Genomic DNA, 72,089 nt, shown 5'->3' on the forward strand with positions numbered 1-72,089 from the left:
AGGCTCAACATTTTGTTACAGAGTCTTTTTAAGTAAATTTGGTCTACTGTGAGAGGGGTAAAAGACTGTGCGAACAGCACCCTAACTGTTTATACTTACTATAAGTCCAAAATCAGAGTTATCTGAAAGGAAATAATTTATTATTGTTTCATTATGCATAATGCCTGGTACACACCATGCAATTTCCCATCAGACAGATGTGTTAAATAGATAATTTCCTTCATGTCTGATAGGATCGGCAATCATTTTTCTGATCGATTTTGTATAGAAGTGATCTGAAAATTGATCAGAAAAACGATAAGAAATCAGAATGGATCTGTCGTAAATTATCTATCTGATGGGAAATTGCATGGTGTGTACCAGGCATAACATGACTCAACACATTCATCCTACAAACTACTTCCTGGAACAGAACCTGTCTTGTGTTTTAGTTGTTTGTTGTGTACTTTGTTTTCATTTCTCGGTGCTCTGACCAATTCCACTACACTGCAAGTTCTCTATAAAGGGCTTGTAGATGCCAATCTGATCTCAATTTAAATCACTTTAAGTAAACTAAGGTATATAGGGTTTCTATGGAACGCTGGATAAACAGCTCTGTTGGTATACATAAAAATTTATAAATTACTAAAACAATTGGTTGTAAAATATATTATACACAAATGTTCGATTTATGTGTTACGTGACATTATAGTAGTTTATATTCGGCAACCTAATGGAAAAAAAAAAGTGTTCATCATACATAAGAGTGCTTTGTTTCCTGAATGGTAGATAGCATTCTCATTTCTACCTGCCTCTTGTGTGTTATTTATTGCACAATAATCTTCCCTCCTACCCTTTCTTCTCCTTTCTCAAAGTGGTTTGCTGAGCCAGGAGCAGTGGAGCATCAATCAACGGAAGGCTGAGAATTACAGGTTAAGAACTGTTAAAAGGGCATCTCAAAGTCAATTGGGCCAGCTGCCACTTCAAGCAGGGACATATTGAACTTTGTCTCTACGATCCATAGGCTGTGTTTTTAATTTTTGTGGTTTAACAAAGGGCAGGTAACTTGGAATCAAAATGAGCTAAAGACCTTGCCGTGACATTCCTGTCTAATCATATTGAATATAGTAAAACTCTGAAGATAAACCTATTAGGTAGACCTTAGTGTGCTTGTCAGTCGGATTATTTTGTGATCAAAGTGAGTTTCAATATAGCAACAAATATATGTTGCTTGTTATCTGAATTTGTGACGACCCCCCAAGGTGTTCCCTGCAGGAGGAAGTTGTAAAGGAGCCAGTCAGAACTGATTTTCTGTTACCATCATTTTTGACATTCTGGGCTGCAGAGTCAACCATGAAGCCTTCTAAGTTACAAATATGCTAGCAGCAGAAACGGCAGTAACAGCTCTGTGAATTGATAGCAATTTGTTTTGATAAAGTTTTGAATATGTTATTTAAGGATTATTATGTATGGTACTCTGTATCTTACACTTTACATCCACAAATGACAGGTGAATAGAATATCTTTCCTCCCAGACTTATCTGGGGTATTGTGGCTACATATAATATAATAATTGCTATCAGGTGATCATATGTTTATCATGCAGTGTTTTGGCCGCAATTAATAATAAAGAGGCAAGGGCAATAATCACACAGTGATGCAGTCAAAATAAACCATTTTTGCATCCATCAAGCCTCATATGAAAGTATACTTTTTATAAAGAAGTAATAACTGATACAGTTACATCCATAAAGTAAAGGAAATAATTAAAAGAAAGGCAGATCCACTATGTGGAAAGGAAAACATGGTCATGGTACTAGAAGGCTAAGGATTCTCTTTGCGACATAAATGCACCAGTGGTTGGTTGCACTATGAGAGCAGTGGCAGCCGTACACTGGGCCAGGGCAAAGGCCCCCCTGCTGATCACTGTGCCTCCCTCATAAGTCCCCCCCCCCCCCCCCCGCTGAGTAACATACATTTAACTGTGTCTCGGCTCCAGCAGTGTACACTGAACATGAAAACCAGCTACAGAGTTAACCTCCCTGGCGGTGCACTTCTGTCTGGAATTATGAGTCAAAAGTGGTACATTTATTTCAAGAATTTTAGGCCTTCCATTTTTTAGTCATAACTCACCAAAATATGTCTGAATAAAAGCCTGGTAGACATTCTGCATATAAATAAAAGAATGGAAAACACATTTGTTGCTTTAATTAAATTTATGAATAAACTTAAAAAAATTGTGAAACTGTACAAATAGTCTGGAACGCACAGCGCGATGACATCATGGGGCATGGCCACGCCCACTAGGAAGTAGACACGGCGGATACATCGCTATTGTGCGCTGTATAGGAATATATAAGTGGGCTCCCGTGCCCTGATAGTTTATCTCCAAGGAAGCAGAGGGGTCTGCGATACGTGTGAGATCAGTGGGGGTGCTGGCCAGGCTGTCATACTGCGGGGATCTTGGTGGTAAGCGTCTAACTTTCTTTTTCTCCTACTTGTCTCGTCTTACTTAATGGGCATTTATCCCAGCTGCTAAGTGGTGAGCTATACATAGTCTGTGTTGGGACAGTGTTAGGGGATGTGCTTTTCTATTATGGTGATCCTTGTATAAGATAGGTTACCACCTTATCCCCATGTATTATGATGTTTGTACAATATTTTTGACTCTAATATGACCATTATCATATGTGTCAATTTCTGACGCCAGACCTACGCTCATTGTTGGTATTTTGTTAAACTGTACAAATAAGTCACGCAGAGAGTAGTCAAAATCCAGGCAAAAATCGGTAACTATAACTGGATATACTGTCATCCTGTGCTTTCAAATGAGCTTATCTGCCATATTTGCCTTGGCAGTCAGGTGACACGGGAGATCAAATTTTGTGATTAGAGAGAAATGAGGAGGAATTAGACACGGTAATATATCTATACACACGTGTGTATGTATATATGTGTATGTATATATACTGTGTGTGTGTGTGTGTATATATATACAGGATCTTCTCAAAAAATTAGCATATTGTGATAAAGTTCATTATTTTCTGTAATGTACTGATAAACATTAGACTTTCATATATTTTAGATTCAAATACACACAACTGAAGTAGTTCAAGCCTTTTATTGTTTAATATTGATGATTTTGGAATACAGCTCATGAAAACCCAAAATTCCTATCTTAAAAAATTAGCATATTTCATCGGACCAATAAAAGAAAAGTGTTTTTAAAACAAAAAAAGTCAACCTTCAAATAATTATGTTCAGTTATGCACTCAATACTTGGTCGGGAATCCTTTTGCAGAAATGACTGCTTCAATGCGGCGTGGCATGGAGGCAATCAGCCTGTGGCCCTGCTCAGGTGTTATGGAGGCCCAGGATGCTTCGATAGCGGCCTTAAGCTCATCCAGAGTGTTGGGTCTTGCATCTCTCAACTTTCTCTTCAAAATATCCCACAGATTATCTATGGGGTTCAGGTCAGGAGAGTTGGCTGGCCAATTGAGCACAGTAATACCATGGTCAGTAAACCATTTACCAGTGGTTTTGGCACTGTGAGCAGGTGCCAGGTCGTGCTGAAAAATGAAATCTTCATCTCCATAAAGCTTTTCAGCAGATGGAAGCATGAACCCACTTTTGAACCAGAAACAGCGGCAGAAGCGCCTGACCTGGGCTACAGAGAAGCAGCACTGCACTGTTGATCAGTGGTCCAAAGTACTTTTTTCGGATGAAAGCAACTTTTACATGTCACTCGGAAATCAAGGTGCCAGAGTCTGGAGGAAGACTGGGGAGAGGGAAATGCCAAAATGCCTGAGGTTCAGTGTCAAGTACCCACAGTCAGTGATGGTCTGGGGTGCCATGTCAGCTGCTGGTGTTGGTCCACTGTGTTTTATCAAGGGCAGGGTCAATGCAGCTAGCTATCAGGAGATTTTGGAGCACTTCATGCTTCCATCTGCTGAAAAGCTTTATGGAAATGAAGATTTCATTGTTCAGCACAACCTGGCACCTGCTCACAGTGCCAAAACCACTGGTAAATGGTTTACTGACCATGGTTTGCTGTGCTCAATTGGCCTGCCAACTCTCCTGACCTGAACCCCATAGAGAATCTGTGCGATATTGTGAAGAGAAAGTTGAGAGACGCAAGACCCAACACTCTGGATGAGCTTAAAGAAAACCTGAACTGAAAATTAAAAGTCAAAATAAACATACACAAGTCATACTTACCTCCTGTGTAGTCTACTCCTCAATCTATTTTTCCTCTCCTGCGTCCTGTTTGTCCACTGTGATCAATGAAATTCTCCGTCCTCCATTTTGAAAATGGTTATTACCCCATAACAGCTTCCTGGTCAGCACACTGTTAAACTGTAACATCGCCCACTTGAGCCATAGGGAAACATGGACACATCAGTTCTCCTCTCAGCTGTAACTGACAGCAACTGATATATAACTGTCAGCAACTGATATATTTCAGTTCTGACAAAATGTTGTCAGAACTGGAAGGGATCACTGTAAGAAGAAAATGGCGAGCTTCTGAGAGGAACTGATGGCAAGGTAACTATGTAATGTTCATTTGAAGTTACCTCGTGTGTTTATTTTAAATAATTTTACTCAGTACAGGTTCTGTTTAAGGCCGCTATCGAAGCATCCTGGGCCTTCATAACACCTGAGCAGTGCCACAGGCTGATTGCCTTCATGTCACGCCGCATTGAAGCAGTCATTTCTGCAAAAGGATTCCCGACCAAGTATTGAGTGCATAACTGAACATAATTATTTGAAGGTTGACTTTTTTTGTTTTAAAAACACTTTTCTTTTATTGGTCGGATGAAATATGCTAATTTTTTGAGATAGGAAATTTGGGTTTTCATGAGCTGTATGCCAAAATCATCAATATTAAAACAATAAAAGGCTTGAACTACTTTAGTTGTGGGTATTTCAATCTAAAATATATACAAGTCTAATGTTCATCAGTACATTACAGAAAGTAATGAACTTTATCACAATATGCTATTTTTTTTAGAAGATCCTGTATATATATATATATATATATATATATATATATATATATATATATATATATATATATATATATACTGTATATGTACAGTACAGACCACAAGTTTGGACACATCTTCTCATTCAAAGAGTTTTCTTTATTTTCATGACTATGAGGATTGTAGATTCACACTGAAGGCATCCAAACTAGGAATTAACACATGTGGAAGTATAGTACTTAACCAAAAATTGTGAAACAACTGAAAATATGTCATATTCTGGGTTCTTCAAAGTAGCCACTTTTTGCTTTGTTTACTGCTTTGCACACTCTTGGCATTCTCTTGATGAGCTTCAAGAGGTAGTCACCTGAAATGGTCTTCCAACAGTCTTGAAGGAGTTCCCAGAGATGCTTAGCACTTGTTGGCCCTTTTGCCTTTACTCTGCGGTCCAGCTCACCCCAAACCATCTCGATTGGGTTCAGGTCTGGTGACTGGGGAGGCCAGGTTATCTGGCGCAGCACTCCATCACTTTCCTTCCTGGTCAAATAGCCCTTACACAGCCTGGAGGTGTGTTTGGGGTCATTGTCCTGTTGAAAAATAAATGATGGTCCAACTAAACGCAAACCGGATGGAATAGCATGCCGGTGCAAGATGCTGTGGTAGCCATGCTGGTTCAGTATGCCTTCAATTTTGAATAAATCCTCAACAGTGTCACCAGCAAAGCAGCCCCACACCATCACATCTCCTCTTCCATGCTTCACGGTGGGAACCAGGCATGTAAAGACCATCTGTTCCCCTTTTCTGCGTCACACAAAGACACGGTGGTTGGAACCAAAAATCTCAAATTTGGACTCATCAGACCAAAGCACAGATTTCCACTGGTCTAATGTCCATTCCTTGTGTTCTTTAGCCCAAACAAGTCTCTTCTGCTTGTTGCCTGTCCTTAGCAGTGGTTTCCTAGCAGATATTTTACCATGAAGGTCTGATTCACACAGTCTCCTCTTAACAGTTGTTCTAGAGATGTGTCTGCTGCCAGAACTCTGTGTGGCATTAACCTGGTCTCTAATCTGAGCTGCTGTTAACCTGCGATTTCTGAGGCTGGTGACTCGGATTAACTTATCCGCCGCAGCAGAGGTGACTCTTGGTCTTTCTTTCCTGGGGGGGTCCGCATGTGAGCCAGTTTCTTTGTAGCTTTTGATGGTTTTTGAGACTGCACTTGGGGACACTTTCAAAGTTTTCTCAATTTTTCGGACTGATTGACCTTCATTTCTTAAAGTAATGATGGCCACTCTTTTTTCTTTACTTAGCTGCTTTTTTCTTGCCATAATACAAATTCTAACAGTCTATTCAGTAGGACTAACAATGGTTCTCGTTATCAAATTCCGTTAATACCTGGCTCCAAATCCGTTAATAAGCCGGGCCCTTTTTTCACGGCGCCCTTTTTTCATGCACGCGTTTGAACAATACCAAACAACTTTTTTGGTTTGTTTCAACAACAAAAGTTGTTTGATAATTGTGCATTTAAAAGAATTTTGTTGAGCGTGTGTGTATGAGGCTTCAGACTTTACTCTGCTAGTTGGTCTGCAATTTAAGGTGAATGAGTCCTGCTCAGGGCTGAAAGCTTCACTAGCAACAGTCTAAATTTGACAGGAAATATTAGCAACACTTTTACTTTTCTCCTGTGCTCACTTGTCAATATGGTTAATTGCTGGGGGGCTATTTAGCTCATTCAAGGACCACTATCGCGAAAATCGTAAAATTTCAAGTACATGTAAACAAATACAAGTATAAAGTACATTTTTTCCAGAGTAAAATGAGATATAAATTACTTTTCTCCTAAGTCGCTGTCACTTACAGTAGGTAACAGAAATTTCACATACCCGACAGGTTTTAGACTAGCTCATCTACTTATCGGGGATTCTCAGTGTTTTTTCTTTATTTTCAAAAGCACTTAGTAAATGGCAGTTTCTCCATCCAACTGCCACAAAACTGTGCAGCAAGCAGGCTAGCATATTTGTATACATTATTTTCAGGGAGTGTCTTTCTAAAGAATAAACCCCATGCTGAGAATCCCCCATTAGGAAACGAGCTGGCCCAAACCTGCCAGTTCTGTCAGATCTCTACTACTTACTGTAAGTGACAGCAACATAGGAAAATGGTAATTTATGGTTCATTTTACTCTGCAAGAAATTTACTTTTTATTTGTATGTGTTTACATTTATTTTAAATGTTACACTTTTTTGCGACAGTGGTCCTTTAAGGGTTTTTGCCTTAATACTGAGATTTAAGTCGTCCAACTGGCTACTTGGCACCCAGTCAGCTCTTTACTTCTGGGAGGCTGTAATAGTTGAAAGCAATTAACTACTTCCACATCAGGCACCACTCTGCTATTTAGACTACACATTAAGGGGACCGTCACCTCATACAGCCAAATCCTTATCAGAGGTGGCTGTCAAATTTGAAAGCAAAAAAACGAAATGTGCATTAACCGTTTCCACTCCTGTGTCAGACATAGAAAAACTGTCTGCCACTAGGTGGTAAAGATGATAAAATCCGGCACAGCATCATCCTCTTCAGATCAAAGAGTCTGACTAAAGCTGGCCACTAACGGTTCAATTTCTAGGGAAAAATCGTTTGAGCGATCAGAAATTCTGACACCAGGGAACTGTTTAGAGGTGGGAGGAGGACCACTAGACACCAGGGAACTGTATATGGGAGGGGACTACTAGTGACCAGGGAACTGTATAAGAGAGGGAGGAGGGACCCAGACACCAGGAAACTGCATGGGGGGCTACTAGACCTGAGGGAAATACATAATGGAGAAGAAAGTACCACTAAACACCAGGAAACTGTATAGGGGAGGTGAGGAGGCATTAGACATCATGGAACTGCATAGGGGAGGGGGTCCACTAGACACCAGGGAATTGAATATGCGAGGCAGGGGACGACTAGGGACCAGGGAACTGTGTAAGGGAGGGAGGAGGGCCACAGACACCTGGAAACTGCATGGGGGGCCACTAGACAAGAGGAAACTGCACAAAGGAGGGGGAAGTACCACTAAACACCAGGGAACTGTATAGGGGAGGGAGGAGGCATTAAACACCAGGGAACTGTATAGGGGAGGGAGGAGGCATTAAACACCAGGGAACTGTATAGGGGAGGGAGGAGGCATTAAACACCAGGGAACTGTATAGGAGAGGAAGGGAGGATCACTAGACACCAGGAAACTGTATAAGTGATAGAGGAGGCATTAAACACCAGTCATCTGCTTAGGGGAGGGAGGGGGGCATCTAGACTCCAGGGGACTGTATGGGGGCATTAGATACCAGGGAACTTTATAATGGAGGGAGGGGGCATTAGACATTGAGGTTTGCCTGAGACATGGTTCCAGTATTACATTTTGGCCCACTTTGTCTTTGAGTTTGACACGCCCAGCTTGAAAGCGAGGAAGTGCACATACTCTAGATCACAACTGCAGCTATATTTTCCTGATCACCTACATCCACCCAGCACACCAACAAAAAAAAAAGAAGTGCTGTAGGGATATGGGAGATTGTGAAAATGGATTGGAAAGGGTAATGCATTGCTCTGCTGCTTAGCCTGTAAAGTAAGTGGATTGAGTCCTGGTCAGGGCTGGGAGATTCACTTACAGAAGTCACTTTGGAAGGACATATAAGCAGGGCTATCATTCCTTATGCTCAATCATGCTCATGTGGCCAGAAGTGTTCTGCACATGGGCAGCTACAATTATTTACCTATGCAGGGACAGCACATGTGCCGTAGCATGCAACCCAGCCAGGTTGTGGAATATAGCTGACAGCAGGACAATGGAGGGGACCTGGAGGTCACTGAGGGACCTCAAAGACTGCGGGGCTAGGAGAAGCCCCAGGAAAGTAAAAATTAAATGTATTTTTTAATGAAATCTTTGTGACCAGCACTGGAGCTATAGTTTACCCTGCATTAAGAAACCATTCCTCAATGTTCTTTTACTTGGCACACTCTCTGCAGTGTTTACAGACACTGCAGAGAGTATAAAGGCTTAAATACTTTTTATGCGCAATAGCCCTCATTAATAAAATCAATTATTCAATTCAATAATGCAGCCAAGGTTCTCATTCCTTTTAAGTGGAAAAGCCATTCACGCAGGTCGTAAAAGTGAACCTGAGCCAAAGCTTGGATTCAAAATCAGATACTTACCCTGAAGAGATGGAAGCAACAGGGTACTATTGAGGCTTCCCTCAGTGTTTGGAAGCCTCCCAATTGCTGAGCACAGTCCCCCTCCACATCAGGGCCACGCAGCTCCTCTTCCTCAATCATGGCTGCGCAGTGTGGGCGGGCTCAGTCGTCTATTGCGCAGCCACGCTGGAGGAAGAGGAGCTGCGTGGCCCTGATGTGGTTAGCGACAATGACTTGTCGGGGGGGCCGCACTCAGCAACGTGTGACAATGGAGTAGCGAGGGGAGCCTCAATAGGATCTTGAGGCTTTCCTCTGTTAAGATAAGTATCTGATTTTGTACCCAAGCTTCAATTTAAAGATCCATCTGTTTACCATTGGTTACCCACCACCTACGTAGCTCCATTCCCCTGCCTTGGACTTACACCCCACCCCCTTCTTATGTGTCCCTACCTCCCACCTGTCAGATTGTAAGCCTATTTGTTAGGTCTCTCCTCCCCGTGTGCTTTTATCTACCACCACATGGATTCAGTGACTTGTCTGCTATATTTATGCCTACATTGTTGCATCCAGTAATGTATTAGACTGAACCAGACTCAGCGGCTCAGATCACTGAAGTTAAAGGTACATTTTAAAGACAATCCTGAAATGATAAGCACTAGTCTTCACAAAAAAAGTGACTGGTCTCCTGACATTGACAACACCTCAATTAATTTGTTTGAGAAACTGGTATTGGTGAAAATCAATAAAAGTCACAAAAAACATAATTTTGTCAAGGATAATTTAACATATGATGAGAGGAAAGCACTAAAATCCTTGAGTGACAGAAATGAGATCATAATTTTGAGAGCCGACAAAGGAGGAGCCATTGTGGTAATGAACCGCAGTGATTACATAGCTGAAGCAAAACGACAATTAGAATGTCCAGGTCACTACGAGAACTGTGCATATGATCCTACTTGGGACATTAAGAGAGGGATTGACAACCTTGTACATGATGCTTTGCTTGAAGGTCTCATTGATAAATCTATGGCTAACTTTCTGACTGTTGATCATCCGCAAGTGCCTTTATTATATCTACTACCCAAAGTACATACAAATTTAACAAAACCCCCTGGCAGACCCATTGTTGCTAGTAGAGGCTCCATACTATATCCTTTAGCACAATATGTGGATGCAACATTGCAGAAACTGGTAACTAACATTCCAACTTGTTTGAAAGATACGAATGATTTATTGCAAAGGTTGCAGGAATTGCAAGGTATATCTGAAAGTGCACTGTTGTGCACTTTAGACATTCAAAGTCTATTTACATCTATCCCTCACCAAGAAGGTATGAATGCAGTGGAAAATCTGCTACTTGAGACTTCCATGCCTAACAGAGAAATATATTTTTTGTTAGATTGTCTGGAAATCATATTACGTAAAAATTACTTTAAATTTGAAGACTCCTTTTACATTCAGAAACAGGGGACGAGCATGGGAAGTCCGGTAGCCCCGTCTTTCGCCAATATTTTTGTCAATAACCTGGAAAAAGACTTGTTCTTGAATAACAAAAAATACAGCAAGTATATCACTGCATACTACAGGTTTGTGGATGACGTTTTCCTAATTTGGGAAGGTTCAAAAGAACTTTTGTCAGAATTCATGACTGATGTTAACTCCTCCCATAGTACCATCAAGTTTACTGCTGAGACATCAGAGGTATCCATCAGTTATTTAGATGTAGTGATTAGCAAAAAAGAAGGCAGATTAGTCACTAGCCTATACAGTAAGGCCACAGATAGGAATAGCCTACTACGAACAGACAGTTACCATGAGCCTAACTGTAAGAAAGCTATACCACGAAGTCAATTTCTCAGAGCAAGATGTATTTCCTCATTTGAGGAAGACTATATGAAAGCAGCAGATCAGTTAATTGAGAAATTTATGGCGAAGGGATACAAGAAAGAGACCTTAAAAAGCCTCAAGGAACAGATAGGGACCATGGACAGAAACCAGTTGATGTTTCAGAGTAGACCAGCAAGGAAGAGACAGCAGAGAATCCCTTATGTGCTACAATACAATAATTTATCAGGTACTGTCCGTAAAGCCGTGAGGAAATACTGGTCCATACTGCAGAACGACAGAGATTGTGGTCATCTGTTCAAGGAGTACCCTGTATTCGCTTACAAAAGAGGGAAAACTATTGGTGAGGTAGTGAGTAATAAAGATCTGGCTAGAAAAAAGAAACCGAGATTCCTGGGAGCAAAGAGGACAGGAACTTTTCCTTGCCTTTCATGCAACTGCTGTGGAGCTGTAATTAAAAGTGATTGGTTCCCACATCCCCGCACAGGCGAAAAGGTCAAATGCACAGGGTACTACACTTGTGAAAGCGAATATGTTATTTATGCTCTCAAATGCCCTTGTGGACTGTTTTATGTGGGTAAAACCACTAGGGGGGTAAAATCCCGTATACAGGAACATAAAAACAACATAAAAGGATATGCCAAAGGAGAAAAGCGGCATGAGACCACTGTATCCAGGCATTTTGTTGAACATGGCCACAATGTGATCCAATTGAAATGGCTAGTATTAGATCAAGTAGAACCTTTGCCTAGAGGGGGAGATAGGGAACGACTGCTGCTCCAAAAGGAAATGAGATGGATCAAATTATTAGACTCTGTGGCCCATATGCAATTCATTTTTTCACCTGAGTAATTTCTTAGGAGATAATTTTCATTTTCTCAATAAACTAACTTTTCAGCATTTTGAAATTGAAAAAGTGCCCAAAAGTTAGTGAAAAAGTACTATCAAATTTATTTTGAGTATTATCTTGATTGTTGATGGCTTAAAATGCAATTTATGACAAGTTGTGAACACATCACCTAGGAGAAAACTCAGGAGAAAAAGTGAATTGCATATGGGCCAGTGTCTCCGAGAGACCTGAATGAACAGGTGAACTTAAAATGTTTTTTATGATTTTTTCTTGCAGGAAATGAACTGTGCTGTCGTACTTCATGAAATTGACGAGCAACTGTATGTGAAATATATTAATTCATGGAAATAATTGAACTGACATGCTATGAGCGTAGCCTCTCATCAGATTATCCAGGGTAGACCCCAAGGGGTAGTGCCCTGTGCAAGTGACTTTTTTATTGTTTTTTTTTATTGTTTTTTACTGTTGTTTATTTTCTTTTTTTTTCATTTTTTCATACAGTAATTTTTTCCATATAGTATAGACCATATATGTATGGAGTATCTATAGAACCTGTGAATTAACAGGGGATTATTTTATGTGAATAGTGTATGTTTGTGATGGGCATTTCTCACGTGGTGAGTCTGACCCACCCTTGAAGGGCGGGGTTAGCAGCATAAATTGAAGGTGGAAGTAGTAGGTGGTTACACCTGATGAAGGGCGGAGCCCGAAACATGTAGTGTATCGACATGCAATAAACTGAACGCAAGTTCAAGCCTGTGTAGTGCCTCCTTCTATTTAAATTCAACTACATTGTTGCATCACTATTTTGTATACCATTCTTTAATGCTGTAATAGCCATGTGTAACATTGTTTAATACTGTAGTGTCTCCCCTATCTATTGTACAGTGTTGTCTAATATGTTGGATTTGTATAAATAAAGTTTAATAATCCTCACTGTACAAGAATGGATCCACGAAATACCATTGAAGAAACTGTCATGAGAAATAGAGGTAGTTATGATAAATATTATGCTTTATGGGCAGTGTGGATTGACTTTAAATCTTCTCCAGAATATAATAGCCTCATCAGCTGAGTGTATGCATTATTGAATGAGAACATTTCTATTACCTGTCTGGGAATTGTTGTTAATAACATAAGATTTATCCATTGACGATAATTTGTTAGTTTTATCTATATAAATCTAGTTGAAACTTACACAGTATTAATCGGTGCTCACTCTTTGATACAAATAAACTACATGTTACTTAATAATAGATTTCGTGATTGCACAACAATCAAACGGGTAGTAACATCTCTTAGGTGGAGCGCTCTCTGTGCTGCGATATTGACAGCATGAAAACACAGGATCATTAGAGCCATGTTCAGTGCAGTATATGGAATAGCCATGTGTTGTAGACAGTAACCATGTCCAGCTGCTCTCACAAATCAAGGCTTCTCCTACTAGCTCAGCCTAACTGGTTTTGTTGGGTTACCAACTCATCAGGGGCTCAGCCCAACAAAACTAGCCTTGGTGTGTAAGAGAAGCCTCAAGTGGCTGCTATCTACAGCACACAGGTTTTAAGCCCTCTTACAAGTGGACCTCTAGATGCATGTGTGTACATGACTCCTATTTAATCTCCACTGAACCCCAAGTGCATTGACAATGTTTGTATTTCCCTAAGTGGAATTTTTTTATTTGGAAATAAAGTGTATTTCTATGCTATAGGAGGCTTCCGTTTATCTTTTGGAGGTGGGTCGGCAAGTGATCAGGAGACATGGAAGAGACTGAGGCTGCGGCATCCGGTGAGTTGTTAACTGATGGAGGGGTGTTGCTGTGTGGTGTATCCACCAATTAGCTGATGGTGGATTATAATTGTAGCCCTATATTCTGAACACGGTTACCTGCTATCACATTGTCTGAACTGTCTTGGCTCTAATTGATTCTCTGTATCTGCAAAACTAGAGTTTATGGCTGTGATTTACTAGCCCATGATAAGGTTGCAGTGTGCAGGCAGCACACCGAATGTTATTGTTCCTACCGCACACAGCAAAGTGCGCATTGCATTATCATTGCAAACCCTGTTAACTAAGTAATGCGAGCGTTGCTATGGTAATGTGCATAATGTTAGCATTACTTAGATAACACAGGTCACACTGACTAGGCAATGCATGCTACACAAAGTAAAATTGCCGTGCACGGTCTGCCCATGGCAGTCTTACCATAGTTTAGTGAATTAGGGCCCATTTTCAATAAATTATGTTTTAATTTAATGGCACAGTGAGAAGGGGAGGGGAGATAACCCTGCTTATTTGTGGTGCTGTCTTTCTATTCACAAAGAATTAAACTCTCAGAAGAGAGAGGAGATCGGTGGAGTCAGCTCTGTGCTCACAGGGAGAGACTAGGGCCCTTATACAATTCACTTTTTCTCATGAGTTTTCTCCTAAGTTATATTTTAAATCTTTTCAATAAAATGCCCTTTAAACTACCAGAAAGCAAGAAAATACTTAAAATAGTTTTGATAGTACCTTTCCTCCTTTTTTTTGGTACCTTTTCAAGTGCAAAGTTATTCTAAATATAATATGAAAAATTATCTCTTAGGATAAAACTCATCTTCTGTTTAAAATAACTTTTCAGCACTCTACAAATGAAAAAGTACCAAAAAATTAAGTGAAAAAGGTACTGTTAAAAATTACTGTATATACTCAAGTATAAGCCTAATTTTTTGGCCAAAAAAAGTGTCCCAAAAGTGGGGGTCTCCGCTTATACTCGAGTCACTACTCTTTAAATAACCTCCACAGTGCCCTCACTATATGCACAGTGGTGCATCATCTGAGGGAGACCTCACCCTTGACATTGGGAGGTCTCAACTAACCTCATCTCGAGTCGTAGACTTGGAAGGCATACAAGGACAGTGTCTACTGAGTGGTGAGAATCCTTGCATTCCTATATCAAGTTTTAGATACATGACTATGTGGCTCTGCATTCCGTGCTTTAGCTCTATGCCAGCTTAAAGAGAATCTGTACTCTAAAATTCTTACAATAAAAAGCATACCATTCTATTCATTATGTTCTCCTGTGCCCCTCTGTGTTATTTCTGCCACTTCCTGCTGCAATCCTGGCTTATAATTGCCAGTTTTAGACAGTGTTTACAAAGAAAAGACATGGCTGCTAACCAGAGTGTGATAGGCTGAGAGGAGCTCAGTCTGTGACTCATACAGAGCCTGCAGGGGGCTTGGAGAGGGTGTGTATTACTTCTATCCTATCACAGCAGAGCAGCACATTCCAGCCTCAGCCGACAAAGCTGACAAAGGAAAGAAGATTAGATTATATAACAGAGATAATACAGCCACTGTGCAACTAGGAAAGGCTGCAGTAAGACAGACCACATTAGAACAGGTATAGGAACTTAAAGGATAGAAGAAATAAGGCTGAAATTGTGTTACAGAGTCTCTTTAAGCTTTGCAATAGGAGTTCTTTGCATGTCCATCTCTATTGTAGGCCTATGCTGTGGCTTATTATTGCAATCTGCTGAATTTATGCTGCTTTTTTTAATATATGGTTGTGGCTGGCCATGGCTGTGAGTGGTGTTGTGGTTGTGGCTTTTGTCATCCCTGGCTTATATTCGGGTCAAACATTTTTCCCAGGTTTTTTTCAAGGTAAATAAAGGTAGAGAAGCCACAGGTACTTTATTTGAAGTTATGGAGTGTAGACTTCTGGTCTTTGTATGAAAGGTTTTTGATTTTATATCACTTGGAAAAATACATCTTTTTTAAGTAAACCTAATCGACAATCTTGGGCACAGCAGTGAGTAACTTCAGCGCCGTCCAAAGACGGAGCTGTAGTTACTTATAAAACACTATAATTCGGCCTCCAGCAATTGCTGGAAGCCAAATTATTTCATTTTCCACCATCCATGGCGGCCTGGAGGGGAATAGTATTTAACGTGGATGGGAATTTGTGCAGGAGCAGGATCAGCCATACCAGCTGTATCCTGCGCCCAAGTCTCCTGCGCCGATTCCTCTCGTACGCTTTCTCTCCCCATGCCCCCATGCTCTATATTCGTACACAGACACAAAAGAGAGGTGACATGGCATGCTCAATCAGCCTGATTGGCTGAAGCCTCTGTCACTCACCTCTCTGCTCTCTGATTGGCTGCCTGGTCTCACCTTCACTGTGGTGGTCGCAGCCACTGTTAGGGTGCAGGGAGGGGGGCCAGAGGCTATCTCCTGTCACTGTCCTCAGCCCCTCTCCTCCAGTGGCATGTCCGCCCCCTTTCCGCATGCCTGCCCCATCTGCCGCCCCTCTCATTCCCCCTCTTCCCCGCATTGAACATTGGGGAAGGATAAAGGCGGTGCACACAGACTCACCTAATAATGGTTCCAGGCGCTGCAGTTCCCTTCTATACTCTCTGCACTACCGCCGGCGGTAGATGGGAATAGATGGGAACCGCAGCGCTTGGATCTATTAGTAGGTGAGTCTGTGCCTGCTGCATTTATCCTCAGTGCTCAGAATCAGTGCGGGGAGGGGATTCTTTGATTCTGGAAAATCAATGGCATCCAAAACGTGGACAATGCAATACATCTGCTATGTAGTATTTATCTACTTACATATGTTGTTGTTGTTTTTTTTGGGGTGGGGCATATTATGTTGCTCTTTAATAAAACCAAAATATATTTATATCCGTTTCACCAAGATTTTCATTTTTTTTTTTTGCATCAAATAGCAGCTTTTGATCCTTGTAATAGTTCAGTGGTCCTCAAACTAAGGCCCGCGGGCCGGATGTGGCCCCCTGAGGCTTTTTTACCGTCCCCCCCACACACAAAGTGTATTACTTATAGATGCAGTCAGCTACATCTTTAAATATAGAATAGAATAGCAGTGCTGGCAACACCCATCCACATGGAAGCCAGAAAGCAGTAATTTGCTGGTTTCCAATCAAATTCCACATCAGGTGACACTGCTGTTGTCACCTGGGTATGCTATACTGTCTGGCCTGCAAAGACCTCAACATTATTTTATGTATACTCCGGCCCCCCCAGCAGTCTGAAGTATGTTGACCCGGCTCTCGACCCAAAATGTTTGGGGACCCCTGTAATAGTTACTATAGTCTGTTTTTTTTTTTTTACAGAATAGTGTGTTACCCACAACAATTATGCTCGGTATGTCCGCTGATTGTGTAAACAACAATGCTTGTATCAATTTCTGACCTATGTAGACAAAGATCTTTGGGTGGTTATTAAATGTGTATAATATATGAGTAGGGAAATGTATCCCTTCGATAATATAGCTTTATATTAGTTATAATCAGTTTATAAATAGTTTAGCATAACAAATTCTAAACAAAACACCATCACTATATATGGTGATAAACAAAAAGAAAACAAAACCTTTATTGACGTTAAGCTTTTCATTTGTTTTAGGTTAAAATATGCATCTCCATGAAAAAAATGGTTACTGCTGAATTCTGCGGATGGATTGGATCTGGAAGGTCTGTGCATGGGATCCCCACTCCCTCCAGTGCTTGTACTCTCCTGAATGACGGTCACACTCCAAGATGTACTGGAAGCCACGGTAACCAGGATACTGATAGCACACCCAGCTGTCGGGGACGGGAAAAAGCATATGTAAATAAAAGCCCTAGAACAAGCTACTGATTAAAGTCTATGGGCCATATGCAATTCTCTTTTTCACCTGAGTTTTCACCTAGGAGATAATTTTTAATTTTCGATTTTAAATAACTTTCCAGCACTTTTCAACTATAAAAGTACCAAAAAGTAGGTGAAAAAGTACTAACAAAATTATTTTGAGTATTTTCTTGGTTTCTGGTGGCTTAAAATGCATTTTATTGACAAGTTTAAAAATATCACCAAGGAGAAAACTCAGGTGAAAAAGTGAATTGCATATGGCCCTATGTGTGTAATATAACAAATCAGTGCTTAAAATAGTTTTGATGTAAACTTGAGCAATTATAAAGTAAATAATGGTAAAGTACATAAGCACAGGTTGCCTTCAATTAAAGGTGCATGCCAAAACAGTTTGTTTATGTTTCTCTAAACCTCAGAACTGTAGTCTTCTAGAAATATCTCAATGTCTCTAAAGGAGAACCCTGTATAGAGTCTCCGACCAAACCATGGTTCTCTAGGGGATTCTCTACTTCTAGAATCCGATCCATAAGATCACTCCTTAAAAATATAATATGCAAAGTAGAACTCTTGTTATGCCTGTCAAGCCTCCATATCAGTCCCTTTAATGACTTCTAAAGCATCCTCATCAGTGCCTTTGATGTGATGGATGGCTTTTCCAACAGGGAAGATTGGAAGTTCAGATCATCTTAAATTGACCGTAGATTAGTCGACTTGGTGGCTGATCAATCATTCGATAATTATCAAATGTAAGCCCCAGGACTTTACGCCATTCGGCGTTAGGCAAGTGGTTAAAACCTGTTTATAAAATGATGGAAAATGCTGTTTTTTTTATGGTATTCAAGCAGTCCTTCATCACCTATTGTGATTGCCCTAAAGTGAGAATCCAAAGCTTCCTTCACTTGCCTCACATTTGAAGTGGTGAATGGCCATTTACATGAACAAATATGAGGCTCGATCTAACTTCAGTCGCAGCTGCAGATAGACAACATCCTATTCTCCACTCTACTCTACTTAAAGGAATACTATCGATACCCAAGTGTTCTAAAATGACAGTGTGCAAATAATGTCTAAGTAGCTGTGTAAACATTTTCCTACTTTTCATGTTAAATATCAGAGGCAAAAACTGTAATTTATTGAGGGTAGGATTTAGCTATATTGGGACAAATCAGTTGCAGAAGGGGTGTCCGCTTCAATGCACAGCCAGAGTTGCATATCAGACTACAGAAAGCAAATATCAAACATATCAAACTCTGAAAGCAAAAACAGTATGAACAGTTGTGACAATTAGTTACATGTCCTCTGCTCTCTTCAGACACTTCAGTCAGAAACACAGGACACAGAAGCTGCAGAGCTTTCTCTCTGTCACACACAGAGTTACACATAGAGTTAACTGATCAAGTGTGAGGGGAAATTCCCCTCTCCTCATGGCTCAGTCAGCGGTCAGTTTTGGCGTCAGTAAAGTTTGAAAGTATTTTGCTAACAGTAAACAAAGAAGTTGCTACTAAAATGTATACACCAGTACTTAGCAGAACTTCCCAAACAATTCCTGTGTCAATTGAAAAAAATATGTGAATCGATAGTATTCCTTTAAGCCAATAATGTTCTTAAACATGGCAAACTCTATTTGGCGATCTACAGAATGGTGATTATGCTTACTGGGCCACTTCAAAAATATGGGGATTGTCACTTATTGCCATAAGGCCTCATTTTCCACTAAGATGCATCTTTTACATCATTATGCAAGTAAAACACATGAGATCTGTCAATCCGTGTTAATAAATGAGCTGGTTCAAACCAAATGCGTATTATCATGTGCTGAAAAAAAAACAGTCTGCTGCTATTTTCTGGACACCATGTGCATTTTTATTATTAATGTTGATGCTAAAAACATGCATGTTTTTATGATACGATGGCACATGATCGCATGGAAAATAGAATACCTGTTAATACCCTGTAAGTGTAAACAAGACATTAATTATTGGCAATAGCGTTGATCACCAAAAACAGGCTAGCACTTATACAACTGATGAACATTTCCGTTGAGCATCACTTCTATAAGCACTGGTTTAATTGGCTGATCTCCAGACAAGTCCCATTATTTTTCATTAAAAAAAAATGTCACTATTTTGGTGATCAGCTGATCGCTGCTATTATTTTGTAATAAGCCTCATACTGTTTACTGTATCCACTGATATGCCGTTTTTTTTGCCAAATACTTTGTTTAAAATATATGAGTTTGCTTCAGGTTTGCTTTGAAGGTGAAAGTTAGAAGGTTCCAATAGATTAAGTTGAAGCAAACACAATGTAATAATTACCCTCATCCTATGCGTCAATTCTTTACAAATCTGTAGCTGTAGAAGACCTTCAGACTGCTGCAATCTGTTCTGCAACCTCCCTGGATGTAATAGATATTCCAATAGACTGATGCTGAGCATTATGGAGGTCATTGACACTGCTGGTCTGCAGGCTGGGTGCACACAGTATAAACCTTGACCCAGTCCTCTGACTAGGTTGTTCCGATGTTTCTTTGTTTGAAGCAAACAAGGTTTTCTGTTGTTTCAACTGTTTTTGACAGAACTCCTCTGTCATTTGTCACCCACAGTCTTGGCTGTGTTTCAGCCGATACAGCCAAGCGGAAGAGAAAGAAGCAAAGAACTTTTTCAGTGGCACCTTTAAAACACATTTTGAAGGGGAAGTAAAGTGTTTTCTTAGCATATTCATGAAGTGCTTCAGTTTGAACTAAACCAGCAAAAATAGTTGTAATGATACATTTTGTAACAGACTAGGGGATGTACACACTAAACTGTTGTATAAGCAGAATTATGTGCGCAAGTCTAACTCATGAATGATGAGTAATGCATATGTAATGTATTGCATTCTGCTCATTCATCGTGCAGTAAGACGATATGAATGCTATTCTGCTTACCACAGTTTTGTGGATGCACCCCCAGAACTGTTAGGGAATGGACTTGACTAGGATATAATATTATTTTATAATACATCTAGATCAGAGGGAATAGCACTCAATTGTTTAACGTGAACCCGAGGTGAAAAAAACTGATGAGATAAACAATTGGATCTGTGTTCCTGCTACTAAAATGATTTTTTTTTTATATCTCATGGTTTTATTTTATATTTAAACATTTATAAAGTAGATTTAAATTTGTATTGTCTCTGCTCAATTGCAGTCTATTAAAGGAAACCTGAAGTGGGAGGTATATCAAGGCTGTCATATTCATTTATTTTTAGTCAATATCCATTGCCTAGCAGCCCTGCTGGTCTATTTGGCTGCAGTGGTGTCTGAATCACATTTGAAACAAGCATGCAGCTAATCTTGTCAGATCTGACAATATTGTCAGAAACGCCTGATATGCTGCATGCTTGTTCAGGGTCTATGGCTAAAAGTATTAGAGGCAGAGGAGCAGCAGGAGTGCCTGGCAAATAATATTGTTTAAAAGGAAATAAATATAGCAGCCTCCATATCCCTCTCGCTTCAGTTGTCCTTTAAGTGTCCCAGAGTCAAAAACCATGAACTATTCTGCCAGAAAAACTAATTCTTATCAGAGATATTTTACTATATTTCCATCAAGGTACCAACAAGACAAAAGCTTTCTCTTCCATGCCTAAAAATTAACTCTTTCAGGTATCAAAATAAAAAAAAGATAAACGGACAGGTTATTAATATGTTCTGCACTGTACATACACATGTTTATCTCATCATGTCAAATGTTGCTGCACATAACTCCTTGTCACTGGGAGAGGATGTTTCTGGCCAGAACGGCAACTGCTCCAGTCCTCCCCCAAATGGTGAGGAAGCTGTTCTGGCCTCTGTCAGTAAGTTATGCACTCGTGTATCTTCAGCTGCAGCAATATGTACTGTGAATCACTCCTTTAAGTTTCACCAGCCACTTTTGTTTCTTTATTACTTGGACCTCTTGTGCACATTATATATGTAATTAACTAAAATCTGCTTAGTTCATCATAATGCCCTTTTAAAACACACTCAGGAAGATGTGTAGAGAGTAAATGTTTTAGTGCACATAGAGGAGAAGGGAGGAACTAGAGAGAAACTGTTGATGAGAGTTTGCAACTTTCTAGCTGTAGTGCTGGCCACAAAGAGTTGTTTATCATTACGTAGCCACAGAGGAGGTGGGCAGGATCAGCTCTGTGTTCACAGTGAAAGCTTTTCCCTCCCAGCTCCTGACTCCCTTATGTGGATGTTTATGGAATAGGGCGAGAGGTTTAGCAAGCAACAGACTGCTGCTGCGTTTAACCAAGCAGCATATAACATTCACACAGAAATGGCCATATAATCAAAAAGTATACTGCGAAAATGACCTTAAAGTTTTGGAAACACACAGCTTACAAAATGAATTCCTAATAACACCATATAGTGTGTAATTTAACTGTACAAGTTTAACTTTAAGTTGGATGTGCTCACAGGCTTTGAAAAAAAAATCTTATAAGATATCAGAACTGTTATAACAATGGTGCATTCTTTGCAGCTAGTTCTTTCGTTCCAGGAAAGTGTGATACATTGTGGTATCTTCAAGCATGGTAGTACAATACCCTACTGCTACGTATTTGCATAAGAAGGAATGTTTGTGTCCGGTTATAGTCTTTTGAATTGAGGTAATTAAAGCGGTATCGTCACCATAAAAATCAAATTTCAACAGCAACTGGTCTGAGTGTATTAAGTGATAAAGATGCTAATCCTGCATTCAAAACTTTCAGAACTTTTTCTGCTGTTATGATTTGGAGTTATCACATACTTAAGGAACACTGGACCTTTAGTAGTCGTGTCAAAGAATTGCATGCTGGGGGTTCTTTTTATCTATAATCTATTCATCCTCTTCCCTTTATTTCCCTGCCAGCTTCTTATCTGAAACCTAATCCCCTACTCACTTGTGTTTACAAGCAAGGCTGAGGCGACTCAGCGATTGGAGGAGACAAGAAAAAAAGTAAAGGGCAGAAATGACATCACGAGTTAGCCTTAACTGTGGGCAAAAGACATGGTACCCACCAGGAACAGAATTCTCGTAATTTACTATATAACATTCACTGAAATCAAAACGTGGACAGTATAATACATGTGTTATGTAAGTAGATCAAGTATTTATCTACTTATATATGTGTTTTTTCCCCCTGCATAGTATGGCTGATCCTACTGCTTTAAACAACTACAGGCCAAAACTGTGCATAGGTGAGCAGAGTTATGGATGCTGTTGCTACGGTGCTTTCAGATACACATTTGGTTTGTAAGATTAAAATTCTGGTCGTGTAATACGTAAGAGATCTAGAATTCTCACTGGTAACATTGGTACACCAAGCAGTTCCTTAAAGTGCCTTATCATATAGGAATAATACATTTTCTAAAAATATAGATATTTAAAGCCACAGCTCAGGGACCTTTTTCTTTTTTTGTTAGCCATAAGTTTTACAGGTATATTACATTTTAAAGACAATATATATATATTTAAAATCCCAGCCCAGGGACCTTTTTCTGAAGGCATTTATTAACTATAAGTTTTACAGCAATAATTTAAGAATTTAAGAATTATATAAATGTTATGTTCCAGATCAGGGACCTTTCTCTGAACGCTTTTATTCCCCATAAGTTTTATATTTATAATGCATAATACATTTTATTAAAAATATTTTAGCTTTAAAATACCTGATGTAGCAGTTCATTACTGCTTATCTCCTCACTACGGATTTCCAGGTTTCCCCCTCCCCCTGCCCCTCATGTCATTGTAATGGTGCCCATACACGGTACAATTTCTTCATTTTTTTTATTAGATAATTTTGTTTGATTATGTCGTTAGATCGAATATTATAACAATTTTTCCAACATGTGCAATCTGATTTGCATCTTAAAAAAATATACATTTTTGACTTTCATTCGATTCGATCATTTTGGTCGAATTAAGGGGAAAATCTTACTTGATATTTTTACTTGTCAAAATGCCATTTAAACTACCAACCAGTGAGAAAATGCTTAAAATAATTTTGATAGTACATTTTCACCTAATTATGGGTACTTTATAGATTGTGAAATGCTGAAAAGTTATTTTAAAGAGAAGTGGAAAATTGTCTTCCAGAAGATAACTGAGGAGAAAAAGTTAATTGCATATAGGTCCTTATTTATTAACTCACAATTTAGCTCTATGTATTTTATTTAACTCATGATTTATCTCTCCTTTTCTATATAATAGTCATGATTTCTCTCTCCTTTTCTGTTTATCTCATGAACTAGCTCCTCTTATAGTTCAGGTAAAAAGTAAAAAGGTGAGATAATTCAGGAGAAAATATTACATAACACCATTCTGTCTTAAAGCGGTATAAAACCCTGACATAATATTCAATAAAAAACTGTTTTCCTACTTTTTATATGCCATACCATATCATATCATATTTGCATTTGTGCATAAGGATTATTATTCATTTAGAAATTACAAGTTCCCAAAAGTTCAGTTTTTTGCTTTGAGAGCTGCCTTTGCATTTTATTCATAACTGGTTTTATTCATGTTGTATTGAAAGCAGAATTGCTTTCAGTGTCTCTCTGTGTCCAGGAGCTTCTGCACAGTCAGAGAATGTGTCACATTCCTCACTTGATACAATTAAGTAAACACAAGATAACATTATCTCCACTTCGGATGCATCCTGATTTCTCTGCACTGAACTTTCAAGCTCTGTGTTTAACTAATTGAATGCTGTTCTAGTAAAAAAAAATGGTGGTAGTATATAATATGCTGTAAATAGTTTTTTAGAGCAAAGAAGAAATGCTGGGTTTCATTCCGCTTTAAGGTGCCCAATAATTATGCAATCTTGATTGTCCAATCTTACCATTTCTCTATAAGATAATTTCCTAAAGTATCCATTTAAACATTTAAAGTGCAGAATATTCACTCAGTTTACCATTTTACAACATAGATTTGGTGAGATTGTTTCAATGATGGACACTTTAAGGAGAGTAAAGATAAGTGTGAACCCTAATGGACACTTTAAGGCAGGGTTCACACTTATTATTGCGAGTAACTGAATGGTTTTTCACATGATTTTTCAAGTTAAAACTTCTTCTTCACTTCATTCTTATAAAAATTTTCGATTGTTTTTTACTGAAACCAATGAAAGTTAATGGGAATTTGCATGTGATGTGTGTATTTATGCTGCAAGACATACATTTTTTTTTTGTGCATGTGAAAATACACACGCTATTTGTCAAATTTTAGCAGAATTGCGATTCCCCATCTACTCACATTCACAATTCACGTGCAAATTTTAATAAGTGTGAACCCTGCTTAATCTGCATTAGTTGTTTGTAACCAATCAAGTTTCATTTTCCATAATAAAATTGACAGATTGTTTCTGATTGGCTACTTGCTGGTTACTATATTGTGCACAGTATTTGTGACCTGACTATCATCACTGATAATGACATCTATACTTACGCGCCAGACTGGACACGGAAAGAGCCAACTTCATTGTTACACCAGCCCATGGCCTGCAGGGAGGGATAGTCATCACTCAGCTCTCCTTTTCTTCCCAGGAAGTTTTCCCTCTCAAAGATGGTCAGCTTACAGTCCCGATGGTTCTATGTGAATAATTCAAATTGTTTTCTGACATTAGGACAGCATTTAGAGAATGTAGCTAACACATAAAAAATTAAGAATGATAAGATATCTATGCCATTGTGGTTATGTGACCTTTCAGTTTAGTCTCACTACAATTTTCTCTGTACTGGTTCCGAGTTTACAATATAAGCCATGAAGTTAGAGGCAACAATATGGAAACGTGCAGTACAGTTACAGAAAAAGCCGAGTAGAAGCTGTTACCTTTACCCCCAGTTTAGAATGCCAAGCCTGCTGTTAGATTTAAATTAGAAAAAGAGTTATGCTGGACATACATTGGTCGATTATAGGACGATGGATTGACCAATCGATTCTTAGAATCGATTTAAAATAAATGAATCGATCAAACATGAATCGATCTAAATAAGCACTCTGATGAATCAGATCGAGTAACAGTCGATCGAATACATGGGCAGCACGGTGGTTTAGTGGTTAGCACTCTCGCCTTGCAGCGCTGGTTCCCTGGTTCGCATCCCAGCCAGGTCAACATCTGCAAGGAGTGTTCTCCCTGTGTCTGCATGGGTTTCCTCCAGGCACTCCAGTTTCCTCCCACGTCCCAAAAACATACAGATAAGTTAATTGGCTTCCCCCTAAAATTGGCCCAAGACTATGATACATGCACTACACGATACATAGATAGACATGTGACTATGGTAGGGACTATATTGTGAGCCCCTCTCAGGGACAGTTAGTGACAAGACAATATGCTCTTTACAGCACTGCGTAATATGTCAGCGCTATATAAATACTAAAATAATGAAAAACTTTTGATTCTTGATCCATCTATTGAAATAACCTGACATACTCGATCAATTAATTAAAAAAATTTGATCGAATGTTGTCTGATAAGAATCTATTCATTTATCAGTTATAATAATCGATCAAAGTAAACACAAATTTAAATATATATATATATACACACACACTCGCATATATTATGTATTTTAGGTTGTAGAGACTTTTATTAACTTTTTCCTGACCAAAATCCATTCCAAAACAGCATCCCCTGCTATTTGCTGGCAATAACTGCTGCCATCACCTAGAGTATAAAAGCCCAAACTGTTGGCTATCAAATGGATAATAAATCCACAATATGGCATCACATTCGCAGTCTTTTTTAATGAATGCCATGACTCAGATTTTTACTGATCCCAGGTCAGTGCAGCTGTAAGGAGTTGTAAATCCGTCCTCTTGTGTTACAGCTTTGTTAAAGGAGAACATTTTTTTTGGCTTTTTATATTTTAATATATTTTTAAACATTTTCAAGGGTTTTCATGAGCATGCGCTAGTCATGGAAAAAAATGGACAGCTGTTGAAAATATTTTTGAATAAGTGCTGCTTTCAAGGCTCACCTTCTAGGAGCTTTGTAATTCTCTTTTTTTCTATTAACACCTCCTTGGCGGTTATCCCGAACTGAGTTCGGGGTAAGCCGCTGCAGATGATTTCTCAGGCCCTGGTGGGCCAATTTGCGGGGTTTTTTTTGTTACACGCAGCTAGCACTTTGCTAGCTGCATGCAGTACCTGATCGCCGCCACTCACCGCCGACCCGCCTCTACCCGCCGCTAAAGAGGGCCCCCCCGCAGACCCATTGCGCAGCCTGGCCAATCACCGCCAGGCTGCGCTATGGGGTGGATCGGACGTCGATGACGTCATCCTGATCGACACCATGGCGACAAGGGAAGCCCTACAGTAAATCCTGTTCAGAACGTGATTTCCTGGTGGGTATGATCGCCGGCGGCGATCGGAAGGGTGGGAAGGAAGGAGCAGGCAGGGGGGAATCATGTAGCTGGTGCTAGGCTAGCTATACATGAAAAAAAAATAGGCAAAAAAAATACACCCGCAGCCGTGCAGCCGCAAATCAATTGACCGCCAGGGAGGTTAAAATGTTCATTACTGATGAGGAAATGATTTTCCACTCCGCTATGATAAGCTAGTACCACAGCTGTTTAGGCACTTCCTCTGTTTGGATGCAAGTTTCCAGTCTGGCAATGGTAAAGGGAAAGAACCGTTCGAGAAGTTGGGCTCAGCAGACCTATGAGGACTGATTCAAACTAGCAGTTTAAAGACTACACCTACCACATGGTACAGCCACCCAGCCGCTGTAGACATCCTGCTCACTAGGTTACTGTACATGCAACCAAATGGTGGTATCCAATGCATGTGGTTGAAGACAACAGTTGAGGAGCGAATATAAACTGCACAATTCACAACCACTATATGTAATATTTGATGGGTAAATGCCGACTGCCTTAATTGGGTTCCATTTTTAAAGCACTATGGGGTTGAGTCATAAAAGTGTGCTGCTACAGCAGCACAAGATAAAAAGAACCGCGCACATGCTATGCACGGTTGTGCTGCGTAGCGTGCATCGCTAAGTTACGTACGCCGTTTACTAAGTTATGCACGCTCCTTTAACTGTCACACACTGTGAAGTAGCGCGACTGCGATTGTAATGAAGTTCAAGCCTTGGTTAAAGGTCCTCTTAAGTGTTTCATATGCTTAATTGCATCTAGTGTAGAGGTATACATGATTTAAACGCATACTATATTGCTCAATCGCACAATTCACATGCATATTCAAGCATCATATCTAGCACTGGACTGTCCTGACAAGCAGTGACAGGCTACTATAGCAATACGCACATCCCCTCCCTTACCCAATTGCTTTTTTTTATTCCCGAGCTCAAGCACTTCAATTTCCCATGTTTATGTGCCTTCTGTACCTTTGCTTTGGCTAATAGATTTCTTTGTCTTCAATTACTTATAGCTATTACTAGCCACATTTTGTTCGAGCATCATCATGTTTCTTGTTTTTATTGCTTGTTTTTTGTGCTTACTATACCGTCTTATTGTATCTCTAATTGTGGGTGCTCCCTGACAGTTTTGATATAATTACAAAATTTACACTGACATCTTCCTCTTTTTTTTTCCCTTTTCTAAAATGTCTGTAAATCTGATTCTGAATTTAGCACACTCATATTTTTGGTTTCCCAGCCGTATGTTATTTGCAGCTCATGCACTGCTGAATTAGATGTTTATCTGTAACACTGTATTAATTGGGAACTTTGATCTTTATGGTATGTATATTCCTAAATGCCAGCGTTGCAGGGTGGGGAATTTATGTATCCGACTTTCATTTTCTGATTTTTTGTACAGTATGTTATTTGGCTGCTGTTATCAGCAGGACTTGATGGGTCAATTAATTTTGTACATTACAGAATGTTCTTTTTAAAACCATAAACACATCTGAAAGCTTTGTTTGTATGTTCTCCCATGTCTGTGTGGGTTTCCTCCAGTCACTAAGGTTTCTTCCCATAACCCAAAAACATACATATAAGTTAGTTAATTTTCTCCTAAATTGGTCCCTAGACTACAATACATACCCTACACAATATAGACATATGACTTTCGTAGGAATTAGATTGTGAGCCCCGCTGAGGGATCGTTAAGTGACAATGTACTCTGTACAGCGCTGCGGAAGTTGTCAGCACTATATAATAGTAGTAAAAAGAGTGAAGTGCATTGGTAAGCATTGTCTGTTACTGGAAGGTACAGGAAATATCACATTATGTTAAGGTTTGCTTTCATGTAGTCTTCCAGTTTGTACACATGCCTTTTTTAATTTGCAATGAACATTAAACTGCTTTGCCCCTCAAACTGTTAGTTGATGTCATTGATGACAAATAAGACTTCTGCAAAGCATTTTAGAATGTTGACACTAATAAAAAAAAATGCCTATTTCCTATCATGAAGTAAAAAGTTCTTAAAATATTGAGGGCTGATAGAGGCAATGCTGAAAGCCTCATATATTAGATAATCAAGGTAAATGATGTTTAGATAGGAATCTAACATCATGGACTATTTATATCAGACTAATAAAACAAGAAAATGAATATTAGTTACATGGATATGTAGCCATCAAGATGAATGTAAAAGTGTCCTGAATAATATACCAGACGAGCTAATCATAAGGATCAGCAATTTCTAAGTTGGGCTGTTTGACGGAACCATTTATATTTTCACCAGTCTGCAACAAATAACATGTTTCTGGAGATAATGGAGCAAAGAGATAACATTTAGAGTTAAGAAAGTGAATTTGTTTTCCATAAAAGCAAATGATAGGCCTATTGACAGTTTCTTACAAAAGGTATTGGTTACTGTGAGCAAAAACATTTTATGTCACTTTCTCTATTTTTAACTGGCTAGCTAAGGGGATATGGGCATTTAAGTGTTAACTTAATAAATGTTTTAAATAGCTGATACCTATAGGTTGTTACTGTAAAGCTGCATTAACCATACGCTGTTCTGTCATGTGTAAAGGAAAACAATTATCAGAGGCCCCCTGAGGACTGCTATGGAATGTGTACTTACAGCACAAGCAATTGGTCGGAAGGAGGTCATTCTCTCGACATGGTAAGCGTTGCTGCCGCTCCAAGCCTCCCAGCGGGGGTACTCTCCTCTCTCCAGCACAAACTGCTGCCCTTGGAATCCTAAGTGCTCATAGCCAACCCAGCTGTGGGAATACAAGGCACACTGCAGTTACAGTGCATGTTTCAAAGCTGCCTTTCCTGCCACCAAAGGTGTAAGGTCTACTTGTCAATTTTTTTCTACCTCTCATTAGAAACACTACAATAACTTGGTAAGAGCTTATCATTTATATGTTTCTGTGGTACACTGAAAAACATGACCCACAAAGGTTATTAAATTAAAGGGAATACTCTACCATGAAATACTTTCAAATATGTGTAAACTATTTTGCATTCTAAAATTGTTCTGACCTGAGTATTTGAATTTAACAAGGCAATGTATGGTGCTTTATATATATATATATATATATATATATATATATATATATATATATATATATATATATATACAGTATATATGTATATATATATATACAGTATATGACTTTCTCCTATGTTGCTGGCATTTACAGTAAGTAGGAGAAATCTGACATTACCGTTTTGGGCTAGTCCATCTCTCCATGGGGGATTCTCAGCATGGCCGTTATTCTTTATAAAGACATTCCCTGAAAAAGATTTATACAAAGATGCTGGCCAGCCTCCCTGCTCACTGTACACTTTTCTGGCAGTTGGACGGAGCAACTGCCATTCACTAAGTGCATTTTGAAAATAAAGAAATCCCTGTAATCCCCCATAAGGAGATGGGCTAGTCCAAAACCTGTCGGTTCTGTCAGATTTCTACTACCTACTGTAAGTGACAGCAACATAGGAGAAAAGTAATTTATGGCTCATTTTACTCGAAACGTACTTCTTAATTGTATATGTTTACATATATTTTACATTTTAAGACTTTCGCAACAGAGGTCCTTTAAGGACCCTGGTAATTGAAATCTACGCCCTGTTTTGATGGTTACCTGGCTACCAGGGCGTAGATTTCAGCGCGCATCCGCCGTTTCTGTCGCTCCTGCCAATCTCGCCACTGTCTCCCTGCTGTGTCTCGCCGCAGCTCACTTGCCCTGCCTGTCTCTATGACGGCAAAGCCCTGTGAGCCGGTCAGGAGACGATTTCATTGGCTCTTGGCCGTGTCTATCAATGTAAGCAACTCCCATAGGCTTACATTGATAGACACGGTCAGGAGCCAATGAAAGCGGCTCCTGATCGGCTCACATGACTCTGCCATCATAGAGACGGCAGAGTGGGGGTCCTGAGGATCCCAGCGTGCATGGCGGTTGCGGCGGGTATATGCAGCGATTCGTCGGTATTCTGTTGTTATTGTACCAGCGGTCCTTGGTCCGTAAGGGGGCAGAGACCGCTGGTACTAAAGTGGTTAAACAGTACCAGTTGCCTGGCAGTCCTGAGGGAGTAGGGTCTAAATCACACACATGAAAAAAGTATGCAGCTAATCCAGTCAGACTTCAGTTAGAAACAACTGATCTGCTGCATGCTTGTTCAGGGTCTATGGCTTAAAGAGAAACTCCGACCAAGAATTGAACTTCAGTAGCTGATACCCCCTTTTACATGAGGAATCTATTCCTTTTCACAAACAGACCATCAGGGGGTGCTGTATGACTGATATTCTGGTGAAACCCCTCCCACAAGAAACTCTGAGGACCGTGGTACTCCTGGCAGTTTCCTGTCTGTGAACCTTGTTGCATTGTGGGAAATAGCTGTTTACAGCTGTTTCCAACTGCCAAAAAAGCATGCAGCAGCTACATCACCTGCCAACAGTAAAAATGTCACCATGTATTAAATGTCAGAATGTAAATCAGGGATTAAAAATATTTTATAATTGGCAAACACTGACTAAATCATTTATACAAAAATTATTGTAAAAATGAAGCACTTTTTTATTACATTATTTTCACTGGAGTTCCTCTTTAAGATATTATAGGCAGAGGGTCAGCAAGACAGTCAGGCAACGTGCATTATTTGAATAAACATGTTATTTAAATAAACATTTCAACCTTCATATCCCTCTCACCTCAGGTTCCCTTTAAAGAAATAGATACATTCTTGCTCAAATAAAGGGAAGCCTTTGGATGGTCCAGAGGATTTCCTATCCATCTTGGAGCCCACCACTGCTGTGCAGCATCCTCCCAAACATATGACAAGAGCTTGCTGGAATATGTTCTCATGGCTGCGCTCCCCATCATGTATAAGTGCAGCCACACTGCGTCTGGGTAAGTATGATCACGCCTGCACAATAAACCGAAGCCACTCACAAATGTACAGCTTTGGCTTACTGCGCAGGTGTGCATGTACAGTACGGCCACGGTTGTAAGCGATGGGGAGAATGCCCCCATTGTCCCAGCCAGCAGTGGTCAGGTTTAGGAGGACACATAAAGCTTCTAGACCATCCAGAGGCTTCCCTCTATGTGGGTGAGTAAGTAACTTTTTTGTTTTTTGACACAGGTTCGCTTTAAAAATGTACTTCATATATAAGTACTCTAGATGGTATTTTGCAATATAATGTTATTAAAATGCATTAAAGTTCATGCATATCAATTCATACCCAGCTATTTAAAATTGCAGAGAAGCTCAGATAATGTTTTTCCCATCATGAAACTCATACTTCTTTGGCTTTGCTATACTCTCTATAGTTCAGACTGCCCAGTTATTCCCCACTTCCTTCCTAAATAATTAGCATATATAGACCTGGAGTAATAAGAAAACTCCAATCCATGCTTCAGACATTTTGCTGTCTACAATCCTCTGAAGTGACTGTGTTTAATTCAGCAAATAAAATCAAGGTAATCATAAATAATTATTGCAAAATCCTCATAAAGCATAGGTCTGAACTGTGAGAATGGGGGGAAGGGGGGGGGGGGGGTAAGTATTAAAATTAGTTTTAATACATGTGGAATTTATCTTTAAACATTTTTTGTTGTTGTTTTTTGTCAGCAAAGTGTAATGCTGGGAATACACCATACAATTTTCTGTTAGATTTACCTGCCAGATAGATAAAGTTCAACATGTTGAAAATGTATCTATCTTACCATCTATCTGCCGAGCAATTAGGCATTGTTCTACTCAGCAGGAGAACAGAAGACAATGCACCAGAGATAATGACCATTCTCTACAGAAAATAATCTAATTATGCATTCTAACAGAAAATCTAACAGAAGACTCTAACAGAAAATTGTATGGTGTATTCCCAGCATAAGATATTACAAACGAATTTGTAAAAATATTCAGCGATCCACCTACTGGTCTAACTGGTAAGCTTTGCAAGTGCAAAAAGAAACTAGACAAGTAAAATAAAGGCCTAGGCCAGTCTTTCTGAACCTTTTTACCCTGGAGGAACCCTGCAAATAACTTTTGGATCTCAAGGAACCCCTGCAAACAATGTTTTGATCTCGAGGAACCCCTGCATTTATTTTGCAGGCGGCATAGTCTTTAGAAGTAGGTGAGGCTGTTTATGCTGTTTAGTGCTTATTTTTACAGTACCCTTTATTATAATTTGTTCTATTATATTTCCCCCATGATGGGGGGAAATGGTAAGGAACCCCTGCACACTACTCAAGGAACCCTGGTTGAGAAAGACTGGCTTAGGCTCTAGCGAGAACAATCAGATTTAGTTATCTATTGCTAAGGTCAGGGTACACTAAACTTATCTTTTGAGTTATAATTTCTGAGGAATGACTTAATTGCAGTTATCACTAGCATTAAAGGCTAGACTTAGTTTGATGCACCCAAATACATTCTCCCAAAACTAAATTTTAGAATAGTGCATTTTAAAAGTAATCTCACTATGCAATGTGAAAGCAAAATCACTAACATGAAGAAACCACATCCCATATGCAATTCACCTTTTCTCCTGAGTTTTCTCCTAGATGATATTTTCACAACTTGTCATAAAATGCCTTTTAAGCCACCAACAAACAAGACAATACTCAAAAATAATTTGATCATACTTTTTCACCAACTTTTGGGTTCTTTTTAAGTTGTAAAATGCTGGAAAATTAGTTTAAAGAGAAGATGAAATTTATCTCCTAGGAGATAACTCAGGTGAAAAGGTTAATTGCTTATGGGCCCTTTAGAATAATTTTGACAGTACTTTTTCACCTACTTTTTGGTACTTTCTAATTTGCAGAAAGATAATTTAAATAGAAGATGAATAATTATCTCCTATGAGAAAACATAGAAGAAAAGTGAATTGAATAAGGCCCCACTTTTGATATCAATTTCATTCAGTCTGTGGCCCGTATGCAATTCACTTTTTCTCCTAAGTTCTCTCCTAGGTGATATTTTAACTCTTCAATACAATGCTTTTCAAATCACTAGCAATCAAAAAAAAAATACTCCAAATAATTTTGATAGTACTTTTTTCACCTACTTTTTGGTATTCTTTCCATTGCAAAGTGTTGAAAAGTTATTTTAAATCAAACATGAAAATTATCACCTAGGAAAAAACTCAGGAGAAAAAAGTTAAATGCATATGACCCAGTGGCAATTTACTTTTTCTCCTAGGTGATCATTTTTCATCTACTCTTCAAAATAACTTTTCAGCATTTCACAATTTAAAAAAATTCTAAAGGTAGTAGAAAAACTATTATAAAATTATTTTGTGTATTTTCTAGCTTGCTGGGGGTTTAAAATGCATTTTATTGACAAGGTGTGAAAATATCAACTCGGAGAAAACTACGGAGAAAAAGTGAATTGAATATGGGCCAGTGTATTTAAATTTAGGGAACATGGGCCATATGAAATTCACTTTTTCTCCTGAGTTTTCTCCTAGGAGATAATTTTTCATCTTGTATTTAAAATATTTTTTAAGCACTTTGGAAATGAAAAAGTACCACAAATTAGTTGAAAAGGTACAAAAAAAAATTATTCTGAGTATTTTCTAACTTGCTGGTGGCTTAACCTCCCTAGCGCTCTGGACGAGCCAGGCTCATCCAGAGACGCCGGAGGTCACCGCTCAGGCCCCACTGGGCCGATTTGAATAATTTTTAAAAAAAAAACGCAGCAAGCACTTTGCTTGCTGCGTGCCTCACCCGATCGCTGCCGCCCGCTGCCGATCCGCCGCGAGACCCCATGCGCTGCCTGGCCAACCATGCGCTGCCTGGCCGACAGGGAAGCCCTCCTGGAAATCCCGTTCTGAATGGGATTTCTGGACGGGTGATTGCGCCGGCGGGGATCGGAGGGGTGGGAGGGACGTTGCAGGGAGGGGGAAATAGCTACATGATAAATTTAAAAAAAAATGTGCTTCTCCATGAGTTTTTCTAAGCATTGCCATCCCTACACATAGCTAATGACATTTCTATGGTAGCTGAGTTTTGGTGCCAAAATTTACCAAGCCAAATAAACTGCTATATGTAACCTTTAATAGATAATCTGAAATGACATGTTTAGTTTTCCATACTTACGCTCCACTCTCTATTTTAAATGAGCGGACAGTTTCAAATCCAGATTCCATGATGTTATAACACTCAGATGTAAACTCGTGTCTGCGGCCCTGGAAGCATTCTTCATCCCAGACAATAATCTGAAATGGAAGCAGTTAGAAGTCACCTGATGATGCAAGGGCACAAGTGACAGACAGGCACAGAGCATGATGAGGGCAGTGAGAAAGGTATATAAGATTTCCCCAATGATGCTGTGAATGACAGAAGAAAAATACCAGTGCAGGGCCGGTGATATCATGTGTACAGTATGTCTAATTAAGCTTCTTGTCATAGGGAGTCTAGAGAGTAGTTTGGGCTATCAGCTTTTTCATTTTCCTAGCGAATGCAGGACTTTTATAGAGCAGAATATAATGCTTTTTAGAGATATAAATCTTGTGCAGCCCTCAGGGAATAGATGTCTGCATGAAATAATGCTTTACAGCAGCCTGTTTATCTAGAATCGCAGTGTTGTTTGCAAAGAATTATGGGTAATGATAGCTGACCTAGTAAATTATGTATGTGGCAAGTACTTTCTGGATCATCGTGGTGCAAGTAAATATTAAAAATAAAGCACAGCTCTGTGTAATGTATTTAAAATATTCCATTAAAAATAAACAGTAGACGATAAAATAACCGATCAGGCTAGACCAGTGTGCTTAGGGAAAGTGTGAAATGTGGCATTTGCTGCTCATAGTCAGACGATAATCATGTGACCTGATCTTATATTATTAGAAAGTTAGAGGTGGTAAGCAAGCTAGCTGTAATTACCAATATTCAACTTGAAATCAATAATGTGAATACTTAACTTGCTATTACTGATAGCCTACACCATTATCATGTGTTCTGTAATCAGTGTGGTTACTGCAAGCTTTGAGGTCAAGCATCTCTTCTGGTTCATTATAGTGTATGCAGCACACAAGACATCTAGCATTTTTATGTCTGCCAGTTACAAAGCCACATAGCAATGTAATGAACCTGGTAGCTCGATTAACATCTACAGATCAGAAATAAGGTCGTTATAAAAGGTTACTCCTGCTTTTGTTAGATGAAGGCTGAGGCCGGCTTCACACTGCTAACCTGCGGTAGCAGTGCGGTATGATTGGCTGATCGCACCACAGCAGCCCAATGCCAAGAAAGTCTGAGGTGATTACTTTGGCAGTGCACAGTAATCTCCATTCTTGCTGCAGGCCAAGCAGGAAGTAAGGCTCTTTAGCGCTCACTTCCTGTGGCCGGAATTAGAACTGCGCTGAAGTGTATTAAAAAAAATAATATGCTTCCTCACATGTGTGCCAGAAACACAAATATTTTTTAAAAAGCTACATGGCCATAGATTTACATGATTTACAGTTCGCCGCATGTCGCTGCACAAGTTGCCCGACGATGCGCTGTTGCCCTAGCATTGAATCGGGCACTTCCGGCGGAACGCATCACACCACACTAGGTATGAAATGCCCTATAGACGTTCATCAGCATAGCGTTGGCCTGCTACCAAATAGGCCAACGCATGGCGCCAGTGTGAAAGGGGCCTTAAAGAGGAGCCCCATACAAAATGTAAAAAACAAGTTGTACTGATATATGTGTATTATTATTATTATTTAGTATTTATATAGCGCTGACATATTACGCAGCGCTGTACAGTATATATATATATATCTTGTCACTAACTGTCCCTCAAAGGAGCTCACAATCTAATCCCTACCATTGCCATATGTCTATATTATGTAGTGTAAGTACTGTAGTCTAGGGCCAATTTTAGGGGGAGCCAATTAACTTATCTGTATGTTTTTGGAATGTGGGAGGAAACCGGAGTGCCAGGAGGAAACCCACGCAGACACGGAGAGAACATACAAACTCTTTGCAGATAGTGCCCTGGCTGGGATTCGAACCAGGGACCCAGCGCTGCAAGGCGAGAGAGCTAACCACTTCACCACCGTGCTGCCCAGTTGTATACACTAAAATCTGGTACATACTTTCAATTTTGATTGCCCAATGATTGGCCAATTTTACCACCTCCATGTAGTAGGTAGTAAAATGGAAATCAAAATTGGATGTGTATACCAGGCTTAAAATATTCCCTTTGCATATGTGGTTTCGCTAGTATTTTTCTACTGAAAAAAAAAAATATGCCTTCAATTCCTTTGCTGCATGGCAACAGGAGTAATATCCTATCAATTATAATTGGCCAATCACTGACCATCACTGACCAATTTACCACCTCCATGTAGTATGAGAGTTTATCTCCACCATCTGGAGGTGGTAAAATTGGGGAATCATTGGCCAATCAATATTGAAGGTACCTGTATGTACCAAGCTTTAGCCTGGTACACACATTTAACTTTGACTGGCCAATCACTGACCAATTTAAGACCTCCATGTAATACGAGGGCCAACATATCTGGTGGTGCAAGAAGTGAGTATAAATATTTCCAAGAAGAACAGAGATACAATAACATACGGCATCATTTACAAATACAGAAAATGACAGGGAATAACAATAACAAATGCAAACTGATAGAAGTTGTAATCTTTCCCTGAAATCACAAAAATACATATGAAATGAGTCATGTTTCTTTGTGCACAGGTCCTCATTACAAGGGGTTATAGTGCAGGAAATAAGCTTACCTTCCAGTGGCCAGCGAATTTAGTACAGTGTTGAGTCATTTTGGCTCTGTCCTGTGGAAACAAAGAGATGATATTTACACAGTGATCATAGCGGATTTTATTTAATACTTTTACATTGATGAGAACCTATGAGTTATGAGCACATATAGTTGGATTGTATTACTGTATCCAGTTTTGATCATGTCTTTTAATAATTCCATGCTGTTTTGGCCAGGATACCAGCTAAGTAAACACCTAAACAAGACTGATTTTTGAAATAGCTCAATTAAATGGAAAATCCACCTTTTTTTTTTCTAAAAATGCAGCAATATAGGCATTACACAAGCTATTTCAAGCTATTTTGTAACCGCATGTTATTATAAATTTGCTCTCTATTTTTAGCTTGTAGTCATCCACAAATTTTCTAAACTGACGGTAAATTGAACTTGCTTTCCTTTGGTTACAGTACCTTTGAATACAGGCTGAATACAGACTGCCCAGAAATATCCACTTTGCTGCTTGAGTAACAAACCTGCACACAGTAGGACCCATTGTTAGTCCATTTCAATACCTGCACTAAAACAGTTATTAGCAGCAGACTTTGGCAAGCACATCTGCTAGAAATAATTTCAAATGGCTGTGTTTTGTAGGCTCATTAAAAAAAATATAAACAAGTTGGACTCATGTAAGTTGGACTTGTCAAGAGGAGAGGCAAACAAAAAAGATAGGGTTTTTTTTCTATGTTTAATTAGTACTGTTTGTTTTAGGATTAGTTCAGGTAGTCATCAGAATTGCATGGTTACCACACAGGAACTACAAATAGACCTTCACTTGGTAGTTGCATATGCAACCAAATGAGGTCATCAACATCAGACTTGGGTCAACATTTACAATGCATAAAGTGGCAGTACTGAAGAAATCCAACACACTTCCCTGCCAATTATTGTAAAGTAATCCAATAGGCTTTCCTGTTATTTGTTATTATGCAGGAGAACAGAGGCGCCAAAAGGATAAAAGGAAGCTAAATGAGCTTAAAAACCAAATTCTTGGTAAATAGAGGAGGTAGTGGTGGACTTACCTCCTCCAAGTAGACACACAACGACTGTAGTAAAGACAGTCAATATATTTTATTTATGAACTCCAAATAAGCAACACGTTTCGCCTGATAAAGCAGGATCAAACTTGCGAAACACGTTGCATATTTTGAGTTCATAATTAAAATATATTTACTGTCTTTACTACAGTCGTTGTGTGTCTACTTGGAGGAAGTAAGTCCACTACTACCTCCTCTATTTGCCAAGAGTTTGGTTTTTAAGCTCATTTAGCTTCCTTTTATCCTTTTGGCGCCTCTGTTCTCCTACATAATATTGAGTCCACCCTGGGTGGAGGGTTGAACCCCCTTTTTCTCATCTACAGAGAGCGACTTCTTATTGGGGTCAGGAAAATCTCCCCACCTGCCTTTACAGTGGTTGCCTAATGGTAACCCTGGTTTGTGAGTATTAATATCTACTCTATCTAGTAACCATTTACCAGTACATATTGCACTATTGTTCCTTGTTTTTATCCTGTTATTTGTTATGTTTTAGGTAACTGTCACTTATACTAATTACAAAAGATAGAGATATCTCAAGACTGACCTACAGTGAACTCACTTCCCATCCTGCTTCTATGAAACAGGCCATGAAATATCATTTTTAATGAATGATATGCTGCACCTCCAGGCTCCTTTCACTGCCAATCATCAAATGCTGATATCTGGTCACATGATCTTAGCTGAAGGGTTTTGAGAATGAGGATGTTGGCCTGACTGCTTCAATGTCAATTCTCTTAGCCTCTTCAACTGAGGTTATATAAATGGTTGCTGACATTTTGTGTGTTGAGAGCCTGAAGAGAAAGTTTGTTAAGGACAGGTAAGTATTCTGCTACAGACCGTTCATTACAACTGACCATACTCTTCCATCTATGGGATGTGACTAGTGAAGAAGGATTACCATTTTTTTAACATCTACTACATAAAATTTAAATTTGGGCCTTCTGAATTGATGTTCACTCGGTAAGCTGATTGAATATTGATATTGATTATTAAAAGTCATTTTTATCAAATCAGTGTGCAAGCATTATGTGGTACCAAAGTGTGGCTACATTAGCTTTTTGTGCACAGCTTGCAGCTGCGGTAGTGTAAATGATACCTGATCTGATCTTTGTTCAGGTCTGATATAACATATTAAGAGGCGCAAAATGGTAAATGATCAATATCAGATTGATAGCCACAATTATTTACCACATCTTCTATGTGTATGCAAGTCTAAAGGAAAGCAAGAGATTGAAATGGATCAGGTAATTTGGGGGTGGGGCTCACCAGGTGTACACTCTTGTGTAAATTATTGGTAATTGGGTGCTAAGGCAGTGAGTTGGGTGTCCGATGTAGGTGATCGGCTACTACATAGGAAATAATGGTTGCAGCCAAGCAGCCAATTGTAGATTTACGGGGTTCAACTAACAGTTATCTGATCACCGAGATTAGTGTTAGAGATTGAGGGGGTTAGTGTTAGAGACTAGAAGGCGGGATAGTGTTCGGCATTAGATGAGGGGTTACCGATAAATCGTCAGCTAATTTGTACGCACAGCTAAATGATTTACCAGGCAGATAGACCCAAAGTGACAGAGAACTGTCGATTAACGTTGTTTTCTAAGTCGTTTTATTTAATGATGATTAGTTAATCAGTCGTTCGTTTTGAACAACTTCCATCTGACGTGTGTAAGCAGTGTGTTATAATGTAAGTTATACAATACAGGCAGTCCCCTACAAATGACTTATTTCATGACAATTTCAGAGCTACAAAGTTCATGTAAAAATTATACAAAACTTTATTTACAATACAATAGAAATTATTTTACATGTTTGTGTTGTTAAATGTTATAGAAATGTATAAACTGTTCTAATACCACATTGCAAAAAAACAAAAAACCCGAGTTATCCAAAAGGTAATAATTTTCCCCATTTCATCATAACACAGGACTCAACTTACAAACAAATTAAACTTACAAACAATCTCCTGGAACAGAACCTGTTTGTAAATAGGGGACTGCCTGTACAGCATAAACAACTCAACACGACTATTGCATAGAAACAGCATAACTGCTAATTTAGTAAATAACCTAGATTAGGCAAAAAAATAAAAAATAAGTGGGGGATCGGACTGGATATTCACAGAGAAAAACAATAAGAAAAAAGGACTATGTCTAATTATCCCAAGTAAAAAACTGGCATTTGTGCGAATATGATTCTTTAATTGGGAAAATGTAGCGATAGTTTTTTTTCTTATAGTTTTCCATAATGTAAGTTATGATTTAAGTTTTGAAATGTGATACACTGCAATAGATTGAGTGTGAACTTAGCGTAAAGGCCCGTACACATTATGCAATTTATCGGATGATTTTTCGGACGACAGGCATTCATTTGAGCGACGCGCAATCTTCGTGTGTCGTCGCATGACATCGCAAATACCAGCCGCCAGGAAGATGGGATCCATCTTCCTGAGTCGCAAGGTGAGTATTCAGCTTAACCCATTCGCGTTCCGTCGTTTTCACGTGAGAAATGTTCACCTCCCATTCATTAGCCCATAACTTTATCACTACTTATCACAATGAACTGATCTATAACAGAAAATCCTTTTCTAGGCAGTGGCCATTTTACCAAGCTAATACTGACATCATATCCTCCCTGACTCTTGTTTTCCCCCCTCCCTTCTCTTGCTCATTGTGTATTCATTAGCTGCCCTCCTCCCAGAGTCTTCAGACACTCCCACTGAGGTGTATACTAGGAACTGCACTGTCTTTTTTCTAATTTTCTGCTCCAATCGCTGAGTCACCTCAGCCTTGCTTGTAATCACAAGTGAGCAGAAGTGTTTCAGATAAAAAGGTAGGCAGGGAAATAAATGGAAGAGGAGGAATATATTATAGATAAAAAGAACCCCCAGCATTCAACTGTTTGGCACTGACTACTAAAGGGACAGTGCTCCTAAAGTATGTGATAACTCCAAACCATAACAGCAGAAAAAGTTCTGAATGCAGGATTAGCATCTTTATCACTTAATACACTCAGACCGGTTGCTGTGAAATTTGATTTTTATGGTGACAATACCGCTTTAAGAAACTACTTGTGCGTGGAGATTAGCTCTAGAGGCCATCTCATTTGCAGACAACACATATAAGACAAAGACAGTCTACACATATTGACAGTAATAAAGACGTGTAGTCATAAATGCTGACTTTACAGAGATTTACAGCTTGACAGGGAATGCCTGAGCTAGCTAAGTGAGAGGTCAATCTTGTAAGGTAATAAAATAAAAGCAGACACTTTTTATGATTCCTGTGTGCTGCGGTATCACCCACTTGAAAAGTATCTATAGAATAATTAGGGATATCATAGACAGGTCTGTATTGTAAAAAGAAATGGTGGTCGAGGATGTGGGGAGGGGCCGTAATGCCTTGACCACAATATTTATTGTTACTGCTGGCATAAAGTTTTCTTTTCAATGATTTTATTCACAGGAAAAACTTGCTATAACCAGCAAAAATGTAGGAGCTTCTTATATGGCCATTCGCATTTGAGTGCTTCAATAAAATCTGACATATGTCCCAGGACTATATTTGATGAACTCAGTTTTAAATCTTATTTATTAAATATACATTTTGTGACGCCTACAGCAGCAGCCTTACTGCCCTCTTATCACTGCTGTATACTTGTTACGATCGCTTCTGCAGCGTTTACTGCTGGCTGCAGTGGTATTGCAACCCAAGCAGTTCTGATGTCATTACATGCATTTGCTTGCATAGTTTGGTTTGCACTTAACCACCCTGGCGTTCTATTAAGATCGCCAGGGTGGCTGCGGGAGGGTTTTTTTTAAATAAAAAAAAACTATTTCATGCAGCCAACTGAAAGTTGGCTGCATGAAAGCCCACTAGAGGGCGCTCCGGAGGCGCTCTTCTGATCGCCTCCGGCGGCCAAAAGTGACACGGAAGGCCGCAATGAGCGGCCTTCCGTGTTTTGTTTACTTCGTCGCCATGGCGACGAGCGGAGTGACATCATGGACGTCAGCCGGCGTCCTGACGTCAGCCGCCTCCGATCCAGCCCTTAGCGCTGGCCGGAACTATTTGTTCCGGCTGCGCAGGGCTCAGGCGGCTGGGGGGACCCTCTTTCGCCGCTACTCGCGGCGGGTCGCCGCAGAGCGGCGGCGATCAGGCAGCACACGCGGCTGGCAAAGTGCCGGCTGCGTGTGCTGCTTTTTTTTTGATGAAAATCGGCCCAGCAGGGCCTGAGCGGCAGCCTCCGGCGGTGATGGACGAGCTGAGCTCGTCCATACCGCCCGGCTGGTTAAACTAGTTGTTGATTCCATCTGCAGTCGCTCTGAAGTTAATGACAGTTTAATATGCTTTTGTGTAAACAAACATTGTCTGCTGCAATGGAGTGGCAATCCCTTTCCTGCAGGCTGCATATCATTGTCTGCCTTTTCCTGCTGTCAGCCTGTGATTAATTACCATTCACTTGTGTGGGAATCTGCAGGTCTGCTCCCATTGAATGACCTCAGTATAAAGAACTGCTTCCTGCAATGCTCCATGGGCTACCATAGTCTCAGATTCTGTCTGTTACTCTGCTCGTTCCCCACCTCGTTCCTAGTCCATGTGGACTGCGCTGACTCCTGCGAAGGGGTCAGCGAGTCCTCCTAGTTCTGCTCTTGTTCTAGAAGTTGTTACTCTGCTTGTCTTGTGTCATATATTGGTTCATCGCCAATATATACGCATACTTGCACATTTTGTTATTTTTCTTGTATTCGTGTTACGTTGATACATCAGTGTCGCTGATATATACGTACACGAACTGTTTATATCCTGTGTTCAGTTAGTCAGCCTTCCAGCACGTTTTGGTAGTTTGCGCGTATCGTGATCACCCGTGCTGAGTTAGTATCCTGCTCCTGGTTCTGTTTGTGGATTGCGTTCATCTCTGCGAAGAGATAGCGAATCCTTCTGAGTCCTGTTCCCTGTATTGCTCCAGTCTTAGTCAGTGTTCCTGCTTATGTCATATATCGGTTCATTGCCGATATATACATATGTTAGTCAGACGTTACAAATAGTTTAATTGATAGCTGTAATTGTAATACGCTAGGAAAACATACTTATTGTATATTTGTCTGTGTTACGTTCATCTATCTTGATCCTCCTATTTCCTGACTATCCTGTCCTGTCTTTGTGAGGCACGCCATCGCTGAAAGCATTGGCTGCCTCATTCCAGTCTGTCTTGTTGTGGACGCTTGCTGTCACTGAGTAGTGGCTAGTTAAGCAAGCGTTCATTCTGTCTACCTGTCCTGATCTCCTCAGTCCTGGTTTATGCGCTCAGCGCTACTTTGCGCTGAGACGTTATCACGAAAGTATTGTTTGTGGCTGTTCGGATCTGCACCGGCTCTGTGCACCACAATCTCCTATTGGAGTCAGTCCTCTCCTCCACTAAACTGGGGATATCCTGATTCCTTGCGCTGGTGTGTGTACCTCCTTCACGTCAGCTTATGTGTTGCATGCTGACTGTGGAGAATACACCTCCAAGCTTAACAATACTGCGCTCAGGTGTACAGTAACAGGGGTCTTCTGCAACCCCTCTGATTTCCAGCATACTATAGCATACTTATTTTGGGGACACTTTAGTAAGATACTCACATCAAAAATATTATTTTACATTTCAGATATGGATTCCATCTGTATTAAAAGAGAACTACAACACTGTTAGGCCCCTTTCACACTGGGACGTTTTTATTGTGGTGCGCACCACAATTGTTTGGTGTTTGTGTTGCGCATGAGCGGAAGCATATTTTGTCAATACACTTCCGTGCACTTCTTATTTGCGCCACAAGAAGTGAGTGTGAGAGAGTCTCACTTCTGGCTTGGCTTACAGCCAGATAGGAGATTACCATGCACTGCCGCGGAAATGATGGTGCAACGTGATCATCCGATTGCATCTCTAACGCTGGTTTCAAGTGTCAAACCAGTCTTATAGTTTTGTAAAGCCCTGGTGTTTTTTTTAGAGCTGTTATGTACCTCAAGTCAGGTCTCAAACATAACAAGTAGCTGAGAAGAGTGTGATGATGTTATTATATCATAGCCTGCTGGAAAGACACTCTTGTTGTTTAGTTGCTCCGTGGTCACGGGAGGTTAACTTTTACAGTGTATTACAAGCAGAGGAGAGGGTATTTTCTCATATGAAATGAAGATTGTGCTTTAAAGAGACTCTGAAGCGAGAATAGATCTCGCTTCAGAGCTCATAGTTAGCAGGGGCATGTGTGCCCCTGCTAAAACGCCGCTATCCTGTGGCTAAACGGGGGTCCCTTCACCCCCAAACCCCCCCCCCCCTGCAAAATCAACAACTAACTTGGTCGTAAATTTTGCTCTTCCTGGAGGCAGGACTAACGGCTGCAGCCCTGCCTCTCAGCGCGTCTATCAGACGCGCATCACCGCCTCTCCCCCGCCCCTCTCAGTGAAGGAAGACTGAGAGGGGCAGCGGAGAGGCGGAGGTACACGTCTGATAGACGCGCGGGAGGCAGGGCTGCGGCGGTTAGCCCTGCCCTAATGCGGAAGCGCTCCCCCGCTGCACGGAGGGGATTTGGGGGATCAGGGACCCCCGTTGAGCCATGGGATAGCGGCGTTTTAGCAGGGGCACACATGCCCCTGCTATCTATGAGGTCTGAAGCGAGATTTATTCTCGCTTCAGACTCTCTTTAAAAGGAGCTGACTTACATAGCATTATTTTCTAACCACAGAATCCGGACTTCTGCTTTAATTTATGCTGCTCATCTCATTAATGCATAGTCACCAGTAAATATTAACATCAATCTCTGACTTTATCCGTCCTTGTTCCCTGCCTTGCACTCTGCTGGTATTCCTGCCTGTCTCGCTTGGCCTACTTTTTGTTTTATGTACAGAGGTAACCAAGATTATGATATGACTTGTCATGCCTCACTGTTATGTGCATATACGGAAACAGATCAAAGGCTTGCTCTTATTGGTAAAGCCCTTCATACTGACTTACAGGGAAGGAAAGAGGACTTCTTATCATTTATACGCAAAAGCTGGTTTCATTAGGAAATGTTTCAGCACAGTAAAAAGAGGACTGCAATAAATATGTCTCTTTGAAGTACACTACACTTGGTAAAGCAATACATTGTTTATGAACTTACTGAAAAATGTGGCACTTTTAGTATTTCATCTTGCCCATATTATGCCCTTGTCTGTCTAGTATATGTTAGACCCTACATTAGCTACAATAAATACGTGTGCCATCATTGCAGTCATAATATAACTTATTACCCCTGCAATTCATTTCTGCAGCACAGCATGGATGGGATCATGAAAGTATAATTTGTATGGTATGTTAAAGTAAAATTCTACGTAAGTTATAAATAAAAAAAATATGCAAATCCCTCAGTTGGGTCAGTTGAGCTTTAAGCAATGCAAGCGTTAATAACTTTAAACATTATTTCAGCTTGTCTACTCTTTTATATCCATATAAAACACAGTCCTTTCCCAGTGTAGCTACCAAAAAATGGATTATTTCAGGTGTTGGAAATTAGTAACAATGGTTCCTTCTTTGTGCAGGTAATCATTCCTTCTGCAAAGTGGGATTACAAAATGGAATTTCCTTGAAATTAAAAGACACATATGCATAATGTCCACCTAAACCCTGGCATCAAAAATTACTTCCAAGGTTTGAACCTACTACTCATGATTTGAGAAGGATAATGAGATGCAGATCATTTCAAGCTGATGCAAACATTATGTTAATTTTATGCAAATGTATTCAGCGTAGAACTAGACCTACCAAATGCCTTAACCTCTTAAGGACCACCGGCGTTCCCCCCCCCCCCCCCCCCCCCCAGTGACAAGGCTATTTTTACTAATTAGGGCTCTGCAGCTTTAAGTTCTTGCTGCAGAACCGTACAAGACAGTACACAAGTGATCCCCCCCCCCTTTTCTGCCCACCGACAGAGATTTCTGTTGGTGGGCTCTGATCCCTGCTGGGATGTTTGTTTATTTATTTATATAATTATTTGTTGCTTTATTTCTATTACATTTCCCAATTTTTTTTTATTATTCTTATCCCTCCCTCCCCACGCCAGCCAATCACCGCGACTGGCTGTCATCGGCATCAGCCTATGAGAGCCGATCACTCTTCTGCCTCCCCAGGGGACAGAAGAGTGACACGGCTGTCCCCAGTACAGCGCTGCGGTAGATCGCAGCACTGTACAGTGTAAATAGATGACGGTTTCGCCGACTAACAGTCTCCTAGCAGCAATCGCTGCTGGGAAACTGATGATGGAGTGGAGCTTCAAGCCATCATTCAGCAAAGCACGCCCCCAGGACTTGAGCCACCACGTTCACGCCAATTGGCGTGACGCAGTTGTAAATTAGTTAATGGATGGATGGAGTAGTACACAAGGGGCATTACCGAGCGGTCAGGGCAAGTAGGGAGGACATTGCCTCCAGGAGATCTGGGGCCACTGTCCAAACACTAGATTATCAACAGAGATGGTCCTTATTGGCAACCTAGGCTGAGTTTAACCACTTCAGCCTTCAGTCGTTTTTTCACCTTATGCATCCGAGCAATTCCCTAAATATTTTTTTAGTCCTGTAAGCTCTCTCTCTCTCTCTCTCTCTCTCTCTCTCTCTCTTACAGGAAGTGAAGGGAGGATGGGAAACTTTTTTTTTTTTTTTGCTTTAAAAAGATCCGAGCTTCTAAAAGAAGCCTGTCTGTCTTTCTAACGGGGACTTTGATCATTGAATGGGAGCTGTGTTCCCATTCATTGATCACCAGGCTAACGAGCAGCGGCACGGGAGCTTGCGGCTGTGCGGCTGTGCAGATGCAGCCTTTTGGACGTAATAGCAACATTCAAAAGGCGAAAGTAGTTAATCTAGCACTTGTGCAAAGCTCTGGTTCCATCTGGCTGCCAGTAACAATGGTCATGTCTTGAAGATCTGAATAGTGTACTGGTTAAGGGCTCTGCCTTTGACGTGGGAGACCAGGGTTCAAATCCTGGCTAGGTCAAGTACCTATTCAGTAAGGAGTTTAAGGCAAGACTCGTTAACACTGCAGGGTGGCCTCTTGAGCGCGTCCCAGTGGCTGCAGCTCTTGAGCGCTTTGAGTCCAACAGGAGAAAAGCGCTATACAAATGTTTGGATTATTATTATTATTATAAGCAAGTGATTTGTTTGATCACCTGATAGATCTGCAAAGCTCTGATTTGCTGTCATCACATCCTGCTTTAGCACATGATCATGACTAGCAAATCAGAGACTTAGATATCTATCTATCACACAACCAAACTGATCACATGCTTCTCCATGAGTTCTCCTAGACATGGCCATCATTATGCCTGCCGGCAGTCCTGATCCCATTAACTGTTATTAAAGGATACCTTAACGCTCACAAATTTTTAAAACGGGTCCTCCATGCCCACGGCTCCGATTCTCTTCCGTCATCTTCCGTTCTCTTCTAAGGGTCTTGCACAGTTACTTCTTGGTCGGCGACGTTCTTCACACGTGCTCGCAGCTGGGTACGCTCTGCGCATGTGCACTACTTAGTCCTGATGTAGTAGATGTAGCTCCAAGGAGACAGCACCTGTGCACTAGCTAATTACCTCACCGTCCAGGATGTTACTTTGCAAGACCTTTAGAAGAGAATGGAAGGGGACAAAAGAGAACTTGTGGAGCAGTGGGCATAAGGACCCCTTCCTGCACACGCCTGCTTCTCCCATTTTATAAATTTGTGACCGCTAAGGTATCCTTTATTCTTTGCATGGACAATAAGGTTCTCATTCTACTTTGTAGATAAAACAAAAGTAGTTGATTTGGTTTTTACTAAACATTCACTAAGGAATATGCTCAGATAGCTCAAAGTGACCCAGAACTACTAGGTAAGTACAAAGGGCTAAAAGAGATCAAAAAGCCTTCTATTAAAATTAAAAAAGCAATGCTATATGCATTATGCTATATGCATACGTTTTTAAGATTTATAAAGGGGCACTTTCAAAGTGGCAAACTTTATTTTGGTAGTGTATGAAGTGGAGATAAGGTTATAAATAAAGCAGTCATAGCAAAATTGATAATTTTCAGTGTCCATTCTGCAATCCCTTATAAATCCAGCAATTTTCGAAGTCGATTGCCACTTTTATAAGTGTGATGATCTGCAGATGTACAGAGAAATACCATTATTTGTACAAAAAGTCTCTTACAAACAAACCTCTTAGATGGTAATTTTCAAAAAGTGACCTGGTTCACTTCAAACATGCCATCATGAGTGCTGAAAGCAAAAAATAAATAAATAGGGCTTTCTCCTATTACTGCACTTGATTAGATGTTTGAATTGACCACAGTGAAACATCATTGCTCTTCTTTCCTCTCCCTTTAGGACATATCCCCCTTAATGTGTATTTTATTAGTTTAGAGACTGGTACTTCATGAACATCCAGCTTCTATCAATGATTAGGTTTTCCAGCATCCAGCACAGGCAAACGTTACACAAGTTCTTGCTATAAAAGTGTACTATATAGCCTGACTGAAGCCATAAAATCAAAGAAAAACATATATTTTAAACAGCTGACAGATATGTTGCTGTAAGTGCATTCTGTCATCTGTACTTCAGCAAATTTGGCTATTTTTCATGTCAGAATGTTTGTCTGGGCGCTGTAATTTGGCTGGCTGTAGAGCGTGATTGATATGTGAATGCAGCTCTCCTGGAGAAATGTCCTATAAATGGATACTATTCAAAATATTGTGCAGCAGCTTATGATACCAGAATGACGTTAGAAAAAATATTTAGTTCCTTTTAAAAATGCAATCTCCCAATTGACTTTTTGAGCCTTTGGGTACAGCAGCATCTGAGCGCCACACCTGGAACAAGCATGTGGCATAAGGGAGGAGTCAGAAAGCACAATCTGCATCCTTGTTATGGTCACTGACTATTAACAGTATTAAAGGATTAGCACAGCAGAAAGCCAAGTAGCATTTGAAAAAGGCAATCATCATCAGTAGCACTTTCTATAGTGTTTTTACTTCACTAAAGTGTTAGTGTACTTCCCGTCCGTGAAGGTGTGCTTACAAAGTCCTAAAATGGGGTTCTGATCTATAATGCAATGTACAGTACACTATAAGAGCCAGTCCACACTAGGTCCGGAATAGTATCCGTGGCTGCGTTTTTCAAACCTGATGAAAAATGGAGTCCCAGATACTAATGTTGAAAATAGCAGCCAGCCTCACCCAAGTAAAAAATGGATCCGTCTGCGTTTGCGGGGATCCGTTTTCAAAACCTGAACGGAAGGTCCGGATCTGCTGCATTTTCACGCAACGGATCAGGACCACGGATACACGCAGGGGTAGTGAAAGTAATGAGAAAACGCATCTCCAGCTCCACGGGCAAAAAACGGATGTTAAAACGGATAGCCTGAGCTTTATGATTGGCCCAAAAAAATCCTCCCACTCCTTCCTAATGATGGAGACGTTTTCTGTCAGGGAAAAACCTGAACGGAAACTGATGCAAAACTGATGCACTTTCATCAGTTTGCAGTACGGTGGGTACTTCCCCTGATCCGGACTGCAGTGTCCGTCCTGCAACCGGGTCTAGTGTGGACCTAGCCTAACAGTATTACTCTGCCAATGTTGATAGTAAACTAGCTGCAGTGTGGTCTGATTCCTGCTAAAATGTTTCCTTTATTCTTGCCTGGAAATCCACAAGCAGGGCCGGTTCTAGACTTTTTGCCACCTGAAGCAATACACTGTGAGGACGCCCCCGTGTGTGTGCAAAGCCGGACTGGAGAGGAGAGACACATCGGCTGTGTATTGCAGGCACTGGCACTACACTTACCTCCCTCTGCTTCCTCTAAGACAGTATCTCCTCCCTGCTGGCCAGCAGCATCTGATCCCCAGGATGCCGTGTATGTGCTGCACTGGTGCCGCATCACTCACCCGCTCTCAGCAAATTAGCGATGGGATCATCAGCCACATGTGAAGTCATACTTCCTCTCTGACTACAGCAGTGCTCATGTGACCCTGCAGCACGTAACAGGTCACACGAGACACCTCTATAACCATGGATGCAGGATGCCAGATGAGCAGATAGAGACACTGCGCATCTAGGGAGGGGGAGATGGGGAATGCAAGGAGGAGCACATTTGGGAAGAGGGGCCGCTTATTGCCACCCTGTAATTGTTGCCGCCCTGAAGCACAGGATCCACATTGCTTCATGGAAGGACCACCCCTGGCCACGAGGCACGTCACCCAGCAGGGAACGGGATTCAATCCCTCTGGCAACGTTGCGGGGAGGAGGCTGTAGAGATGCTTCACTAAGAGGGCCAACAGAGTGGTGCACAAGGAACGTTACAGACCAGGCAAGGAAAATGCTAAAAACAAGGCTCTCAGCCATCTGGGCTGCTGTACACTCGCTAGATTCTCAGCATAGGCATATTGTCAGGACTTGTTGAGTTTAATCTAGTGTGTGCATGTAGTTTACAGAGGAACCTTACTGAAATGATTAACATTGCTGTGTCTGTGTTTGATTTGAACATTATTTAGTTAATGTTTCTAAATATTTTCCTGATTTACACTGGAGACATCTTCACTGCTGGCAAGGACCATTACTCTGGAATGTTTTGTTTGTTGTGCATTCCAAAGTGAGCAGAAACAACACTTGGGCTCCCAGAGTGCTTTGGGGTAAAAGGCTGCATAAGTAAATTAAATAGAAAAAAAAAACCTAGTGCAGCCTCAAATAGTGTCACCTCACTCTACGCCTCCACAAGCAATTCAGGGAAGCTGCACTCATAATCCAGTATTCCAAGATAGAGATGCAGTTGGATTACCTTAAAAAGAATTAAAATCGCACATAGTCCTTAATTGTGTCTAAAAGCTGCACTACACTGGGATGTGCCACCACCGAAAAGGACTAAATTACTCTCCCCCCCTTTGTCAATCCACTCACCGGATAACTGCTTGATTGCATGTAACTATCATTGGACCTCTGCCAGTCACCAGGCTACTTGGGACACATCAATATAGTATGTTTTTAAACCAATTTTTTTCAATACCAGAAAGCAGGAACCATTGGATTATGACATGTGGCTAAACCGTGGACACTGGCCAACGCGCTTCTGACCAGTCACCCTCTACCATGAGCTGAGCATTAGTGTACCTCCAGGCTCTCTCCTCTGCTTTTTGTCACACATGACTCACGAGAGGCATGGGGTGGAGCCTAGAGGTATGCTGATGCTCACACCTTGGGCAATAGTTCCGTGCATGCATGAGCACATGCATAGGTATGGGTTCCATCACTCTTGAAAGAGGAGGAGGGACAACAGCCCAGTGTGAAATGCAGTGGTTTCCAGAGGGTGGAGTAAGATGGGAAACAATGTGCTTCACCATTGTCATCACTTGATTCTTAAAGAGAACCAGAGACGACGCACCCTCATGTATTTTACCATATAAATCAGTGGGAACATGACAATAAACACCTACCCTGCTCTTTGTGTCATTTTTCTCTGTTAAATCTGCCTGTTAAGAGCTCTGATAAGAATCCACGACTGAACATTCAGTGTAGCTTTGCCCCAAAATGTTATAGCTGAGTCAGTCTTCTGTGATGTCTTTTCAAGCCCAAGCCCGCCACCTCCTGGCTCTGCTTTCCTGCTATGAGGATACATAGCAGGAAATCAGAGCCACAGAAGAATGACTCAGCTATAATCATTCTGGGCAAAGCTAGACTGAATGCTCAGTCGGGGATTCTTATCAGAGCAGATTGTGCAGTGAAGAATGAAACAAAGAGCAGAGTAGGCGTTTACTGTCATGTTCCCATTGATATATGTTGTAAAATAAATGAGGGTGCTTCGTTTCTGGTTCTCTTTAAGTGACCTTGGGGGACACATTTAAGTCTGTGTCGGAGTTCAATTTAGCTTGTGCACAAAGCTTTACTATGTGTGGAAATAGCTTTATTCAGTACAGCAGACCAGGCAGCAATGAAAAATGTGAAAGTGCACTGACCCCTAACAGATGAATATTTTTCACTGAAGTCAGAAGTGACAGAAGATGAATGCGAGCTACTCTTCTTACCAGCTTGCTAAAGATATGAAGAGAGCTAAGATGAATATCAGCTAACCAGACAATCATTTAAGTGTACAAGTCTCACTCATTCTGTGGAAGTAACGTTACTTGAAGGAATCAGAAATCTGGGCATTTTAACGGTCAATAATTCAGTGTATTAAGGTGTATTAAGGTTGACCCACTCCCTCCCACCCCAAAAAAAAGGCTTGGCTGTACCCAGCTGATTATTACTGCACTGACCATTCATTCCTGCAGTCTAATTTTGCTTTGCACATCTGACTGCAGGTGAAAGTTTATTACTTCAAGGGAAAAAAACGCTTTTTGTAGAGAAATGGAAAGTTTTCAGTTCTTCTCTATACAATTATAAACTTAGTGCCAAACATTGTTTATTTATGTGTCTATCAAATACATTCATTCCAACTGGCAGATAAAACTGGCAATGATTACTGTTAGTCAGCGTATTATTCAAGTTAATGCATTATAACAAAAAATGAGTGACAACACATGTGCAGCTAGTTTCTCCTGCAGCAAGGTGAGTATTTCTAGACAGTCTCTTGCCAACACTATTCCAAACAGTGATTTAGCCAACGTTACAAAGAAGAGCATTTTGAGCTTCAGTTTTGAAATATTTTAACAAGAAGCAAAGTGAAATATAAAGATTTACAATATAAAACAAAATATAATAGGAAACAATTACAATAGGACCAGTGGCATAACTACAAATCATGGGGCAAAACTTTGATGGGGCTCCTCAGTGTTCACACCAGTGTCGGACTGGGAGGTGGAAAAACTGAGGAAATCCACCTGCAGGCCAAGCAGCAGTAACCCTGTGTTATTACTCCCAATAGAAACCTGCAGCAAGTCTTCACTGTGAGCAGCAACACCTGATTACTGCTGCTTGGCCAGCAGGTGGATTTCCTCAGCTTTTCCAGCTCCCAGTCCGACACTGGTTCACACCCCTTCCCTTGCCTACCCCTGGTGATCCTCACAGCCTGGGCACCCATCCATCTTGCAAGAGTAATAAAACAAGTGTGGACTTTGTTATGTTTAAACCCATAACAAGTGTAGCCACAAAAACACCTGATCTGAAGGACAGACTCCTTTATCAGAGGGAGTGATGAAGTAGTTGGGGCCCAGGGGCAAACACAGGATTTTAAAGGGGGGGGATTGCTGAAAGGTTTCCCTCAGCCACACACAATACAGTATAATAATATGGTAGGACATCATGCACGAAATGCAATTTCCCGAACCCCCTGACAGGATCTGACAATTATTTTCTAAATGTCCGATCTGCTCTGGATCAATTAGGAGCAGTTTGGATACAGATAATAATGAGGACGCCGACATTGCTAATGAAGGGGAAAGTGAAGCATTCACACAGTAGGGCACAGGGCTGTGCTCATACCTGACTCTGTTAAAGGAAACTAGAGCTGATGAAAGCTAAAAGTTTTATACATACCTGGGGCTTCCTCCAGCCTCATAAGTTCGGATCGTTCCAGGTATGTATAACTTTATGTATGTATATTAGCTTTCATCAGCTTTGGTACATGTTAAGTTCCCCAGAGCTGTTCCATGCTCTGTACACATGCTGCTGCTCCATCCAAAGTCAACTGTGGCAGGGAAAGGGAACGAGGCAGCACAAAGTGCAGGCAGCAACACGGTGCCGTGAGCTGTAGGATACCTACAGATATTCTGGTGTCTAAACCTGTACCTGTCCCCACTGCACTGGCCCTGGTCTGAGCGGGGATTCTGGGCAGCTGTAATCCCCCTCTGCGTTTGCCTCTGGGGCCCCCTTATAGCTCTGGGCTCTCTGTGTTCACAGGGGCTGCTACCCTGCAATTGCATCCCTGGATAGGACTTGTGCAGCACTATTCTATGTTTAATTTCCTTATTTTGCAAAGGGTGAATTTATCATTGGATAATAACAACAAGCATGCCTAATAAAGGTACAGTGATCTCTGTATTTATCCCTATATAGAGACCACTATGTGGAGCAAAATAATAAAAATGAATAAATTGCATTTTTCCTGTCTAGTACCCAGTAGGTCATCTTAGGAGCTGAACTTCGGTTAAAGTTTTCTATCCTCTGCATCAATTCAGAACTGAACTGGGAAAACACATATAGTGGCTGCTTGTGTTTGTGAAAATATTGGCCTTACCTTGTGAGATCGAGCAGCTGAGAGTCCGATGCAGGCAGCCTGCCCAGTGGCTGCTCTGTTGGGATTTATATAGCCTGCTGAAAGGCTCATAGGCAGATACAGCCAGCTTTACTGAAAGCCCTCAGTCAGCACATGCAAAGGGGCCTCATTCAGGACTTCTGCGGCCCAAACAATGCACATAATCTATACAGGAGGTGGCAATGTATAGAAATGCAAGCCCATCAGGTTTACCTTAAACCGGCCCTATATGATCTGGTTTCACAAGATGTGTAAATAGTTCTGCATGACATGATGCACACTGACATTCCATGAAACCTATGTGCATATAAACACCAAATTATACACATGTATTCTATGCAATTCATTCATCTAAAGTATTTCGTAATGAGAGAAAGGCGATGACAGCGTAACATCATTTATGATGCATACAGCGTAACACCAGGGCATACGGTTTAGAGAAGAAACTGGATAAATCAGTAAAAAGTAGACCTCTAGTGCCACTAAGAGGCAAGATTTTACAGGAAAGCAAAATATCAACACACTGCTATAGGAGGAAGAACTCTCAACAGCATCCGTCTATAACACAAACACATCCACCCTTACTGTTATTTTAAACCATTTCCATAGGCTAAAAAATGTAAAGAAGTTGAACATAAAAGAACATCATTACAGCTCAGGGCTGCAGTGTAATAAGCACAGGGATTGTTAAAATGTACATTGCTTTATTCAACATAATAAAAGCATAGTAAAATCTGAAATGAGTGTTAACCAGCAAGAACGAGCTGTAGAAGAATATGCAACACCATAAAAATGACTAATAAAAGACTTACAGTACGCTGGTAAGTAAGTTGTAAACATAAGCAAACCATTAGATGGATAGGCTAAATGCTTCTATGTCCAAATAGGTATTGTACATTTTATCGGTTGGCCTGAAAATAGAGAACAAGTAAAAAAAATCTATAATTACAGAGCACTTAAAGGAACATCTGTGTTTATACTGCATATATTTAAATGAGTGACATAACACCCTTAGTGACAAAATGTGGGGTATATTTAAAAAAAATATATAGTGAGCCTTTTTATATAGAAGTGGTGATCTGCTAACAAATCAGCACTTCTCTGATCATTTTTTAATCGGATTGCCCCTTTAGGATAATCATAACATGTATTTAAAGTAGCGATGAGCACTATACTCTATTACAGTAATTATAACAGGGGAGAAATGGCAGAGTATCCCAAGACCAGGCCACATTTGAATGACTACCAACAGAGGCGTGCAGAGCCCCCTAGATGCAACATACAAACCTGATATTAAAAACGGATGCTACAATTGTGCACTAGAGCTCTAACCTCTGAAAAAAACAGAATGCAAACATAAATATCAAATGGGAGCAGCTAGCCATAAGGTAAACTTACATTTTTCAGACAACAGGGAGAGGTGGCAGCGCTTCCCAAAGAAGGCTGCATCTGAATGGTCTACAGGTTCAGCCTGCAGTCTGTCATCTTGGTCTCTATCAGTCCAGTCCACAGTATGTAATCCTGGTTCCTACAAATCCAGCCCATAGTCTGCCAACCTGGTCCCTACCAGTCCAGCCTGCAGACTATCATTGTGGTCCCTGCCTGTCCAGTCTGCAGTCTGTTATTCCTATCCCTGCCAGTCCTGTCCACAGTCCTTCATCTTGTTCCCTGCCAGCCCAGTCAAATAGTCAGTTTTATAGATCCTGTCCTGCCCTGTCCACTGCAGAGTTCACCATCCTGTTCTTTCCATCACTGCTTGAGGCAACCCTGTGTGTGCCGCCACTTGAAAGTCAACTGACCCTTGCGAGAGGCTCTGGAGAACAACAGTGGTCACTTACACTCCACAAACCATAGAGATCCCATGTAATACACCAGTGCCAGGATCAACAGGGCCCTAACTCGCACATGCCCAATTAAAATGATCTAATTTGTGACACTTTCATTCCCTGGTTGCCATTTGGGAGACTGAAGGCTGGAGGGGCCCTGGAGCCACAAGACTTCTATGAATTCCTCCTGGAGAGAAAAAAAACAGAGGGGCAATCTTCATATTATGAAGGTACCCTTAAGGTACCCTTTAAGTAATTTTACGATTCAGGACCCCTTTAAGTAATATATACTAGTGCTAATTTACTAAAGTGTGGTGCTGTAGCAATTATCTAAACAATAGGTGAATGGAAATGAAAGATCAAATGTCCAAAGCTACTACAGGATCCCACAGCTATACTGAAGTGAATTGGGGATGGGGAAGAGTACACATGGGGCAGCTGGTGACCCTGCCATGAAATTTATTTTTTTAAAAAATCCTATGCTTGCCCATGGCTCAGCACAATCTGTCAAAGGTGGGACTTAGGAAACAATGGCCCATATGCAATTCACCTTTTCTCTGGAGTTTTCTCCTGGGTGATATTTTTACAACTTGTCAATAAAATGCCTCTGAAGCCACCAGCAAGCAAGAAAACATTCTGAATAATTTTGACAACATTTTACACCTAATTTTTGGTACTTTTTCAATTGCACAGCGCTTAAAATTTAGTTTAAAGAGAAGATTAAACATTTTCTCCTATGAGATAAGTCAGAAGAAAAAGTGAATTGCATATGGGCCAATGTTTTCCCTTTCTTGCACTATTGTTTTGTTTTTGTGTGTTTTTTTATTCATATAGACCCCCAGCTGGTGGGCGTATGAGAGGAATCGGCGCAGGAGACTTGGGCGCAGGATACAGCCGGTATATGGCTGATCCTGCTGCTGCACAAGTTCCGGCCGTATTAAACAGTATTCCCCCTCCAGGCCGCCATGGATGGTAGGGAATGAAATAATTCGGCTTTCAGCAATTGCTGGAGGCCGGATTACAGTGTTTTATAAGTAACTTCAGCTCCGTCTTCTGACGGCGCTGAAGTTACTCACTGCTGCGCCCAAGTCTCCTGCGCTGGAATGGAAGTGTTCGCCTGGTGTTGGTCCTGATCATTTTATTAGTGGCTTACAGCTGCAAGCAACAACAGATGGATAGACAAATAAACAATTAGATGAACAAAAGTGAGGAAAATAGAGGAATCTAAACTTAAATAAAGAAAATTAAAGATATATAAAGATAAAAATGACACAAGAAGATAGAAGAAGAATACAAAAGAAAGTTACATTATAGAAGTATACAGAAGAAGAAAGTAGGAATCAAATGTAAATAGAAGTGTACGGATGAAAAAAGGAAATACAAAAATTTATTCATTATTATTATAAAAAAAACAATTTTTATACATTAATATAAATACCTATTTATCTGGGAGAGTGCCAACATTTGGGGGCCCCACGTTATTAAAAAAGATTCCCAGATTAAACCACAAGTACCCACCCCATACGTGTGAAGTTAGTTACCACCACCTCCCAGGATCCAGACACTCGCAGCCCATCTTCATCGTGTCCTCCGAGGTACCCTTTCTCTATGGTGAGAGTGCCGTTTTCAGATGTTGAAAGACGGTACTCTCACTATAGAGATGGGGCGCTTCCAGGAGAAAAGAATAAAGACACGCTGTATGTGGCCAGATCCTGGGGAGGTGAGTTCTAAATGCTTGCTGCAAACTCTGCATAGGGGATGGGGGTGCCCTGTTTGGCAAGATATACTGAATGGTGGAGGGCACCTATACCAAGAGAGAAGAAAGTACTATTTGTATACTTATAATGGGGGGGGGGGAGGGGGGCTCTCTGGTTGACTATAGTGACAGTCTGATTATTTCCATGGAAAACCTTGCACCACTTTTAAACTCTAAACTCGGGAAATAATCAGATCGGCAAGGGGATTAAAGAACTATTCAATAAGCGTGGGAATTTTTTTACATGCTGTACATAGATCATAACTGATTATGATATTGTGAATCGTTTGAATCTGTTATTACTGTGGATTGATTACAAACAAACTAAATGGTCTGATAAAAAAAAAATTATGGTTCACTAAAACTCACACCATTAATGGTCACCTTTAATGCTCAGTAATTTTTTAGCCAGAAAATGTTATGATAATGTAGTCCACAAATAAACATATTTAAAAAAGAAACTATAGAGAAAATAATGTAATGATTAAAATTGCTTATTTTTTTACAAATGAATTTATAAATGTTTTACTCAGAATTTACCCATGGTAAAATATTTCCTCTCCCTTATTTACATTCTTTATTTTTTTTTTCCTGATTAGCTCAGAGCCTAGCCACAGTTTATGAAGGTCCAACCATATTGATAGGCTTCCTCACCACGCTCTTGGTGTTGGGCATAAAGTCTTATCATGTTTGCTAATCAGAATTTGCCAATCAAATTTAATTATTTCATAGAATTAGATAAAGAAGGGGAAAAGAGGAACAGACCAAAGAAGAAGAAAAGTACCGTACATGATGCCCCCCCAACCCCCGGAATCCTGCAATTCCGATAAAATTCCATAATTGCCATCGCCCTCGCAGCAGTAATGGATCGGAACCCCGTGTTCGACGCGGGACTTATTTACATTCTGAAATGTATCACAGGTGGTGGCATCCTCAGTCCTGCCAGGTGATGTTTGTGCATAGAACTCTCACTTAACGAACATTCCGCAATAGGGAGATACTGTATGCATGGCAGTTGAAAACAGCCATTATTTCCCACAATGCAATGAGGTTCACAGACAGGAGCCGTCAGGGCTATGGTCCTGACATCACACTGTGGGAGGGGTTACACCTCAATATAAGTTACACAGATGCCCCGATGATCTGTTTGAGATAAGGTTAAGATTTCTCGTGGGAAAGGAGATATCAGCTACTGATTGGGTTGAAGTTCAATCTGAGGTTAAAGTTCCTCTTTAAAGTGTTGATTAGCCATTTGCATGCCTTTTATTTCTGAATATGATCTGATTAATATGATGAGCAGTTCTATTGCTTAATTAAATAATAATGGTGATAATGGACATCCTTGTAGAATTCTGAAGGATATTGGGCATATATGATGAAGGTCTTTGGTTGTGATGTGGTTCCTATACCCAAGAAAGGAAGCTCTATCCCAAACCTCATTTCTGTAGGGTGAAAATAGATAGGGTAAAAACCCCACATCTAACATGTAATGATAACAGTAGGGTAGTAGGGTAGGTAAAGGCACTCATCTTGTTTGATAAATGAGATGTACCGTAATCATTTTCTCACATTATCAGAAGCTTCGCAAAATCCCAGGAAATGATTTTATTGATACGGCCATAAGCATTTTGGATTCTAAATGTATCTGTTTATTTCATTAAAGTCTTTGGTCAGATAGGGACTCAGGTGGTTGGAGTATTTCTTTATAATAAGGAACTGAGAACCCCTCTGGGCCAGATTGCTTATTAGGTTTCATTAAGCCTATGGCTGCTATCATTTCCACTGTTGAGGTAGGACTATGAAGAGTGTCAATCAAGTCTCTTGGGTCTTGGAGGAACTGTATGTCTGCAAGCAATTCTGTATCAAGGGTGGGGTCGCTAAAGTAGCTGTTCCGTAGAGGTTCTATAATCATCTTTAGAACTTGTGGGCTAAAGGGGGTAGCTTGCCCATTGATATTAAGTTTTGAAGGTTTGAATTTAATGCATGAGACCTAAGGTGTTTAGCTAGTACAATGTCGGGTTTATTCCATTTAAAGAGAACCCGAGGTGTGTTTAAAGAATGTTATCTGCATACAGAGGCTGGATCTGCCTATACAGCCCAGCCTCTGTTGCTATCCCAAACCCCACTAAGGTCCCCCTGCACTCTGCAATCCCTCATAAATCACAGCCATACTGTGAGGCTGTGTTTACATCTGTAGTGTCAGTCTCAGCTGCTCCCCCGCCAACCTGCATAGCTCCCTTCCCTGCCCCCGTCCCTTCCCTCCAATCAGCAGGGAGGGAAGGGATGCAGGCGGGGACTGGAGTTCTGCAGGAGGCGGGGAGAGCAGCAGACTGACACTATAGAGATAAACACAGCCAGCTCTGACAAGCTGTTTGTCAGCGGCATGGCTGTGATTTATGAGGGATTGCAGAGTGCAGGGGGACCTTAGGGGGGTTTGGGATAGCAACAGAGGCTGGGCTGTATAGGCAGATCCAGCCTCTGTATGCAGATAATATTCTTCAAACCCACCTCTGGTTCTCTTTAATAATACAGTTTATACTTATTCCAGCATAACTGTCTATATACTACATGATGTGATAAGTCTAAGTTCAGATCACCTTCTGCCTGTTGTAGCCTGTTACAATTCTTTGTGCTTTGGGGATGTGTAGGCCAAGTACAAGTGAAGAAAAGCAGTGGTGGGAAATGGGTGCATGGACTGAAATATGTCTTATGACATAGTATGTCTGCGTGATATGATCTGTAGAATTTGCACGTTTGAGGTCAGACGTATACTAGAAATCCAGGAGGTCTCAAATATAGTTTGATACATGCAGAAGGTCTTCACGTACATTTAAAATGGGCACCTGTTAAAATGAGCAGAAGGAAATGCTGACAGTAGAATACCTTTTTTTAACCAATATTCTACTATCCTCAATTCCAGATAGTAGAATATTGGTAATTTTACTGATATTCTATTATCCACAGTTCCTGATAGTAGAATATTGGTAATTTTACAGATATTCTACTATTACCCATTTCTTGATAGTACAGAATGGGCTCTATTCACAAAGCATTAACACATTCAGTAATGCTGAAAACAGCTGATTTTACCGATCACCTTCCCAAACTAGAATTCACTAAACTGATTATTGCACAGAAAATGAATATCACTGACCAGTGAGAAATGTCAAGAAATTACAATTCACAAAGATTTCCGCATTCGGTTTCCCGGGCAAAAGTGTTCAGTATTTTTCTCCAGCTCATAGCAGCCAATAACTCATTCTTTCTGGCATACAGAAGAGCTCCCCCTGGTGGCTGCAGCACATATAAAGGGATGACAGGATACACTGCTCCCTGCCCAACCGCTGACCTGCTCCACGTAGGTAAGTGACACATACCGAGCTGGGCTTAGTGAATTAAGGCATGATTGTTCAGTGAATTACCGAACTTCTGCCTGATGCAATAAAACTTTAGTAAATTTGGAAAAAAAAGTGTAAAATACAGAATTAGGTATTTTACCGACCAAAATGATTTTACCGAACGATCCTTTGTGAATAGAGCCCAATATCGGAAATTATGCCCCTCTGTACCCTAATTCTCACACTAACCCTTTCCTATCTACATCTAAAACTAACCTACTCCTAACACTAACCCCCTCCTATAGTGTATATGCATAACACTAACCCACTTGCGCCCATTATCCTCCTCACCAGCTTCCGCCAAAATCAGTTGCAACTGTGTTGGATAAAATGAGCAGTGGCTGTGTCCAGCAAAATCAGCAGTATCCCAGGTCTGCTCAAGTTGGGACCCACCAGCCCTGGAGGCAGGAGTCTGGAGTCCAGGTCTGGTAGTTTGACTCATTAGATCCACCCTCATGCACACTTTGCAGCAGTAGAAGCTGCCTTGGACCTGGCCCTGGTGCTATATAGTGGCTACAGATATTGTTAGTAAGTCCCACCCAGGAGGCTGGCTTCAAAGCGGAACTTAAAGGGGTTCTGTGGCCCTTTTTCAAAATGCAATTTAAATTAATAGATATGTTCCTTTCACAAGTACTAATCTTTTTTTCCCTGTCTCCTGTAGAAACAGCTGTGCTGTCTCTCTCCTGCTCCTTTCTAATTATTCATCTAGTTAGACAAATATTGTGCTGCAGGAAGAGGCAGACAATACAGCAGCTGTTCCTCCCTGCTATCTGCCTTTCCCTCCCCCTGCTGCACGTCATCTGATGAGTCATCCCTGACCTTTCTGCAAGCTCCAGACAGCAGGGGGAGGGAGATCTGCCTCGTGTGGCTTCAGCTCAGCTCATCTCTCAGTTCACAGCAGTAAAGGGAGACTGTGTAGTGAACTGGAAGCACTTTACATTGCAGCCACCTTGCCCAAAGGTTTAAAAATTCTATTTTATTAATTAAGTTATTTATTGGCAGCAGGTATTGGCAAAAATAGGAGAAATTAAGGGGAAATAATAGGGGAAACAGTAATGTTTATTTCAATGTGCTGTAAATTCACCACAGATGTTTAAACCTTGGATTGATCATGCCAATTAGTAGCCGATACCCCCATCCCAAAAAACACCTTCACCTTTTCTTCAAATAGATCATCAGGGAGCTCTGTGTGGCTTATATTGTGGTGAAACCTCCCCTATAGTGTGATGTCATGACAGGTTTCTATCTGTGAACCATGTTGCATTGTGGAAAATAATGACTTTTTCCAACTGCTAAGCAAGCATCATCTCCCTCTGTGCATATTTATCTCTTTAGGAAAAAACAACCTATTCACCTATCGCATTGCTAATGAGTGTATTTATAGATAATGGCAGTTGGTTGTTTGGTCTGTGGTCTTTTTCTTGTCTGACAGTAGTAAAGATGATTACCCACAGGTTCATTGTGGATAAAACAACATAAACGAATTATACAGTGAGAATCAATCATTTCTTGATCTCTCTTCCATTTTTTAAATTCTCATTTTGTAATGTATTGATTTATTTCCACCACCCCCCCCCCCCCCCCCCCCACACACACACACACACTCTCCTATCTTCCAGTAAAGTTCCTCTTTAAAGGGGTTCTTTCGCGAAAAAAGTAGGCAGTTAAAAAATGTGACAGATGACAGGTTTTGAGCCAGTCCATCTTTTTAAGGGGGATTCTCAGGGCTTTCTTTGTTTTCAACAGCATTTCCTGAACAACAGTTTAACTGCCAAAATAGCAAGATACCAGCCGGCCTCCCTAATCACTTGCACACTATTATGTCAGTTAGATTTTGCAACTGTTGTTCAGGAAATGCTGTTGAAAACAAAGAAAGCCCTGAGAATCCCCCTTAAAAAGATGGACTGGCCCAAAACCTGTCATCTGTCACATTTTTTAACTGCCTATTTTTTTCACGAAAGAACCCCTTTAAGGTTTCCGTCAGAATTGAGCATCTCACAGCCAAATTACACTCCTGGCACTACATAGCTGCACTACATAACTGAAATCTGGTGCCCCAAGCCCAAATTACCCCCTGGCACCGCCATAGCCATAATAACATTGTGGGCTATGGTGATGCCCAAATTTACAGGTGCACCATGCTCCGATTTTCACTTGTTATGTTATGGATTGCCTCTGCTACAGAGGTCTTATTGACCAATATGTTTGCTTTGAACTTGAAGAGATAGTCTTATATATCCTGACCATGCATCGTTGTTATGAATACTCATACAGTACTTTGATCATTAGCTCACCTAGGTTATTGATAATATCTTTATAAGAATTGCCTAATACCTGCAGCCAACCCTGAGGGCCCTTTCACACCGGGGCGGTGCAAAATTTTTAACGCACCCCAAACCCATTGCAGATCCAGAACTATGTTACATTGTGGCTTCTGCATCGAGTTCTGGCGATCTGCATCAGCCTGGAAGTTGTGTTGGTCTATGGCGATGTGTGAATTAAAAAAAAATTACAGATATCTTTTTACAATACGCTTCTGAGCACTTCCGTATACCCAGAAGCAGGAAGTGACGGCAAGCAAATGTCACTTCCTGCTTGGCCCAAAGCCAGATGGGGAATACTGCATCTATTCCCCGAAGGCCAGTGTGTGATGCGGTGCGGCGGAAGCGACGCCCGTTTGCAATGTGAAACCGGCCTGAAGGTTTAGTAGTCCACTAAATAAGCTTGTACCAATAATTTATTACTGTACAGCCCTATGCGCAAACAGCAATTAAGGTGATCAACATGGACAGAAATCTGATGCACTTTACTGGTCAGATAAGTTCATAATCCTGAACAAGTCCTGCATTCTTCTTACATGAACTTGTTTAGACATAGTATTATATGAGATGCACTATATTCTTTTTTTACTATTTTCATAACTTACTTATTTGTTTACTTACAAGAAATGGCACTATTCTGCATAAAAATTACACAACCACGCTGACATTATGCAACCTCCCACACTATGGTAGCAGTTTACAATATTGGCCAAAGTCTAGCACGTTTCATTTCTGCTTTCACTTCTGTACAACAGCTTCTGATTTCTGTTCCTGTCTCTTCAGTTAAATGTCAAAGAATTACTTTGTGCTATATAAGGACACAACTAAAATGTTAGTATATTGTCTGGACTATTGAAATATACTGCTTTGTGTACTACCAACTGACAGACTCGGCTGCTCAAATCATTCATCTTTTTTTATGCTTTTCCTCTGCTGTTTCTCTCTGTCAAGCTCTTCATTGGCTACTAATTAACCAGAGGATCCAGTTCAAACTATTAACCGTAACCTACAAAGCTCTCCACAATCTCTCTCCCCTGTACATCTCCTCACTGGTTTCCAGAGACCAACTCTATCGCAAGCTCAGATCTTCACATGACCTTCTTCTGTCCTCCTCTAGAATTACCTCTTTGCATTCACGTCTACAAGATTTTGCACGCTTCACCCCTCCTCTGAAATGCTCTTTCACAACACATCCATCACTCTCCATCATTTGGTATCTTTAAACTCTCCCTCAAAACTCACTTTTTCTGACAACCATACGCTCTACCTTAGGCCATTCCACCTCTGGCCATGTTGTACTCCTACTAGATAACCTTAAAAGCACTGCCTCTAGTTATGAATATTTTATACTACCCCATTTCTTGTTCCTCCCCCTATTCCTTTAGATTGTAAGCTTGCAAGGACAGGGCTCTCACACCCTTTTGTACCTTGGAATTTTTTATACATTTTATTCATCATGTTACTTTTGTCACTGTAATTACCAATTCTGTATTTTGTATTGATTGTAAATTTTGAATCTTGGTGTATACCATTGTCTGTATTATTATGTACCCCATGTGTGTTTCTTACTTTGCACAGCGCCAAGGAATATGCTGGTACTTTATAAGTCAATAATAATAATAATAATAGTGGAAGTTGTTAGGAATGAATCACTGTAGGATAGACAGGAGCCCCCTGATGAGTCATTTATGATGAAACGCGTAGGGGAGGAGCCTGGTGACACGCTGACATCTAGTGGGAGAAGCGGTGCACGGCGATAGCAGGCTGTATTCCGCGTTACAGCCGCTGCTGCTTGTTGCCACTCTGGACGCTGATCCTCCAGAGCGATTTATTTTAGAACTTTTATATATTTTATTGTAACTTTTATTGGATTAAAAAAAAAATTTCTACTGGAACCCTGAAGTTGGACCTCTATTCTTGTGGGATCCGATGGGAACAGGAGTTGGAGTACCTTGAGTACTGATAAGCAAAAGTACAAGCATCTTGCCAGTGAGTGCATACCCAAAGGGGGGGGGGGGTGTACAGCTGTTGTTCCTATTGGTGGGCACATCCCTGTGGAGTGCAGAATGTGGTGGCAAGGATCCCCCAATCAAAACGTTATTCAGCACTATGTGCAGTTTTTGATTCTATTCCAGGGCTGATCAGTGTTACCTCTGTAGTGGGGGTCACGTGATTGTGGAGCACAGTGATCTTGGCTGAAATAGGATAGACAGGAAGATAGATAGATAAATAGATAGACAGATAGATGGAAAAATGGCTGCAGGCATCTCTGCCAGGTAGGGGTGCCTCTAGCTATTTTGTCACCCCAGACGAGAAAATCTGTGGTGCCCCCCCATGGCACCCCCCCATGAAAATAATCGTAATGCGGCAACGTTTCACAAGGAAAAAAACGTAATGTGGCAATATTTCACCAGAAATTACACTTATTGCTGCAGCTTTTTTACTAGAAAATACATATAAGAAAGAAAATACATGTAAGGAAGAAGGCACATGGGGGACATAGAGAGGTACAGGGGGACAGAAGGAGGTATGAGGGGACAGAAGGAGGCACACAGGGGGACAGAATGAGGCACAATGGGGGACAAAAGTAGGCACAATGGGGGGCAGAACAAGTCACAAAGGAGGACAGAAGGAGGCACAAGGGGACAGAAGGAGGCACACATGGGGACAGAATGAGGCACAATGGAGGATAAAAGGAGGCACAATGGGGGGCAGAATCAGACACAAAGGAGGACAGAAGAAAGCACAGGAGGACAGGAGGTACACAGAGGGGCAGTGGGAGGTACAGGGGGACAGAAGAAGGCATGAGGGCCAGAAGGAGGCACAAAAGAGGACAAAAGGAGGCACAGGGGACAGATTCAGGCACAAAGGGGGACAAAAGGAGGCACAGGGGGACTGAAGGAGGCACACAGGGGAGAGAAGGAGGCACACAGGGGAGAGAAGGAGGCACAAAGGGGACAGACAGACAAAATGGGGAACAGAAAAAAGCACAAAGGACTGCAGAAGGAAGCACAGGGAGACAGTAGGAGGCACAAAGGAGGACAGAAGTATGCACAAAGGGGGAAAGAAGGAGGCACAAAAGGGAGACAGAGGACGGTAGAGGGGGATGTAAGGAGTCACAGGGAGACAGAGGGAGACAGAAAAAGCCACAGGGAGACATAATAAGGAACAAAGGGGCACAGAAGGAGGCACAAAAGGACAGAGGAAGGTGCAGGGGACAGAGGTGGCACATGGGGACTGAAGAGACACATAAAGACAGAAGAAGGCACAAAGGGAGACAGAAGGAGGCACAGGAGGACAGAAGGAGGCAGAGTGGGACTGAAGGAAGAACAGGGGGCAGAGGTACAGTAGCACCGGGGACAAATAAAGGCAAAGGGGACATAAGGAGGCACATGGGGACAGAAGGAGGCACAAAGGGGCACAGAAGAAGGCATAGGTGGCACAGGGGGACTGAAGGAGGGACATGGACACAGAAGGAGGCACAAAGGGAGACAGAAGGACAAACCGGGAGTCATGCAGGGCACAAGGGATTGAAGGAGGCACAAGGACAGAAGGAGGCACAAGGACAGAGGAAGGCACAAAGGGGGAAAGAAGGATGCACAATGCACAGAGGTGGCAGCTGCCTGCTATTTACGCTAAGTAGATGCAGCAGAAGCAAGTAATAGAACACCCTTTGGGTGGGGCTTTGTCGGGCGGGGCTTAATTTGGGGTGGGGCATAATCCAGCAACATGGCACCCCCCAGGACCAATGGCACTCCAAGCAATGGCCTGTACTGCTTATGCCTAGAGGTGCCCCTGCTGCCAGGTCTTTCTATAAATCCATAGTGTGGATTAAAGCGGGATTACTATATACAGTATATGAGAAACTTATTTGGCACCCTCAAAAAAATGTACTTTTCCCTTTAACACCTTTTCCTGTGTCTCAAGCCTTCCTTTATATTCATCCTGGGGGAGTCACCTTAAACACCAAAATTGCACCAAAATCGCAGTCACAGCAAAATGTCGAAAAATCCCCTTCCTCCTATTTAGCATAAGTAACTGTGGGCTGTTTTCCACTGCAAGTCACAAAAAGCAATTGCATTGCGTTTCTGGTGTGAATTTTGTAATTTTCTAAGTGTGATTTTTTTTGTGAGATTTTTATTAGTTCCTATAATCTAGACACAAGAAGAACTGCACACAAAAAATCAGCAAGACCTGCACCACACTTGTGGAAACAGACCTCTCCAATTTCAGTATTCCAATATTCCAACTTATACCCCCCCCCCCCCCCCCCATAGATTTGGACATACTATTGCAATGTGGTAGCCAGAGATACCACTCAGTATTAGGAAGCCCCCAGTATTAATTAGCCAGAGGGAGCCCCTCCCCCCTGTATAGATACCTGCTTAGGTAACCAGAGAGCACCCCTACTTACATAGCCAGAGAGCCCCGTTATGTAGCCAAGGTGCCCCCCTACCCCCCAGGTAGCCAAAGAGCCCCCCTCCCTTTAGGTAGCCAGAGTGCCCCCCCCTTTAGGTAGCCAGAGAGCCCCCCTTTAGGTAGCCAGAGTGCCCCCCCTTCAGGTAGCCAGAGAGCCCCCCTTTAGATGGCCAGAGTGCTCCCCCTTAGGTAGCTGGAAAGCCCCCCTTTAAGTAGCCACAAAGTTCCCCTGTAGGTAGCCACAGAGATAGTATATTTAGGTAAGTAGAGAGCCCCCACACCTTTTTAGGCAGCCAGAGAGTCTCCCACTTAGGTAGTCAGAGATCGTCGGGGGGGGGGGGGGGGGGGTCGGGGCACAGGCAGAGAATGCAGTTGGAGCAGTAGTCATCTCCCCACTGTAGGATCTACGTACGCCTCACTTATTTACTATCACATAAAGCACTGTTACCATCAGATGGGATGTTTAAGACTAGGAAGGACATGTAATGGACTTATTTATGTACATTTTAATCAATGCAGAATTGATGCTAAAATTCCAGGCGGGACTCTTTCAGAGAACACAGGACAAAGCATCTAAGCTAGTTTTTTTGTTCTTTTAACTCTAATTTTCAGAAAACTAAATGTTGCGACTAATCTTCATTTAAATAAGGTAACCAAACAGATCTTTTTGAACACTAACAAAGCAGGGTGAGCCTATTCTTTGTGATTTGTAAAAATCGCATACTAACTGAAAGCTGTGTTCTGCACATTCTCTTAGTAAGGACAGGATACACTTTTTTTCACACTGCTTTTACAAAGCACTGCAGTGGAAGCCAGAGTAGTGCTGAGCATCACATCTTTTAAAGAGACTCCGTAACAAAAATTGCATCCTGTTTTTTATCATCCTACAAGTTCCAAAAGCTATTCTAATGTGTGCTGGCTTACTGCAGCACTTTGTACTATCACAGTCTCTGTAATAAATCAACTTATCTCTCTCTTGTCAGACTTGTCAGCCTGTGTCTGGAAGGCTGCCAAGTTCTTCAGGGTTGTGGTTCTGCTATGAACTCCCCCTTCCAGGCCCCTCTATGCACACTGCCTGTGTGTTATTTAGATTAGAGCAGCTTCTCTCTTCTCTCTTATCTTTTACAAGCTGGATAAATCGTCCTCTGAGCTAGCTGGGCTTTCACATAATGAGGAATTACAGACAAGGGCAAAGCTGTTTGCAGGAAGAAAAGAGCAGCCTGAAACTTCAGTGCATGAGAGATGCAGGGGGAAAGAAACACACAAATGATCTCTTGAGATTCAAAAGGAAGGGTGTATACAGCCTGCTTGTGTATGGATGTATTTTCTATGTGTGGACATACTGTACATCAACCTACTTCCTGTTTTGGTGGCCATTTTGTTTGTTTATAAACAAACTTTTTAAAACTGTTTTTAACCACTTTTAATGCGGCGGGGAGCGGCGAAATTGTGTCAGAGGGTAATAGGAGATGTCCCCTAACGCACTGGTATGTTTACTTTTGTGCGATTTTAACAATACAGATTCTCTTTAAAGGGACTCTTTCAGGTGTGACAATTCAGACTGAGGCTTTTCATATGTGCCACTTTTACACTGTTGTGAAATATACCACATTCTTTTGTATTTATAAAGCGCCAACATATTACGCAGCGCTGGTCAATAAATATATACAATAAAACAAAGATGACAGATGTAACAAGGTTATACAACATAGAACAAAGTTATACAATGCAAACGGTACAAGATAAATGATCATGCGATTTTGGGCTGGGGAGCTAGGCCCAGTAATACAAGTACAGGCTTCATAGGAAAGGAGCACATGATCCTGTAGACTACACTAGGGAAGGGAGGACCCTGCCAGAGGCTTACAATCTAAGGTGGGGATTTACTGATAAGCAGAATATGAGAAGAACCATGTCTATATTATGGTTGAGTCCATGTTCTGAGCATACCAATCTTCACCAATGATTTTGACTCTATGCTCTTAAATGCCTGTAAATTCTCAATAGGTTTCTGTGCCCCCAGTCTGCAGTATATATACGTAGTAAAATGGTCACTTTCAGCATGTCTGAGATGTTGCCTGCCTCACTGATGATGCTAACTGGCAGACGATTTACTGGAAAAACTCGTATAGGGCCAAATATCTCCACTTATATAAAGAATGCAGGCATAATCTGCTGATCTCATTTGTTTACAGTTCCCATTCAAATTCACTTTATTCTAGCCTTATTTATTGTGTCTGTTAAGTCCGTAAACAGAATGCCCTATGTATTTACTGTATGAAGGTGTAAAGATAGTCTTAACTATTAAACGGCTGGATCTTTGGACCTGGATTTTCACTACTGCAGACATATGAACGATGTATTAATGTCTAAACTGCTGGCAACAAAAGTGAGTACATCCCTAAGTGAAAAATGTCAAAATCTGCCCAAAGTGTCAATATTTTGTGAGCCCACCATTATTTTACAGCACTAACTTAACTCTCTTGTGCACAGAATCCTAGAGCTTCACAGTCATCATGACAACATTGCAAACCTGGTGGATGTAAGAATCCTTGTGCTCCTCCTTTTGTTTCAGGATGCCCCACAGTGCTCAATAGGGTTTAGGTCTGGAGACATGCTTGGCCAGTCCAGCACCTTTACCCTCAGTTTCTTTAGCAAGGCATTGGTGTGTTTTGTGCCCTTATCATGTTGGAACACCGTGGCCCAGTTTCCAAGGCATGGGGATCATGCGCTGCTTCAGTATGTCTCAATGTCATGGCATTGGCATTATTCTTATAGCCTAGGCCATCTCTATGTAGAGCAACAATACTTTTTCTAAGGTCCTCAGTGAGTTCTCTGCCATGAGGTGCCATGTTGAACTTCCAGTGATCAGTATAAGAGAGCGTAGAGTGATAACACCAAATTTAACACTCCGGCTCCCCATTCATGCCTGAGACCTTATCACACTAACAGGTAACATGACCCTGGGGTGAGAAAATGTCTGATTGGGCAGAATTTTGATATCCTTTACTTAGGATGTACCCGTTTTTGTTGCCAGGGATTTAGACTAATGGCTGTGTGTTGGTGTTAATTTGATAGGACAGCACATTTACAGTTAAACAAGCTGTACACTGGCTACTTTACATTGAATCAAAGTGTTATATCTTCAGTGTTGTCCCATGAAAAGTTAGAATGAAATATTTCCAAAATTGTCACTTTTGTGAGATACTGTCCTTTATTATGAGAAGCTATCCATGTCAGCAGCCCTCAGATCCTTCCTTCTGTAACCTCAAACTGCTAGAATGAAGAGCAGCTTTCAGGTATGCATGAACTGTCAGAAAACTATTCATTAATAAAGCTATCAATAACAGAATAGCGTTGAGGCTTTCAGCATGAAAGCTGTAATTTCTTGCAGATCACGCCTGCTCTGGGGGATTTTGCTTGGAGCAGAATTCCACATTTTCACCCTATTTAGTAAAACATGGTTGCTTTCAATGTGTTACAGTGCTTCTGGTAGATATAGTTGTCTTATCCATATGC

The 72,089-nt window shown here is 40.9% G+C and overlaps 1 protein-coding gene across 1 annotated transcript; it reads right to left on the bottom strand.

The window, feature by feature from the left end:
• Positions 1–17,176: 17,176 nt before the first annotated feature.
• On the bottom strand, positions 17,177–54,904 carry CRYBA4 (crystallin beta A4). The gene is made up of 6 exons (XM_068238802.1): positions 54,833–54,904; positions 37,569–37,619; positions 34,929–35,047; positions 29,465–29,606; positions 24,915–25,057; positions 17,177–17,417 (listed from the first exon to the last, which is right to left on the bottom strand). The coding sequence occupies exons 2-6, from the start codon at positions 37,605–37,607 to the stop codon at positions 17,270–17,272; spliced, it is 591 nt and encodes a 196-aa protein (XP_068094903.1). The 5' UTR covers positions 37,608–37,619; positions 54,833–54,904; the 3' UTR covers positions 17,177–17,269.
• Between the last annotated feature and the right edge of the window lie 17,185 nt (positions 54,905–72,089).

The sequence above is a fragment of the Hyperolius riggenbachi genome, chromosome 1 (genome assembly GCF_040937935.1).
Source record: "Hyperolius riggenbachi isolate aHypRig1 chromosome 1, aHypRig1.pri, whole genome shotgun sequence".
Taxonomy (NCBI): Eukaryota; Metazoa; Chordata; class Amphibia; order Anura; family Hyperoliidae; genus Hyperolius; species Hyperolius riggenbachi.

What these genes read in the sequence shown, in the direction of transcription:
- CRYBA4 (XM_068238802.1), bottom strand. Translation starts at nt 37,607, where the DNA reads ATGACTCAACACTGTACTAAATTCGCTGGCCACTGGAAG. An exon ending in TCCGACCAATTGCTTGTGCT is followed by an intron (nt 25,058 to 29,464) that starts GTAAGTACACAT and finishes TTATTCACATAG; the next exon opens with AACCATCGGGACTGTAAGCT. An exon ending in TTCCGTGTCCAGTCTGGCGC is followed by an intron (nt 17,418 to 24,914) that starts GTAAGTATAGAT and finishes CGTCCCCGACAG; the next exon opens with CTGGGTGTGCTATCAGTATC.